Below are 72089 nucleotides of genomic sequence, written 5' to 3'. Positions count from 1 at the left end.
AACCTAAAAATAGAACACTTAAAAAATGCTATATTTTATTTCTTGAAGTTGAACTTGTAACCAGATTCTGTAAATCCCAATATTCTGCAATCCACTCTGGCCAAATGTGTGTTTAACTTATCATCCGTCAGGTAGATATCTTCTACATAGGACAATGTGTTGTGGTCAATATCTTGTAGAATTAACATTATGCGGGCAGCAGACAGTCCAGGAATGTTCTTATACCCCATAGACAGTCAACAAAAGTGACGGTGAGAGCCTAGCGCCTGGAAGGCAGTTCAATCTATGCTTTTAGATGCTATATTTTGGCAGAAAAGAAACATTGGGAAATGTCCAAGGTCATTTTGTATTTTTTACAGACGTTCTTATTTATTTGCGCTGTACTGTGTGCATTTGAATTGAAAATGTGTGTGTATTACTGTTAAAATATCTGTAGTCTGAGATTATGAGATATGAATGATCTGGTTGCAAAATAGGAAAAAGTGGATTATTCATTTGAGAGACACAGGGTTTAATTACTCCCATGTACTCCAACTGGGAGAGTATTTCTATAACAGGTGCTTTAGCATCCCGTTTAATGGAAAATTGTGGCGACACTTGTGGACTGGACCACATGGGTATTATATGATAAGGGGAGTCCTTATCCCAGCTGACATGATTGCGATATAAAGCTGGGCCAGTGCAAGAGCCCATTCTGCTGTATGGACTTGTTTGACGTTGTCAGGGAGAAGTGCAGAAAAAGATGGGAGTATTACATCCTCACCCTGTGGGGATGTTTTGACTAACTGTGGGGGCCAATTGACTGCGCTTACTGAATGTAATATGATAAAGTTAAATTTCCCCAGAATATTACTTTAATGATGGGCTGTACGTCACCCTCAATTTGTATATCCACATTTTATGATCTGTTTGGAGGGGCTTCACACCTATGTGTGGTTTCAACTGTAACAAAGTTATCAGTTGCTGTCACTGCCAGAAACTCCTGGAGAAACTGACCTCTAGAGTGCTGTTGAGGAGAGTCACCGCCCACCTACTTATTTAGTAAGAATTATAGGAAGCTCACATTCCTGGTTGACTGGTGCAAACTGCGTGAGCTGCTGGCGTATATTCAGAGAAGCTACTTTGCCTTTAATGTTAGACAGAATCATCGAGGAGAGTACAGTAAACTTTCCCATGCGTTTCATCTCCAAATCCAAGGCAACAGCGGCCCGTGTTCATTCTCTATCTGTTTTAACACTCCAGGCAAAACTGACATTAACTGATTACCATGTGTGAAGCGATAGACTGAAGCAAAAGACTGCGCCCTCAGTGGTGCAGTGAAGTATGATGGAAGCCATCCCATGAGGTAAGCACAAAATTCTGGGCTTGACTTGTGTCCCTTAAGGGGAAACAGAGCTTCAAGTTGATCAATGTTTTTGGCAATCCAAAAAGGTATTTTCTCACAATTTGTGGGAATTCTGCCCATAATTGAATGGACAACCTATGGGTGGCACTGCAGACAACTGATCCTGCCCTGCCAGGGCAGCCCTTGCTGGGAAAGCCAGCAAGGTGAGCAAAACATACTGAGTTAAGCATATATAGAGTCTAACTAGACCATTGTACAATTTTTGTAGCTCATTAACATTGAGATTTTGTAAATTAGGGTATGGCGTATAACCAGCTAATGCTGGCCAACGTTCCCCCTCATCGCCAAAGGGGAACCATGCGTACAGGAGCAAGTACGTGTATAAGGGCGACTCAGAACCAATTTGGATGTTTCCAATGTGAAAGTGGAATTTCTAAGAACAAATATGCTCTGTATTGTTGCAGTGGGTTAATCTTAGTGTATTCATGGAATTTTTGTGTATTAGCATACACAGCTGGAAAATTGACCCAAGAATAAATGACTTCTAAGCAGGAGCAATCGTGGGCTTCAACCATGAAAATAAAGTCACCACCTGCAACACCAAGGCCATGCAAAGTTACATTGCAAAGACTGCAGGTCTGCAATTGTCAGCAATTAGTATAGGCTGGGGCTCTGCCATTATAAATACAGTAATGGAACCAAAGTGCAAACACAAATATGGGTAATACTTTTAAAGATTCAAGCTTAAACAGCCAACAGAAAACATTAGGTGCTTCCTCAAATACTGAGGAGGATATATCCCCAACACCATGGACGTCTTTGGTGGTAGGTGTAAGGGTACTATGGGCACACACAAGCACTACTGAGGAGACCCGCTGAAAATGTACCACACCATCATTGGTGGTGCCATGTTCCAGTGATTCTGCTTGGAAGCAGAACTGTGCCTTTACAAGAACAGGACGTCAGAATGTAGGGACTGTGTCTCTCTACCACATCAGTACCTGTAGGCCCAAATCCGGCTAGCTCACAGTGCCTCACCTGAACTCCTAACCTTTCCAGAGTAGCAAGTCATTTCAGAAAACCTAGATAATTAACCTCTAGTCCCCAAGGGAACTGTGGAAACAGATCATCACCTTTTGTTTCTCACTCATGCATGTCCATAGTAAACAAAAGAAAGACACAAAGGAAGTTTACATTATATTAATTGAAATTATTGTAGTCTATTTTGAAACAAATCTGCTGCAATAAGTAAACAAATGCAACTAAGAAATGTAATCAACATTACTAGCAGACTTTAGCAAATAAACAACCCAACCATGACACCTAATGTATCTATCTGTTTTTTTTAGTGAATTTGCAAGGTTTTTTAAATGCTAATCTCTAACTATAACGTGTGTGAAACCTGCGTTTTATTTAGTGAATTTGTAAGGTTTTTTATATGCTAATTTATGTATGTATTATTATATTTTTTATATATTCATTTTACAATAAACTACCTATGTATATAGTTATAGATTGACTGTATCCTGTAATATGGAATGGCTCAGCTCTTTTTTTTTTAATTTGGATAAAGTTGAACAGCATAGTTAATATCTTCTATAAACTTATAAACAGTTTAAAATGTTTTTTTAAGGGTTTTTCACGGTGCGCGATTTTTTGAAAAAAATGTTTTTTTCACCCTTCAGGGACCCCCTGACAAAGGCTAGGGGGTCAGGAACTCTCTACCCTGCCCCCTTTTCACGTTTTCCACCTTTTTTTTTCACTGTCACACACAAAATGGCATCCAACACTTCCTGATTTCGACCGATTGGAATGTTGACTGACATCTAACCACCAATCAGAATTACGCTCACGGACATTTGGTGCGCGCACGGTGCGCGCACGGTGCGCGCATATAGATATTTATGTACTTTTAACTGCAATTTTCTCGGGAACTACTGAACAGATTGACACCATATATGCAAAAGGCACATGCCTGACCTGAGGACTACCTCTTTGCCAAATTTCAAGTAATTCTGTTCAGCCGTTCGAGCTGTACCTTCGACTAAAGGTCCTATGGGAAAATACATGGGGAAAACGTGTTTTGGGACCCCCCTTTTTTCTCAGCCCCCGCTTGACGAATCACGCCGAGACTTTCAGGGTAGGAGCTGAGTGGAGCGCCCCATTAGTTTTGAAAATTTCGCGAGGATTCGTCAACCGGCGCCATAGTTATAGTAAGGACCGAGATCCCATAGGAAATCTGAAAATTCTATTTTGAATAACTTTGGCACCGGTTGACGAATCCTCGCGAAATTTTCAAAACTAATGGGGCGCTCCGCTCCGCTCCTACGCTGAAAGTTTTGCGGTGATCCGTGAAGCGGGGGCCGAGAAAAAAGCGGGGTCCCAAAACGCATTTTCCCCATGCAATTTCCCATAGGATCTGTTGTCGCAGCTACAGCCCGAACCGCTGAACGGACACCAAATTTGGCAAAGAGGTAGTCCTCAGTTCTGACTCGTGCCTTTTGCATATTTGGTGTGAATCTGTTCCGCAGTTCCTGAGAAAATTAGGGTAAAAAAGTTAGTGATATCTATGGCCGCGGAGGATCCGTACCCGCACCGTAAGCGCACTCTCCCCGAACAGAGCACGCACCCTCCCGATTATGCGCTGAATGCTAATTGGCTGTCGAGCGTCTCTCTACATTCGAAACCAGGAACTGTTGGCGGCCATTTTCTGCCTCGGTAGAAGCGAGGCTGAAGATGGAAGGGGAATAAGTGTGTAAAGGATATAAAGGGGGCAGAGTGGAAATACTCTGACCCTCTAGATCTGCTTAGGGGGTCCCAGAAGGACCCCCTGTGGCCCCCCTTTTAAAAAAAAAAAAAGCGTCGAAATGCGCGCACGGTGCACGCATTCTATCACGTTGGATGCACGGATTCTCCCGCGGTGGGTTCGCGGATCCAAGGAAATAAAAAATGAAATTGTTGGGAGATAAAGATTAATCTTAAGTGTTTTGTTCTTGAGTGGCGCTAAAAAGAGCCGTTGTGTTAATTGAGAGTTTTTGGTACTTATAAGTAAGTACCTATACAGAGTCTAAAGTTGTTGAGGAAGACTCTGTTTCCTTCATCAGTAAAGTGTACTCCATCTCTCCTATACATCCCTTGCATATGAAAGCGCAGATTGTTATTGTAAATGGACCCAATTCTGTAGTCTCGGAGAAAAGCAGAAACAGATTTATTCACATGTTTCCTAGCTTTCTCAATCTGTGGACAAAAATGATCGGACCAGTTCCATTTCTGCCTTTGGCATATGTTAGAATTTACAAAGGCAGTTTTAGGGAAAAGTGAAATCAGTTGTGCAAAGGTGTCATTCATAAGCATTTCCAGACCTACCCCAGTCAAAGTGCCTAGGTCATTGCCACCACAGTGCACTATTATGAGGTCAGGGTGTTGGATTTGCATAAAGGATTTCACCAATGGCATCAATTGGTGCCACTTTAACCCTCTCTGCCCAATCCATTTAATGTCTACATTTGGCAAACCTAGGTCTTTGTGAATGCCTTTGTTTTTTGCATACCTTTGGCTCCAGAAAATGTAGCTGTGTCCCACAATACACACTGTAAGCATCTTGTAAGGAGGTCTGGATGCACTCAGATGGTCTCTGTAAATGAAATGGCAGTTTGGAAAGTAAGATGTTTCTAAAATGGTGGCTAAGATGCAATTTTGAAAAAAGACAAGAAATCATTGGTTGTTTAACAACCTTCTACTCTGAAAGGTAGGGTGCATGTTTCTGTTTTTTAAACGCATGATACTTATTGGTTAACAAAAAGTGCGTGAAAGGAACATTATATATGATAAGCTGATATGTTGAGAAGTCAAGCACACTTGCTGTTTTGATTAGCAACATTGTGTGTGCTGAACTTGTGACCTGTGTGCTCAGTACAGTGTTCCATGACCTGTTTCAATGGTAACGGGCAGAAGGCAGATTGGGGGAAGGGTTGAAGTTTATGTCATTTGGAAAGGGTTGAAATGTTTAACCAATAGAAGTGTGTGTTTGCTTTTGAATGTATGTGGGAAGGAATGTGATTTGATGTTTACATGTATATGTGTGGAAAATGAGAGGGAAACTTTGCCATTCTTTGGTTCTGCTGACAGGTGCACAGTGCAGAGATTCTGTATAAGAAAATCTGGTGTGTGACTGATATCTGGTGTGTGACCGATATACTTCTTGATCTACAAAACATCTTGAAAGGTGAGTTATTTACTTGTGAGGGGATGTATGTAGACTATTTTTATTTTAATCAGACTAATGTATTTTTTCTGCTAAAGTGTAGGGAGTATTTTTTTTCTCTACAATCTTATTGACAGTGTGTGTGCATGTGGAAACCATTTTGTGATAAGGATTTGTGTTTTTTCATGTGTTTGTAGAAAGATAACTATGCAGTAAAATGTAGTACTCCTTGTAGATGAAGAAATGTGTTTTGGTATAGTGCAAGGGATAGTGTTGTTTGTCTAGAATCACACAGAGAGCCTGCGTGCATTTGAGAACCACTGTGGAGAAGCGTTTGGTAACATCGTGCATTTGCTGACTGATAACTGTTTTGAAACCTGTCATGTTGTCATGTTCTAGTAGCATTAGAAGACCGTTATGGCTTATGCTTTCATTAAATGAGTTAGGTATTGACAGTAAAGTGTAGTGGTGAAATATGTAGATTGTGTGCAGTTCCCTTACCACTTCCAGTGTAGTGAATGAGTTTTGGTAAACTCCTAGGGATAGTGGTGCTTGTCTAGAATCACACTGTGAGTCTGTGTGCATTTGGGAACCACTGTCAGAGAAGCGTTTGGTAACATTGTGCATTTGCTGACAGAAAACTGTTTTGAAACCTGTCATGTTGTCAAGTTTCAGTAGCATTAGAAGCCAGTCTTTGCTTATGTGTTGATTAAATGAGTCAGGCATTGACACTAAAGAGCAGTCGTGAAATATGTAAGTCAAGTCAAGTCAAAACACTTTATTCGATTATTTAAAAATCATAAAAGTATACTATACAAATACATAATGTTAAAAAATTCCAGAACATATCATACAAATAATTTTTTTTTTTAAGTATATAAAAAGTCAGTGGCATATACATATGGATCAATACAAATATACACAAAAAATTTGAATCAAACCACCCGTGTGGTTTTTGCTCCTTATGTGTTGTCTTACATGTTAGGTCCATGGCCACTTGCTGGCAAATTAAATCAAATGAGGAGATAATATCCCCACCCAGCCCTAGCGGATCTAAACAGATATTAATTTCCTTGCCCACCTTCTCACTTAGGGCCATATGTAGGTAGGGTCACATTTACCGACTCATAAATACCGAATTTTACCGATTCGGTATTTATGAATCGGTAAATGTGATGTAGGTAATCAATCGGTAATATTTACCGATTCGGAAAGGGTCGGTAATTTAGAATCGGTATTTACCGATTCGGTAATGATGCATACCTTCCCATTGATTCCTATGGGCCAGGAGGCCCATAGGAATCAATGGGAAGCCAGTTACCATTACCGAATCGGTAAATACCGATTCAGTAATGGGGGGAACACATTCAAGGGTGGCAGGGTGTCACATTGACACCCTGTTGCACCCCTGATTCCTGCAGGTGTGCACATGTGGCGGACATACATGCCCTAAGGGCATGTATGTCTGCCACATGGCACTTTTATTCCAGCAAAATATTGCTTTTTGCAATGTATTCGGTATTTAGCACCAACCTATATTTGGTGCTAAATACCGAATTCTTTTTCCTAGAGATCACTCATTTGAGTGTTACCTACATATCATTTCAGGATTCGGTATTTACCGAATCGGTAAAATTACAGATTCGGTAATTTTACCGATTCGGTAAATTACCGAATCCTGAAATATGCCCCCTACATAGCAAAAGCCTAAATACCGGTCGGTAATGGGATATTTACCGAAAATCGGCCGTTACCGACCGGTATTTGGCTTCCTACATATGGCCCAAAGTGTGGTGTGAAAAACCTCTGGGAAAATTTTACTCCATTTTAGCCGTCTCCCCTGATCCTGAACGATTAACTCCAAGGGAGGTACTGTATTTATATTTTCAGTAATTAAATATGGGTTGTTATTGCGCAATTCCAATACCAGTGGATTATGATCACTAAATGTAGCTTGTATTGCGTTATAAAAAATGACATTTTGCAGCATGCCTGGTGAAACAAATATAAAATCTATAATAGTATTACTGTCCCTAGCACTATATGTTGCTACCCGGTCATTGGTGTCAGAAAACTCTGGCTCGGCTAAATCAACATCAGACAAAAGTTCTTCAAGAGCAGCCCCCTTTGTTGAATGTTCAAAATGTGAATAGGGCAAGTAATCTATATCTATTTTTCGCCTATACTGGCAATTTAGCTGACACAAATGTATGTTAAAATCCCCAAGGAGGATTAAATAAACAAAAGTAGTTTGATCCTTCTTATAATTCATTAAAATCTTTGCTAATGCATTAATGTTGTCATTACAATGCGTACCATATGGGGCATTATAGAAATTAACATACAAGATTTTATGCTTATTTGGCAAAGTAAATTCCAAGACTAGAAAGTTAGGGGATGTGGAGCTTAGAATTTTTGCAGTTCCCGTATGTTTCACAGAAATTAGGAACATAAGGCCCCCTCTGTCTCTCCCTGAGCTTGATGCTTGGGCAGCTTCGAAATACGATAAGTACCCATCTAAGCAGAAATTACATTCCCTATCCCAGGTTTCCTGGAGTGCCACTACATCGTAATCCTTTAATTGTTTCAGCCATATACTGTCAACCCTCTTTGAGCGAAGCCCTGCAATATTCCAGCTTATGAATTTGACTGGTTTCCCAGCTCCCCTATCTACAGTGGGGGTACCATATATCTGTTTATTATGGGTAGCGTAGCAGGTCAGTCAATCATTTTCATCCAGGTGTGATAAGGCTGTATATCTATTTGTTAGATTCAAAGTGGCCTTATTAGTTGGTCTGTTGGTATCAGTCTGTCTTGGGATGAAACCTGGTGTCTGCAGGGCCCAGGGCGACAAACCAGTTGGGCGTCTCGGGGTACCTTGTTGACCACCATTACCCAAAGATGGTTTGGGAAAGTTTGGCCAGGGATAAAAATAACCTAAAGGTACCACACAAACCCCTCCTGCCTTAATATCAGTGGCGTCCCAGAACAAACGTGCAACCTCATGGGGTCTATTAAAATTTACTATGATGCAGTCTCCAGGTAACTTTTTTACCGTGTGGCCCAACCAGTTAACTCGTCTCACCATCGTGATGTGAGTAGATATATTCTTAGGGCCTGTGCAGTTTTCATCACACCATGACTTAACATTCTCTAATAGAGTACCCTGGGGCTCTTCCTCCTCTGGGCTTAAAGGTGGGATATTTACTAGGATGGCGACAAACGGGGTTGCCTCAGGTGGTAGGTTTACACGAGGCTTCAAACGCTGCCTCCTTTCCCCCTGTAGTGCTCCACCTTTATTTGCAACAGTTTTTACAGGAGAGGCATTGGAGCTGACCCCTTCATGGCCCAGTTCCGTTAGATCATTATTCTTAGCTATTAAAGTAACTGCTTTTGGTGGTTTTGAACATGTTTGGTTGAGTGGGACTGAAGGCCGATTTAAGACTAATGACGTGTGGTTCCCTGTCACTTCCATGGGTGAGTCATGGTGAGCGATAGTCCTAAGTGTTTTAGATTGCGGGCAATCAAGTGTTTTTAATGATACCAACTTATTTAACTGATCACATTTCCCTAGTATTTCTGACACACATTCTTACAAAGTCTCAATAATATCGTTTGCAATGTGGGCAAGGGTAGTTTCTATCTTATCCGTGAGTACTTTTTCCACCATGTCCCTCATGCGTGTTTCAAAGGAACTTATAGCTGGGCGCGATTTTGTGAAATAATGCTTGGCCTTCTTTATCGGTCTCCTTCTCAGCCTTTTAACATGCTTAGTAGCTGTGCCAGCAGCCTCTCGTGTGGGACTTGGAGCAATATCTGTACATAATGGATTAAGCTCCCCGGGGCCTGTTGTGGTGCACTGGGCTTGGGATAACATATCCTTAGCTGTGAAGATTTGGATCTCAGGCTCCAGAGGTATGACTTGTCTGCTGGTCAATGGGTACACAGGGGTGTCCGACCATGTGTTTTCCAACCCTAGTTCCCGTTCTTTCTCCGCAATCTCATGATTGAGTTTCCCCACGGCAGAGGTAAGGTAAGACATGATGTTATTTGATGTTGAAGATTTACGGGGAACTTTACCTTTCCCCGCCCCCCCGAGGGTTGGTGTTTGCAATTTGCGCTTACCCATGGTAGTATGGAGCGCTCAGGGGGTGAGCCCGACCCGTCCCTCGTCATCCACTGACGGCCACAGACGGCCCACCCTCTGCCCGGGCTCAGCCCGGTGCCGCCCGCGTGCATCCGCGACGGGGAGGAAGCTGCCTGTTTTTAATCGCCACCAGGAAGTGGGCGGTGTCCCGAGGCAGGCTGGGAGCTGTAGTCCGCCCCACTCCGCGGCCGAGCGATGTCAACTGCTCGGCGGTGAGGGCGACCACAGCGTCAGGGCCCCAGCAGTTCTGGGAGGTCAGAGATGGCAGCGCGATCCCCTCCTTGTACGTCTCCGATTTGAAATGATCCCCGCTCCTCTGTGGGAGCTGCCTGTTTTTAATCGCCTCCAGGCGAGGCAACCAGGAAGTGGGCGGTGTCCCGAGGCAGGCTGGGAGCTGTAGGCCGCCCCACTCCGCGGCCGAGCGATGTCAACTGCTCGGCGGCAGGGGCCACCACAGCATCAGGGCCCCAGCAGTTCTGGGAGGTCAGAGATGGCAGCGCGACCCCCTTCTTGTACGTCTCCGATTTGAAATGATCCCCGCTCCTCTGTGGGAGCTGCCTGTTTTTAATCGCCTCCAGGCGCGGCAACCAGGAAGTGGGCGGTGTCCCGAGGCAGGCTGGGAGCTGTAGTCCGCCCCACTCCGCGGCCGAGCGATGTCAACTGCTCGGCGGCGGGGGCGACCACAGCGTCAGGGCCCCAGCAGTTCTGGGAGGTCAGAGATGGCAGCGCGACCCCCTCCTTGTACGTCTCCGATTTGAAATGAAATATGTAGATTGTGTGCAGTTCCCTTATCACTTCCAGTGTAGTGAATGAGTTTTGGTAAACTCCTAGGGATAGTGTTGCTTGTCTAGAATCACACTGTGAGTCTGTGTGCATTTGGGAACCACTGTGAGAGAAGCGTTTGGTAACATCTTGTATTTGCTGACAGATAAATGTTTTATAACCTGTCATGTTGTCAAGTTTTAGTAGCATTAGAAGCCAGTCTTTGCTTATGTGTTGATTAAATGAGTCAGGCATTGACATTAAAGTGTAGTCGTGAAATATGTAGATTGTGTGCAGTTCCTTTACCAGTTCCAGTGTAGTGAATGAGTTTTGGTAAACTCCTAGGGATAGTGGTGCTTGTCTAGAATCACAGTGTGAGTCTGTGTGCATTTGGGAACCACTGTCAGAGAAGCGTTTGGTAACATCGTGCATTTGCTGACAGAAAACTGTTTTGAAACCTGTCATGTTGTCAAGTTTTAGTAGCATTAGAAGCCAATCTTTGCTTATGTGTTGATTAAATGAGTCAGGCATTGACACTAAAGAGCAGTCATGAAATATGTAGATTGTGTGCAGTTCCCTTATCACTTCCAGTGTAGTGAATGAGTTTTGTTAAACTCCTAGGGATAGTGTTGCTTGTCTAGAATCACACTGTGAGTCTGTGTGCATTTGGGAACCACTGTGAGAGAAGCGTTTGGTAACATCTTGTATTTGCTGACAGATAAATGTTTTATAACCTGTCATGTTGTCAAGTTTTAGTAGCATTAGAAGGCAGTCTTTGCTTATGTGTTGATTAAATGAGTCAGACATTGACACTAAAGTACAGTACCATGTAGTATTGTCTTTACTGCCCCAGAACTGAAAATTTAAAATTTTTACCCAGGTACTGTCCTAGAAGTAGTCTGATGATTTAGTCAGTTTCTAAGTACTTATGTTGTGAACCATTCATTACCAAATAGACTGCTTGAAATGTCTATGCAGTATGCATGTAGTTCTCTAACCACCTACACAGTTGTTTTTCACACCTTCAATTCTCTAGACAGTATCCATACACTTCCAGGAAACACCCTGTCACTCTCTTTCTAGTTTTCTAGTGACTTATTCAGCACCATGTAGTAATTCATTCACTGTGCCAAAACCCAAACATTTATGAATTCACCAAGACACTCTCTTTCTAGTACTCTAATGATTCAGTTACTGTCTAAGTATTCATGCACTGAGCCAGGACTTAGCACATGGACTGCTTCAAACCCCTATGCACTATGCATGCAGTCATTTAACCACCTAGAGATTTGTCTTTTATACTTTCAATTCCCTAGTCAATATCCATATAGTCCAGCAAACATCTTGTCACTCCCTTTGCAGTCTTTTAGTGACCTTTTTAGTACCAAGTACTAATTCATTCCCTGTGTGAAAAGTCTACCAGTTATAAACTCATCCAGGCAGTCTCCTTGCTGTAGTCTAATCATTCAGCCAGTACCCAAGTACTCATGCAGTGAGCCGGGCCTTAGCACATGGACTGCTTTAAATGCCTATCCACTATGCATTCAGTTCTCTAATCAGCTACACAGTTGTCTTTCGCAGCTTCAATTTCCCAGTTAGTATTCATACACTTCTAGTAAACACCATGTTACTCACCCTGTGTGTCTCTTTTTAGTACTGTAATCATTCAGTTAGTTAGCATGTAGTCTTTTAGTGAGGTAGGCTTTAGGGCATGAACTGCTTCAAAGTAGTATGCATTATGTATGTAGTGTTTTAATCATCGTCACATTTGTGGTTCAGGGCTATAGTTTTTTAGTCTGTTTTTATATAAAATGTTTTTGAACAGTAATGGAATATTGTAAATTTGAAAGTTATTAATATACATTTATTTGTGACTCTTTTTTGCAGATACTGTTTTTCAACGTTAAAATCGAGAAAGTATGCCAGAAAAAAAAAGAAAAAGAAAAGAACAGAGACAGGAGGATTATTTGAAGAAACATGAACCACAAGTATTGAATGAAAAAAATAATGTGGCTAAAAGGAAAAAATCTTCTGGTAAGATTACGAAGCAATTTATTAAAAATGTTTGTAGGAGCAAACAGAATGTAGAGAATGCTGCCACTTCAAATAATTTTTTAAGGAAGGAAGAAAATCAAAATAAGAGGAAAAGTAAAAAAGCAAATGTTCAGTCAAAGGAGATAAAGTATGGTAAAAGAAGACAAAATCAGTATAAGGAATTACGCAAAAAAATATTTTACAAGAGAGTAGTGCATACTTTGCTGAAAGATGTGAAGAAATATAAAAAGAGAGCTTTATTTTATAAAAAGAAGAAGCATATTGAAAGCATTGTGGAAAAGGCTTTTGAAGTAAAAAGGAAACTGTTTATTTTATTGTTAAACCGAATTCGATCACTAGATAAACCAATTCATGTAATGAAAGCCAAAAGTAGGAGGAAAAGAGTTATTAATAAAAAAAAAATTGTGATTTTTTTGGGGAGAATGGAAACACAGTTCTAGTTCAGAGCCTTTTTTTAATGAAGAGAGTTATTCACTAAGTGAAAAATTATTGTATGCAGTTGACACCAGTGGTAGAGGTTATGAGGTTAGTGATGGTTGTCCAATGGAGAAAGAGAAAATGGTTGAAAGAAATGCAGAAGAAGTGATAGCTGATGAAGTTTTAGGGAGACGTGCTAAAAACCCTGTGTACACTTGGGATTGCAGTAGTGTTTGTAGTGTACGACAGGAATCTATTGAAAAATTATGTAGTTTTTTACGAGTCTATACTAAAAAAAGTGTAAAACAAAAGATTAAGCTGTTGCAAGGACTAGACACTTGCAGAGTGAGAAAACATACTGGTTTGCAAGGTCATTCTCTGGCTTGTCTTTCTAGGAAAGTTTGTGAAAGTGTTTTTCACCATTTCAGAATGCTGGCAGTACATCATACTCAAATGCGGAAGTTAGTGAGAAGGTTGTACTATGCAAAAAGTCCAGCACTAAAGTTAAGTGAGTTGAACAGTGCTCTTTTGCGTGGGTCAGTTTCAGATGTGAAGCAGGTCTGTGAGGATATTGAGTCTTGTTACTTTGGGCCTCAGCAAGAGAGTGAAGAAACTGACACATTAGTAGAACAAAATGTTGAAGACAATGTAGAACCTGTAATTACAGAAAAATTTGAGGATGAAATCACAAAGTTTAAGGTAATTTCAGGTGAAAGACCAAATGTTTCTTGTATTTGTTGTCGGCGAAGTCACTATAAAAATCAGACTAGGGGTGTCAATCTGTATTTAAAAAGTGAAATAGAAGATAATGATAAGTGGATGGAATTTGCAACTTATTTGTTGGTAGAGGATTGTTTTGATTTGGGATGTGAGCAGCGTATTTGCAAATATTGTTATAATAAATTAGATGAGAATAAAATGCCTGCTAGAGCTGTTCATAATAATCAGGAGTTGGTTGCTATTCCTCCAGAGCTGATTGATTTAAATACGTATAGTCTGTTCTGATACAATGTGTTCACCCATTTCAGGCTATTGTTCGTATGGAGCCCAAAACAAGTAAATTACCTCCATCAGAGTTGCAAAGAGGACTGAAAGGAAGAGTTGTGTATTTACCATTAGATTTAAGGAAAAATGTTTAAACTATTGTTGTTGATCATGCAGAAAATGAGCCACTAGTCATTCTAGTTAATGGTGTTCCTACTAAGAATAAGAAAATCTGGCAAGAGTTAGTGGATGTTAGAAAAGTGCAAAAGGCATCATTGTATCTGATAAAAAATAATGAGTACTATAGAAATGTGTTTGTTGGAGAAGAAGAAATAGATTTAGCAGAAGATAGTGAAACATTAAGGTGCCGATTACGATCCGGTAAAAAAATTCCCCGTGCGACTCGTATCCGGTCTTTTTACCGTACGAATCGTACAAGTGCCTTACGAACTGGCAATCACGATTCGCATGGTAAAAAGTCCATACGAACCGCATTGGGAATATTTCCCCACACGTCCTCGGGTCGGAAAATGTGTCCGACACGTCCTCGTACGGTTTACCGTACAAATGTGAAAGGTGAAGTCCGACCGAGGAATCACGATCCATCCCGTGCGTCCGAGGCTACAACCGTAGGGAAAAAACACCGTCCGCACCGAACTCCCATAGCAACCATGGAGACATGTGCCCGCATATGCGCACAACACTCCCCCCAGCCCCCGTACGTCTGACACGTACCCCCGTGTATGTACACCCCCACCCGTGTATGTACACCCCTGTACGTTCGAGTCGTACCCCCACCGCTGTATGTGTCGTACCACCGTGTACCCACACCCCAGTACGTTCGAGTCGTACCCCCACCCCTGTATGTGTCGTACCACCGTGTACCCACACCCCAGTACGTTCGAGTCGTACCCCCACCCCTGTACGTGTCGTACCACCGTGTACCCACACCCCAGTACGTTCGAGTCCTACACACACCCCTGTACGTGTCGAACCCCCACACCTGTATGTACACCCCAGTACGTTCGAGTCGTACCCACACCCCTGTACGTGTCGTACCACCGTGTACCCACACCCCAGTACGTTCGAGTCCTACCCCCACCCCTGTACGTGTCGTACCACCGTGTACGTACACCCCTGTACGTTCGAGTCGTACCCCCACCCCTGTACGTGTCGTACCACCGTGTACCCACACCCCAATACGTTCGAGTCGTACCCCCACCCCTGTACGTGTCGTACCACCGTGTACCCACACCCCAGTACGTTCGAGTCCTACCCCCACCCCTGTACGTGTCGTACCACCGTGTACGTACACCCCTGTACGTTCGAGTCGTACCCCCACCCCTGTACGTGTCGTACCACCGTGTACCCACACCCCAGTACGTTCGAGTCATACCCCCACCCCTGTACGTGTCGTACCACCGTGTACCCACACCCCAGTACGTTCGAGTCGTACCCCCACCCCTGTACGTGTCGTACCACCGTGTACCCACACCCCAGTACGTTCGAGTCCTACCCCCACCCCTGTACGTGTCATACCACCGTGTACGTACACCCCTGTACGTTCGAGTCCTACCCCCACCCCTGTACGTGTCATACCACCGTGTACGTACACCCCAGTACGTTCGAGTCGTACCCCCACCCCTGTACGTGTCGTACCACCGTGTACCCACACCCCAGTACGTTCGAGTCCTACCCCCACCCCTGTACGTGTCATACTACCATGTACGTACACCCCTGTACGTTCGAGTCGTACCCCCACCCCTGTACGTGTCGTACCACCGTGTACCCACACCCCAGTACGTTTGAGTCATACCCCCACCCCTGTACGTGTCGTACCACCGTGTACCCACACCCCAGTACGTTCGAGTCCTACCCCCACCCCTGTACGTGTCATACCACCGTGTACGTACACCCCAGTACGTTCGAGTCGTACCCCCACCCCTGTACGTGTCGTACCACCGTGTACCCACACCCCAGTACGTTCGAGTCGTACCCCCACCCCTGTATGTGTCGTTCCACCGTCAATGTACACCCCAGTACGTTCCGGTCCTACCCCCAACACAACCTCCTAAGTACAGAGCGCACCCCAGGCCCCAACATCACAACCGCATGTACGAGTCGTACCAACCCACACACAAGGACAGCACCGTACAACCAAATGGCCCATGTACACACCGTACACACGCTCAAAACGCACGTACACAACCAGGACAAAACAAAACAACACAATAATACACTATACGAATGGCACAAAGCCACTAAACATGGCCAACAAACACTACAAAAACCCCTTCACTGACCTGCAACTGCCAAAGACAAACAGAGGCCCAAAACACCACCACTACTTATAACACACCCACCCAAACTTCAAACACAGCCACACCCACCCATGGACCAATAAAAAGGGCTCACACACACAAACCATGAGCCTTTGCAACAGACTCACTGCTGCCAGACACCACAGCACCATACTACAAGCTTCATCACACCTTACACTTGCACACCTTCACAAACACACCCTCATCACATTCACACACACACACCCACAACCATCCACACCCCCCCAACATCCACACACCCCCCCCACCATCCACACCCACACCCCTCACCATGCCCACCACCAAGAATCCAAAGTTCAGTAACCGAGAGTTGGAGGTCCTTGTTGATGAAATCCTCAGAGTCGAGCCACAGATCTTTGGAACATTGGTCAGAAACACCAGCATGGCAGCAAAAACAGCCGTGTGGCAGACCATCGTCGATGCTGTGAATACTGTTGCGGACACCAGAAGGACCAGGCAGGAATGCCAGAACAGGTGGTACGATCTGCGGAGGAGGGTCCGAGCCAAGAGGCAGGAGGAACACGACCAGGCCAACGCCACAGGAGGAGGGCCCTCCCGCAGACCCGTACACTACCAGCCCTGGGAGGAGAGGGTGATGGCCATACTGCCGGTGGAGGCAGTCGAAGGATTAGAGGGACTCCGAGACCCGGGTGAGTACACAAACAACGCACCTCACATGGGGGGAACGGCATCCACAACCAAAATCACTAACAGGCACGCAACCACCACAAGCCATCGCATGACTCAACCACACTCCATGAGCACGCACATGCCACTGCTGCCACCATGCCCCATGCACCCAGCTGGACAATGTCAAGTCACAGGCCACAGAAGACACCAACACATGACACGGTAACCCGGAGGGCGGGAGGCTGGGCCACAAAAATCACCAAGTGCAACTCAGAAGCAGACAACAATGCCCTCTGCCCATATGGCCTAGGTCACAGCCAGACAAACAGTGTGTCCCAACACAGGAATGACTTACCAGCAAATGGCGGACGCCTTGCATCAACACATGGGGGTGAAGGCACTGTTTTGCACATGACAGCAGCTAATGAACAGCCAACATTGTGAAAGAGTGGCAGCACACCCCACCACAGCAGCAGCGCACAGACACACATCACACCCAATGGGTGCCTGGAGATCAGAAACAAACTCACATCAACAAGCGAAGGGCCACTCAAAGATCTGCTAACAGTGTGTGCCCAGGAAGCTGGGCTGAGGTGACAGAGGGTGACACACAGAGGGAGGGAGAGGGGGACACAGAGGGAGGGAGAGGGGGACAGAGAGGGAGGGAGACGGACAGAGGGAGGAGGCTGACACACAGAGGGAGGGAGAGGGGGACACAGAGGGAGGGAGAGGGGGACAGAGAGGGAGGGAGACGGACAGAGGGAGGAGGCTGACACACGGAGGGAGGGAGAGGGGGACAGGGAGGGAGCGAGACACAGGGAGAGCAAATCAGCCGTGTGGCGTGTGCGAATGTCTGCTCGTCAGCAGGTAGACTGCGTGCATGTAGACAAGGGTGGCCAGTCCCAGAACCCCCCCTCTTCACCATGGCAAAACACAGGGCCATGTCACGAGCACAACGACAGCTACCTGGATCATATAAGTGTGTGGATCCACTCCATGTGCACATGTACAGTGCTACACGGAAGGCGCCAATGCATGGCTCGCCACACCTGCCCACTCCACTGCTGACTGCAGTCACACTTGACGCAGCAAGTAAGACCGTGCCACACATAGTGAAAAGGGCAAAAGTGGTGCACAAGGGACACACCCATGCACAAGTGCACTGTGAGTGGAATGCAAGACAGATCCCAATTCCAAGAGGAAAAGTGCCAACTTTGACACTGATGAAACATGGATGTTCCATGGACCAAAATTAACATTGTCTCTCTCACACACAGGTCAACGTCGTGGTTCACCCCCCAACACTGGGGGGAAGCCTCACAGGACCCGGATCTGCAGGAGCCCGATCCCACCGGCAGCGACCACTCTCACCACTCTGTGGACGACCCCGACCGACCTGGCCCCTCTGGTGTCCAACCACCTGCAGCACCTGCGTCAGGTACAACTGTGCCAACCACCACCCCCACTCCTGCCACATCCCAGGAGACACCCAGGATCCCTGCCCCAACACCACAATGCAGCCAGGCTCGCCAGGAGGGACACGGTGTCCCGGGCACCCAGGAGGAGGCAGGCGACAACGCCAATGCCACCCCTCAGGGGTCCCGGAGACCCGATGTGCCCACAAGGGCAGGCCAGGTGCAAGTGGGCAGGGGTGGTGGGAGTGGAGGACGGCGGAGGCGCGAGCCTGACCAGTTGGCTGGGGATCCGGTATTTTCCCATGTCCGTAACATCCTGGACTCATACCGGCAGGACACCATGGGCATGTCCCAGGTTGTGTCCGTACTCGAGGGGATCAAGGCCCAGCAGGCCCAGCAACATGCGGAGCTACATGCCTGTCTACTGCAACACCAACGGAGGATGGAGGACAGACAGGCTGAGCAAGTGACGGCATTCCAGGGGATTCGCGCTACACTCCGTCGGATGGCCGACAACATGACCGACCCTCCCTGTGCCAGAAGGCGGAGAACATCACCACCCACAGGGAGGGATCAGGAGGAGGAGGAGGAAACATCCGACGGAGCATCCCAGACGTCGTCACGGCCTGCTTCTGAGGGTCCCCGCAGGAGGCCGGGTCGTCCACGGAAAGGACCGTGAGGGTCGGCGCAACATCACCATCTCCCAGGACACCTGGCCTGGCACCTGGCCCACTGGAGCAACAGCATCACAGCATCAAGAGACATTCTCTGCCACATGGCCCTGCTGGTCACTGGCTGACCAATGTTGACAAAGACTGTGGCATGGACTCTGAGGATTTCCAATGGCAAGGACACCAACTCCTCTACTGAACTTTGGATTCCAAAATCCCGGAAAGCCCCTCACTTTGTCCCCCCCCCCAATAATAAATCACACTATGAAGAGTAGATGCCTGCTGGTAGCATTATTACCTAACATGTGTCTTGTAAAGTCTAAACATGCCTGAGTCATCTTTTGTCTTCAACCATCCACACCCTGGGGCCTGAGTCTGCCACAGGACACATGGGTCACAGTGTATTAGGCAAGACAGACATGGAGCACCATACACACCCGTGATGGGCCCAACCAGCTGAGGGGGTTGCAGAACAACCGTGCTGACAGACACATTGAGTACAGCAACAGTCATGCGCAGAGGTCAGGGATCCAGTCCAGTGTCCTGGGGGGCACCCAGGTATGTGTAGACAGGTGGCAGAACCATGTCCTGCAAGCTTGAGTCCGGTGGATGCAGAGAATGGTGGCCTGGCCAAAGTTGGATGCATGGGGATGGCACATGTCACAATACCCACACAGTCATGGACATCATGCCCAATACACAGTCTCAGCCCACACACAGCTTGCATCTTGCTACTCGACACATTGACACATAGCCACAATCAGGGAATACCATGCCAGACATGCTGGATGCACCGTGGCAACACACCAGCATTGACTGAGAAGAGGCACCTTGGAGGCATAGGGACACCTTTATTAGTCATGTATTCGGGATTGCAGAGGCAACTCGAAGTACACATGGAGACGTCATGTGGAGTAACATGTGGGTCCAACACTGGCACCCCCCTTCTGCAGCACAAATGCGTGTTCGCCATGGAACTGGCACACAAGCGTCGGCTAACAGCTAAATACCCACAGCTGCACACGGAGAGCCTGCCATACACCATAGATCCGCTGATGTCGAAGTCGCACACCATGTCAAGCCAATGCTAACCGTATGTGGCCGAGGGCAGTGTCACACACATTGATGCCATCATCACAATCCCCTATCCCATCACTGATGACTGTCAACCAGGCAGACCATCTATTCAGGTGTACACAGCTGCATGTCGTGTCCCATGGGGATGCGACATGGCTGCAGAGGAAACAAAGATCGACAGGGGCAGTGTGCATACATCGTGAACAACTGCCACACCCAATACACCCCAGATGCATCCCTTACCCCATGGAGACTTCCAAACGTGTCCGTGCCTGTAACGCTGAGTCAGCCCACGATGTCATGTCCATGAGGAATAGCAGTGCCACAACAATGCAAGCAGCAGACGGCATGCGCAAGTACCTGGGGAAGAGAGACACACAAGAAGTCAGCCACAAAAAGCACAGCCACTTGCATGTGCATTTACTCGACACATGTATGGATGACAACATGCTAGGTCACAATTATGACTGGGGAAGTACAACCATCACTGCCACCATCACTCCAGTGACACACCCACACACACCTCTGACTCACGTGCCATACATGCAGGTGGACACACACATCACAACACATGCCACACGGGGACCAATGCGTGCACACTCAGACACTGGTACTCACCACTAAGCAAAGAAGTCGCGTATGAGCCGAGTCCGGATGTCCTCTTGCGGCTCCACATCCTCCACATCACTAGCCCCATTGCCAAGCCCTTCGTCCTCCACGGGTGGATGGTCCTCGTCATGTTGATTCAGGATGAGTGGCACAGCTCTTTCAACTGCCATGTTGTGCAGCATGCAGCAGACCATGAAGATCTTGCAGACCTTCGCCGGGGCATATGGGAGTGCGCCGCCGGTCTTGTGTAGGCACCTGAATCGGCTCTTCAGCAGGCCAAACGTCCTCTCGATCACTCGCCTTGTCCGGCCATGGGCGGTGTTGTAGCGGAGCTGGGCCAGCGTGATGGGGTTGCGGAGAGGTGTGAGCAGCCAAGGCATGGTGGGATAGCCAGCGTCCCCTACATGGGAAGCACATGGACATCGTTAGAAGTGGTGAAGCGGTCGTGCTGGTAGGTTATGCAAAATACAGGACAGACAGACTGTACCCACCAACAACACATGCCCGTTCGTTGCGCAGCTGCATCATCATTTCAGGCATCCTGCTACGCCTCATGATGTAGGCATCGTGTGCTGATCCTGGAAAACGAGCACAGACATGTGAAATCACCATGTTGGCCTGACACACCACAAGGGCATTAATGGAGTGGTAGTGCTTTCGATTGCGGTACGCCACCTCCCGTGCGTGTGGTGGTACCAAAGCTACATGTGTCCCATCTATGGACCCAATGACATGGGGCATCCCTCCCAGGGCATAGAATCCACGCTTGACCTCAGTCATCTGTTCAGGGGTTGGGAACTTGATGAAGTCATCCAGGTGAATCAACATGGCCTCTAAGAAATCATGCAGCACACGGCAGAACATGCTCTGGGACATGCCACCAACATGAGCTATGGTATTTTGAAAGGTACCCGTGGCAAGAAAATGTAGGGCAGCCATTACCTTCAGCTGGGGTGTCAGTGCCGTAGGATACCTGTGCTGCGGTTGCAGGTGTGGTGCCAGTCTCGCCGTCAACTCCAGAATCAACGTTTGGGTGAAGCGGTAGAGCCGGATGCTGTCATTCTCCTGCATGGCAGCCAAGTCCGGAATTGGTCGGGCAAGAGGCGGCGCTCTGCAGTAATTTGGAAGTGACAAGGAAGAGTGAGTGCAGTACGACAACAAATCATGTGTACTGAGCACAAGTTAATCTGTCAATACACACATGCTACATAGGGAGTCAGGTATGTGCTACATGGCCAGGACACGTATGGATGCAAGGTGACACTCCTACCAAGACCCAGATACACACGGAGATTGAGAACCTCCCCATACCACGCCATGGGAATAGCTGTGTCCCAGTGCAAGTGAACAGCCAGACGCAAGACAGGAGTGACATACGCCCACACATCAGCAGCAGTAGGATGCCAATTGCAGAGACTGGTAGCGGAACACTGGAGCCACAGGTCACATGACATTACACTAGGACAGCCCACACACCTTGCCATGAAGGTGCACATGTCATGACTCACCACACATTCCTTGTGAGGATGCTGACATGTCCTTGTCACGCTACTCCGTGTCACATGCATACATGTGCACCTCACATCCGATACCACATGTGGCATGGTGTGCGGAACAGTGTGCACTGACAATCTACACACAGACACATGTTGGTTGCTGCAACGGCTGCAGCTTTTGAGGGTGCTCCAACATCAACCTGATGGGAAGCCCCCACACATACATGACATAGTCACATTGTGCACCGTGGGTAGTGACAAGTCAGGTATCATGACCCCTGTACCGGGCATCAGGGGACACTTCCGTGTGTTGGTGTCCGTGCCATGCCAGTGCCGCTCACCCCAAGTGTGCAGTACGACATGCACACATGTCAAAGGAGTCAAGGGCATGCCTGGCACACATAGCACCATCACACAGTACATCTGTACACATCTCATCATACATCTGGTGCCTTCTCGACTCTGGAGTAATGTTCCACATCACAGGCCGTCACACCTGTGCCCCACACATGTAGTGATGCACAGACGATGCCTTGATGTCAATTAATGGACAAGTATGTCCATTCATGGACAAGTATGTCCATCCATGGACAAGTATGTCCGCCCTATCCCTACCTGTGTGCCGCCTGTCACCACTGTGATGTGTGAAAACCGCTGTACTGCTGCGAAGAGGGCCTGTGTACGTTCCCATATCACTATGGGAGTGCTGCCGTATGTGTACCCATCGTGATGGCGAGCGTACAGGCATCTGTACGGCCCATACCACTATGGGTGTCCTCGCGTATGCGTACTCGTATTGGTACGGGCCGTACACACGCCTGTACGCTCCCAATCACTATGGGTGTCCTCACATATGCGTACTCGTAGTGATAGGGAGCGTACAGGCGTGTGTACGGCCCGTACCACTACGAGTACGCATACGCGAGGACACCCATAGTGGTACTGGCCGTACACACGCCTGTACGCTCCCTATCACTATGGGTGTCCTCACGTATGCATACTCGTAGTGATAGGGAGCGTACAGGCGTGTGTACGGCCCGTACCACTACGAGTACGCATACGCGAGGACACCCATAGTGGTACCGGCTGTACACACACCTGTACGCTCCCTATCACTATGGGTGTCCTCACGTATGCGTACTCGTAGTGATAGGGAGCGTACAGGCGTGTGTGCGGCCCGTACCACTATGGGTGTCCTCGCGTATGCGTACTCGTAGTGGTACGGGCCGTACACACGCCTGTACGCTCCCTATCACTACGAGTACGCATACGTGAGGACACCCATAGTGATAGTGAACGTAGGCACGCGTGTACGGGCCATTGCAATGCATTTGGGGTGCCCTAGGGCCCCGGAACGCACCGTACCTGTGTGTGAAGCTCCAAATTACATAGGGGACACATGAGGGACAAGTATTAAGGCCTACATGCATGCTGGTTGTCATGGAGACCAAGTTCAAAATTCGATTTTCTTCTGGAAGGTGCACAGCAGAAGTCAGTTGGAATTAATCTACTTTGTTGCAATGTGTTTGTGGAGCTGACATCATGCAGGAGAATGAAACCGATAGAGTACACACAGACTGCTAGGTTTGAAGGGATTGGTGGAAACATAGGATGCAAATGTGAGTGACCAATCACTCTGTACTCCTGTGCATGAGACAGGGCAGAAAGGCACATATAAGGCAGCCAGGTCCCATGAGGGAGTACTTGCTGGCACATCTTTGAATTCGTCGACCCAGCTGCTGCTACTGATTCCCTGGAACCATGTCAAGGGCTGTGGAGAGGTCACAGCCATTCACCCTGGAGGAGAACATGGCATTGCTGGATGTGATCCTCCCACAGTACCCCATGCTGTATGGGCGACCAGGGTATCAGGTGAGTGCATAGGCCACTGGCACAGACTGTCCCTATGTTGTGACTGTGACTTCTGGCATTGTGTCCTGGTGTGACACACATGCCATGTACCGTAGGGGGGGTCCCAGGGGGGGGGATGCCTGATGTCTCCCAGCCAGAGCATGCTGTGGTGCATGTCTGCTCTCCTCACTTGCATTGTGTTTACTGTGACATTCACTGCATGTGGCATTACACATTGTGCCTGTCTAATCCTCCGGGGAATGGGGCTACTACAGTCCTCCTGTGATTCTGTGGTTACCCCAGTGTGACAGTTGACTGTGCCTACAGATGTGTGTTTGTCCACTGTACCTATGCTGAGAGTGTCCACATGATGTGTTTGTCCCCTGGACATCTGTGTGTGTAAGTCCAATGTCATTTGTGTGGGTGCATATGTGTAGTGGACCACCCCAGATGCATGAGGCCTGGATATGCCCTGCACATCTCATGTGAGCAGGGAGCAGTGCTGTGTGTCTGACGTGCAGAGCCAGCCCCACACCTGTGAGCCCCCCCGATCTAGTGGCACATGTGCAGTGAGGTTTGTATCTGCATTTGGCAATGGCAGGTGAATGTCCTGTGCCTGTGTGTGTCTGTGTACTCTGCTGAGGTGGCGTCAGTGGCCTGTGGCATGTGACTGCTTTGAGGTGCTGGCCAGACACAGGAGGTGTGTGTGCAGAGTCCTCCCAGCAGTGCCATGAGACAGGAGGGGTGTGTGCCTATCACTACCAGCAGTGCCCTGAGACAGGAGGGGTGGGTGCCTATCACTACCAGCAGTGCCCTGAGACAGGAGGGGTGTGTGCCTATCACTACCAGCAGTGCCCTGAGGCAGGATGGGTGTGTGCAGAGTCCTCCCAGCAGTGCCCTGAGACAGGAGGGGTGGGTGCCTATCACTACCAGCAGTGCCCTGAGACAGGAGGGGTGGGTGCCTACCACTACCAGCAGTGCCCTGAGACAGGAGGGGTGTGTGCCTATCACTACCAGCAGTGCCCTGAGACAGGAGGGGTGGGTGCCTATCACTACCAGCAGTGCCCTGAGACAGGAGGGGTGGGTGTGATGCACAGTGTGAGCCTTGATCATTGATTGTGACATTGCCATCATTCCACCTGTGTACCCACAATGGCACGTACTGCTTTTTCCCTCACCAGAGGATCATGTCCCTATGACAAAGGTGCAATGCGTTGGCTGCATGACATGCCTTGTTGTAACCAGCTAATTTGTTCTCATATGTCTCTCTGTGACATGTGGCTGGTGTATTGATGTGGTGTCACTTGTTCTTCCTCACAGGTAGGCGCCACTGCCAAGGAGCAGATCTGGCTGACCGCCGTCAGTGCCGTGAGGGGTGTGGATGGTCGGAGGCGGAGCCTGTCCCAGGTGAGGAAACGCTGGCAGGATATCCGGTGCTGGACGCGGAGGATTGCACGGGTCCTGCTGGGGGACTCACCTGAGAGCCGCAAGAACCGCGGGCGCCGCCGTCTGAGCCACCTCCACAGGCGTGTGCTGCCGGTGGTCTTTCCAGACTTGGAGAGGCGCTTACAGGAGATGCAGCAGCCGGAAGGGGGTAGGTACATGTGTGTTTGTTGTGTGTCACCGGCATTTGTAAGGGCACAGTAGCATGAATTCACTGCCAGGGTTTAAAGGTGCTGTGCAGATCCAGTTTGCCCCAGTATAGCGCTACGCTCCTGCCACCCTTCCCCTCCTTGCAATCTGTTCCCTGGTCTGTGTGTAGTCACTCCTTCACAAGGTAATGTAGGCTGGCGCTTTATCCACGAGAACTATGCCTGTGGCATCATGTGTGGGGGTGGTGTGTAACAGGTTTTGGGACCTTGGCTGTGCCCTGTCCAGTTCACTGCATGTGGGTTCCATGTCAGTTGGCACTGATGCTGAGTCCAGACATGGGAGTTAGTCTCTCAAGTGTCATGCCTGACAGCGCGCATGTCCTATGTAGTGGCCTGTGACATGATGTGCTTGAGTGTGCGATACGCATAGTGCAGGGATGGTGGCGTGTGTTGCAGTCATTACCATTCAGGAGCATGGAGTGGCCACTACTGTCCCCTGGGGCACCTTTTCCTCAGTGTTGTATGTGTCATCACAAAACGTGGACACTCTCAGTGTCTACAGCGTAGGTTGTGCTCTGTGCCATTGTCCCCTGGCACCATGTATATAGACGTGCAATTTTGTACAGGTGTCCACTGTGCAGCCTGACCTGAATGTCCTTCTTCATACTCACAGTTGTCAGTGCCTGTGTGTCTTGTTATACTCATCTGAGGATGGGCACTGGTACCTCATTATTTGTACAGGCGCACCTTGGGTGTTTGGAGTCCAATCTTGCATTTTGCCTGCCCCTGTGTTTATCACCCAGACTATGAGATGTTGGTGCCACCTGTGTCTCAACAATTTGCCTCATGTAGGGGGTGGTTGGGGCGGGCAAAGCCTATATGTCAAATCCTGATTTCTACTTGCTGGGGCTGGGCAGTGTGTGATGTTTGTCTGGACACACACGCAAGGTGCAGTGACCCAGTCATGTTGGGCATGTTTTCAGCATTACCTGTGCAGCATGTGTCTCAAGTTCATGGATATGGTCCCTGGTCATCCCTATTTTCGCCAACGCTGTGTGGTGCAGATGCAGTGCTGGATTGTCCCCAGGGCCTGGGTGCTATGTCAGACTCCGTTTCCTGTCTTTTGCTATTGTCTCATGCTCTCCATGGTATTTCAGTGGCATGGTGGCTCGACCAACTGTGTGTTTCATGCCCCACATCGGTACCTTGTTTAGTAGATGTTAGGGATCTTCCTTTTCAGGCTATGCAATGTAACCTATGTAGATTGGACTCATGTGACAGATGTGTACAGGTGTCTGATTAATTTCTGTCTCTCCACCCTGCCCACAGCATCGTCGGGGGACACAGAGGGAGACATGGACACAGACCAGGCGGAGGGACCGAGCACCAGTGCCAGCCGTGACATCGGGGCTGGCACATCGAGTGGGACAGAGGCGGAGGAGAGTGCGGCCGAGGACCTGTCGACTGGCACGTCAGAATACGAAGCTGACAGGTCCGAGGAGGATGTCTCCGAGTGGGCGGAGGCTGCACCAGCAGCTGACAGCGGAACAACACCTCGCACCGCCCCCTCAGTTCCCATCAGCCGCCTCCCACTTGCTCGTGTCCCTTCCCAGCGTGCCCGGTCACCGCATGTCTCCTTCATGCCAGGCACCGCACCCCCTGCCCCTGTCTCCACTGCTGCCGCCAATGCAGAGTCTGTGGACATCCAGCGGCAGCTGCAGGTTGGTCAGGCTGCGATCCTTAATGTCCTCCCTGCCCACGGCCAAACCCTCACCAACATCGAGGCATACTTGGAGGGCATTCATTCATCGCAGGCTGACCAATGCAACTTGCTGAGGTCCATAGACTCCACACTGACTGCAGCAGTGGGTCTCCTGCAGCGCGACCTCCCCCCACCTACCCCTGCCCATCCACACTTCCCACTCCCATGCCTGTCCCACGTACACCCAGACGTCGGCATGCACCCACATCAACAGACACAAGCACCACACCAGCAGGGAAGGTCCACCGCACTCCTCCTGACACGCACACACAGGGTGAGGTAGGCACACCCACTGAGTCGGGGGGCAAACGTGTGACACGCAGCCATAGTGGGAGTCCGCATTCCACCCAGTCCACTCCCTCCAAATCCCCTCCCCTCAGCTCTCCTGGCCACATCTCCCCCAAGGACTCCTTCATGGCCGCTCTGTCCCTGAGCCCCACAGTGACACCACCACGCAAGCGGTCAAGGAAGTCCTCGGTCAGGGTGGTTGATTCTCCCCCCCTGTCTACACCCTCCCCCGGTGGTGCTGCGACCCATCCCTCTGACCCCCCCCCCTCCTTGGGGCCTGTGGATCCTTTGGGTGCAGGGGAATCCCTGGAGGACCTTGCAAAGGTGTGTAGTGCCATCCTGGCCTCCGCCTTTGGCCCTGCCCCACCCCCTGTGGTGGAGTCCTTCATCCCTGCACCCACAACGCCTCCCCTTTGCCCTGATGTCCCTGCGGTGCCTGGTGCTTCCCCCCCCCATGATGCCCTCACCCCTGTGGAAGACGAAGGCATGTAACTGTGCAGGCAAGGTAGGGGACACGCATCCCACTGTGTCCCCCATCCAGCTGAGACTCATTGACTGCCCTATGGGCTTTGTGAATATTGAACTGCCTGCGATCCACGGACATTGTGCTCATGCTGAATAAAGCTTCATTTTTTTTTCATTATAACACTACTGCTATGCTGGTATTGGTGTTGGTGGGGCTGCTACATGGTTTTGGGTGGTGTTTATGTGTTGGGTGTGTGGGATATGTAGTAGTGTGCTGCTCATTGGGGGGACCCTGGGATCTGTGTGCCATCACAAGGTGTTAGCTAACTTTCTTTGTTCATGTAAGCAGTTCCTGCATGGTGCAATTGTCCCAGGATGTATTCCTTCCTCTGTGTACCCTGATATCTTCCCTGCAGGGTGTTCCCAATATTTAGCGCAGAGCTGTGTCTACATGAGCTGTGTGTGTGACGGAGCCCTTCTACTTTGGCCATGCATGCAGGGCCATGTCTCCACCTGCAACATTCGTGGCATCCTTGGTGATCACTGTACTTGTGTATGGAGTCTGTTGACATGAGTTCATGGGGACATGTTCCCTTGTAGGCAGTATGCATGTGTGTACTTCCAGCCTCACACACATGTGTTACACCCCTCCTGTCTCAGGGCACTGCTGGGAGGACTCCACACCCACCCCTCCTGTCTCAGGGCACTGTTGGGAGTGATAGGCACACACCCCTCCTGTCTCAGGGCACTGCTGGGAGGACTCCACACCCACCCCTTCTGTCTCAGGGCACTGCTGGGAGGACTCCACACCCACCCCTTCTGTCTCAGGGCACTGCTGGGAGGACTCCACACCCACCCCTCCTGTCTCAGGGCACTGCTGGGAGGACTCCACACCCACCCCTTCCGTCTCAGGGCACTGCTGGGAGGACTCCACACCCACCCCTCCTGTCTCAGGGCACTGCTGGGAGGACTCTGCACACACACCTCCTATTTCTGGATATGTACGCTTGGAACATACACGGTGGGGGTACGCTCCATGCATTCGAGGTGAGGGTACGAGTCGTACTTACACTGGTGGGGTGGGGGTACGCTCCATGCATACGCGGGTGGGGGTACGAGTCGTACTTACACTGGTGGGGTGGGGGTAGGCTCCATGCATACGCGGGTGAGGGTACGAGTCGTACTTACACTGGTGGGGTGGGGGTACGGTCCGTACGTCCGCGGGTGAGGGTACGAGTCGTACTTACACTGTTGGGGTGGGGGTACGCTCCATGCATACGGGGTGAGGGTACGAGTCGTACTTACACTGTTGGGGTGGGGGTTGGCTCCATGCATACGGGGGTGGGGGTACGTGTCGTACTTACACTGGTGGGGGTGGGGGTACGGTCCATACGTACGCGGGTAGCGGTACGAGTCGTACTTACACTGGTGGGGTGGGGGTAGGCTCCATGCATACGCGGGTGAGGGTATGAGTCGTACTTACACTGGTGGGGTGGGGGTACGGTCCGTACGTCCGTGGGTGAGGGTACGAGTCGTACTTACACTGTTGGGGTGGGGGTAGGCTCCATGCATACGCGGGTGAGGGTACGTGTCGTACTTACACTGGTGGGGGTGGGGGTACGGTCCATACGTACGCGGGTGGGGGTAGGGTCCATACACATCCGTCCCCACGCTATGTGATGCTTGTGCGGGCCGTACCCAGGCCTTTGCCACGTGGGTACAATCCGTCCCGCCATTGTTGGGGTGACGTGGGTGTGGGCGTGGTACGTCTCGTACCCACGCTCTTCAGGCGTGGGTACGGGACGTACCGGTCTGGTTGTGTTGCCGGTTCGCGTGGTGACGGACTTCCGTTGTGGCGGTCGCTGGCTTAGCTGGACACGCCCCCACCCCCTCGTAGTGACCAGGGCATGGGTGTCAGGTATGTCCTGGGCATGTGTGGTGTGTGACTTTGGTGGGGGTTTTGTGGCCTGCCCTGGTCCTGCCACCCCCACCCCACCCCACTTTCCCCCCTCCCTTAGTTATTCTGACCTTCTGCGGCATCTGCGTCGGAACCTGTAGAGGAGGTGGACTGCTATGAGGGCCGGGATGACACGTAGGTTCGGGTCCATGTCTGTCCGTCGCGCACGGGTCCTCCTTGTTTGCGTCGTCCTGTGAGTCCGGCCCGTACTGGTCCTCCTTGATCGCGTCGTCCTGTCTGTCCGTCGCGTACTGGTCCTCCTTGTTCGCGTCGTCCTGTCGCGTACCGGTCCTCCTTGTTCGCGTCGTCCTGTCTGTCCGTCGCGTACTGGTGGTCCTTGTTCGCGTCGTCCTGATTTCCTGGCAGTTTTTGGCAGCCGGAAAATATTCACCGTGCGGGATGACGTCGGTGCAAATCGTAATTCCTGGGTCGTGAATGGCTGGCTGCGAGCGTCCTGACGTCAGGTCGGCGCTTTCCCGGATCGCATTTATAGGTTAATTTTGTTCGGTCGGGCTTTTTTACGAATCGTACGGAAATGGTGTTCCCGTGCGAATCGTAATTCCTTCTTTGTAAATTTTGACGACCGGGTACGCGTCGGACGGAGAATATGCTCCGACCGACGGTTCGTACCCGGTTTTTACCGGATCGTAATCGGCACCTAAGTGGACAAATTGAAAAAGTGGACATGTCCAGATGTGAAGAGATCTATGAACATTACAGTGTACATCCACTTCATTCCAAAGAGGTGATGGGGAATACAATTGAGTTGTTTCAAATGAAAAAAGCAACAGGAAGTCCCATGAGTGTATGGGAAGAGAGCTTGGAAGCTCGTTGTTTCCCGCAGTTGTTTCCAACAGGAAAAGGTGGACGATATGATGAACGTCCTGTGCAGATTCCTGCATCTAAATATCGGACAACAAGATTATATGCAGAAGATCCAAGATTTCGACAATGTATCCCTTATATGTTTCATCTTCTGTTTGAAAGTGACTTGTCTGGACTTTCATATGCAGTAAATCACATTTTAAAAACTGGAATGCATCTGCAAAATGTAACTGCAAAGGATTTTATGGATAAAGTGCATCAGAGAGATGATCTTTTAGAATCTCAGTTGATTAATCTGATGGCATGTCAGCGTGGGACTAATGAATATTGGTACCGTCGACAAACAGAACTGAAATGTATGCTACGGAACTTGGGAACTCCTACGTGGTTTCTTACCCTAAGCTGTGCTGAGTACGCTTGGGATGATTTACTTGAATTTCTTCGAGAAGCAAATTCCAATATAAATAATATTGAATACAAGACACCTGGAGAATTGTGCTCTTTGGATCCTGTCAATGTATGCAGATATTTCAATCATAGATTTGAAGCTATGATGTCTTTCATCTGCAATAAAAAGAATCCTCCTCTTAGAGAAGTTGTGGATTTCTTTTGGAGAAAGGAGTATCAAGCAAGAGGTGCTCCTCACATACATATGTTGTTATGGGTCAAGGATGCCCCCAAATTTGGAACAGATTCAGATGAAAGTGTTTTGTCTTTCATTGAAGATTATGCTACATGTGCTGTACCAAATAGCAGAGAAGACAAAAACTTAAAAGAACAAGTCTTACGATTTCAAAGCCATAGGTGTGGAAAATACTGTCAATGAAAGTACAAGTCAAAGGATAAGTTCTATTCCAAATGTCGTTTTGGATTTCCACGTCCTGTATTAGCGAAAGGAAGAGTGAACAGTTTCATGTCAGCTGTACGACATACCTTCACAAGAAAGTCTCCGAAAAACACGTACAACTTAAGAAGAAGCGAAGAATCAAAATACATAAATGACTACAACCCAGTTATTTTATCCATGTGGAATGCTAACATGGATATTCAGTATGTTGCAGACAATTCTATTGCTGTTGCTCGATATGTAACGTCTTACATTACTAAATCAGAAAAGACTGAATTGAAAGAAATGTGGGAAGAGACTTCTCCTGAGAAGACTCTAAGTAAGAAGTTATACAGTTTCTGTTTGAAAATGTTATTGCATCGTGAAATTGGAGCATATGAATGTTCAGATCGGTTATCATCTGCAAGTCTATATTCCAAAAGTAGAAGAATCATTTGGGTGAGTCTAGGTCTTGCAGGAATGCGAAATCGGGTACTGAAATCTGTTCAAGAAATTGAATATTTAGCAGAAAATGACCCTGAAAGTACAGATATTTTGAAAACCAATATGTTGGACACATACTATCCAAAGAGAAGTCATCATCTTGAGAACATGTGTCTCTATGAAGTGTTGCAAAACTACACTTTTAAACGGAATATTACAGAGAACATCAACGATGGAAAATATGGAGTGATTGGTTCTGAAGGATGTCTGGTGAAACAAAGGAAAGGAAATTTAATTAATCACAGAAAACTGAGTTGCGACATTGCTGACAAAAGGGAATTTTACTATTTAGCCCTTTTGCAAATGTTCAAACCATGGCGTTCTGAACTGGAATTACTTGGAGATTTTCCCAGCTATGAAGATTCATTTAATGCTTGTAAAGATAGCATACAATGCAGTGCGTTCGCAAATTATGTGAAAATGTTGAATGACGAAATTGATCAAGAAGCTACAATTGCAGCTGATATTGCTAGAGACAGTTCTCAAGACAGTCAAAGTTCTGCTGCAAAGAGTCAAGATCCACTAGGACAACCAATTGTTGAAAATGAAGCAGCGATTGCCATGAATGAGGTGGAAACAGCAATGTATCAAGCACAAGAAGATGCAATACAGTTAGGAAACTTGGAAGAGCAACTAAATGTTGAACAGAAACAAATATATCAGCAAGTGAAAGAGCAGATTGACCATGGATTACTTCATGAAAAGAGAGTGTGCTCATGTACATCATTTCAACCTATCCGAATGTATGTGAGTGGCCAAGCTGGAACAGGAAAGAGTTTCTTGATTAAAGTAATTACAAGTTATCTTCAAAAAACAACTGAGTCGCATTTGTCTTGTGTTGTCACTGCTCCAACTGGGTTGGCAGCACATAACATTAAAGGAATTACTTTACATCGTTTACTAATGCTGCTAGTAGAGCATGAGAACAAATTACAGCTGTCAGATTACATCTGACAGCTCCTTTCACTAGTCGACTTTCCCGAGGACCGCAGAGACGTCTTTTCTACTCTCACAGGAAGACTGTGTTGATTAATATTCACCGCCTTGAAAAAGCCCACGGCCAATGGGCCACTAGGGCGAAACACGTGTCGGCTTTTGTTTTTCTCTTCACAATTTGAAATTTTTGCGCTCCTTTGATAAAAAGATAAATAAAAACAACACAAATGATCTTCATTCGAGCAATGTCTCTGATATTGATTATCCACTGACGTGGACCAATTAAGAAGGCACTACCCTCCATCGTTTTCTTAACCTAAACTTTTCAATGGCTCTTGGGTGTAGCCATTTACAAGGACTGTGCCACATATAAAATTGGGCCCTAACAACTGCAGCGTCGCAAGTCCAGAACTTTCCACCCATACAGCAACCTATAGTTGCTGCAGAAGTGTTCGTGGAAATTGCTAAAAATAAGTCAGTGATTTGCTTAATGCTGACACTGCGTGAGTGTTAAATATTCAACGAAGAATTATTAAAATTGGAAAATGAAGAAATTGTCAAAATGGAAGCCATCGATAAAATACTACATGAAGGAATCACTATTATTTTAACGGGTAAGTTGAGATCAAAACTAGATTGTTTAGAAAAAAAAATATCTAAAACTGCTGGTTTGGAAAATACACTGTGGTGCCGATTCCGATCCGGTAAAACCCGGGTACAAATGGTCGTACGGAGCGTCTTTTCCGTCCGACTCGTACCCGGGAAAAACACACACAAACTCGCAAGTACGATTCGCACAGAAATACCATTTCCGTACGAGTCGTAAAAAACTCCGACCGGCAAAAAAATACATACAAATCTGATTCTGGACGGCGCATTCGCGACGTGCGGACGGAGTCAGGTAGCGTTTTACGGACCAGCAAGTACAATTCATACCCACAGCACTTCACACGGAAATATTTTTACGAGATCCCAAAAGTGCCGGAAAGGCTAAGTACGCCAAGAAGCACGGCAAAAAGGTGGCCCGGTACGCACCGTACCCCCATCCCTACAAGTGCGCACCATACCCCAGCACCCCCCCATGTCCGTGCCGTACCCCAGCACCCCTCCATGTCTGCGCCGTACCCCCACCCCCGTATGTATGGTGCGTACCCCCACCCCCCGTATGTATGGTGCGTACCCCCACCCCCTGTATGTACGGTGCGTACCCCCAGCGCGTAGCGCTGGGGATACGCACCGTACATACGGGGTGGTGGGGGTACGCACCGTACATACAGGGGGTATGCACCGTACATACGGGGGGCGAGGGTATGCACCATACATACGGGGGGTACGCACCATACATACGGGGGGTACGCACCATACATACGGGGGTGGGGGTACGCACCGTGCATACCGGGGGTACGCACCGTACATACGGGGGGTGGGTGTACGCACCGTACATACGAGGTGGTGGGGGTACGAACCGTACATACGGGGTGTGGGGGTATGCACCGTACATACAGGGGGTGGGGGTACACACCGTACATACGAGGGGTACGCACCTTACATATGGGGGTGGGGGTACGCACCGTACATACGGGGGGTGGGGGTATGCACCGTACATACGGGGGTGGGGGTACGCACCGTACATATGGGGGGTATGCACCGTACATACGGGGGTGGGGGTATGCACCGTACATATGGGGGGTACGCACCGTGTATACAGGGGGTGGGGGTACGCACCGTACATATGGGGGGTGGGGGTACGCTCCTTACATACGGGGGTTGGGGGTACGGCACGGACATGGGGGGTGCTGGGGTACGGCACGGACATGGGGGGTTGCTGGGGTACGGCGCGGACATGGGGGGGTGCTAGGGTACGGTGCGGATGTACGCGGGAGGGGTGGGAGGCTGTTGGGGGGCCGTACGACTCGTACCCCTCACCCAGGTGTGCCCGGGGTAGAGGTGGTACACAGTTTGCTCTGTACGGGACGTTTTACATGCGGTTGTATATTCGGACGGAGCGTATTACCTGCATTTGTATATTTGGACGGACGATACGGATCGTACTTGTGCGCTCGGACTTCAGTTTTACGAATCGTACGTAAAACTGTCCGGGGACGTGTCGTTGACTTTTCCCGATGTCATTCGTATGTATTTTCCACGTACGAATCGTACTTGCCCGTTTGTACGGGACTTGTACGATTCGTACGTAAAAAAATACAGATACGATTCGTATGGGAAATTTTTTTACCGGATCGGAATCGGCACCTGTATGTGTGTGTAAACTGTCGGGTAATTTTAAGGCGTAACTTGGATGTAGAGAAAGGTTTAGTTAATGGTGCAATGGGCAAAGTGGTGGATTTTGTGAATGATCAGAAAAAAGAAGGAATTCAATTTTTTAAAATTTAATTTGATCAGATTGAAGAAGTTAAAGAAATTGGTCGTTTTTCAGTTAGTTTTTTGCTTGTTAAAGATGTATATGTCTGGAGGAAACAATTTCCATTTTCTTTGGCATATGCAGTGACTATTCATAAATCTCAAGGATTAAGTGTAGACAGTGCATTGGTGAACATTGGATCTACTGTATTTAAAGAGGGTATGGCATATGTTGCTTTGTCGCGAGTTAGAACATTATCTGGTTTGTTTTTGATTGATTTTGATGAGACAAAGGTTACTGCAGATGCAAACTGTGTAAAAGAGTATAATAGGTTAAGAAGGGTGTATGCTCCAAATTTAGGTCAATATCCTGTATTTGAAAATCGTGTGGTTGGTCGAAAAAGGTTAGAGAATATCTGTTCTGAAGGTTTCAAGAAAAGAAAAGAACAAGATAATGTTGTGATTGCAGGTAAAAAGAAATTGGACACTGTTGAAGAGATTGTTGGTTATCATTTTGAAAATAGTTCTGGTGTCAACTGCTATGCTAATGTAGTGGTCAATGTTGTTTTTTATCTGGAAGGTTTGCAAGCACAAATTATGCAGAATCGGCAAAAAAGATTTTGTTCTCTGTTGCATTCTGTTTATGAAAAATTGACAACAGATAGAAGTATAATACAATCTGTTTCAGATGTTCGTAATCTTTTGGATGTGTGTTCTGGTTCTACACAATTTACACAAAATATCCAACAAGATGCTCAGGAATTTTTTATGTATATGCTTACAATTTTTGAAAATGAAGGTGTAGAAATAGAAATGTTTTTTGGCCTTTCTTACAAATGGGAACATTATTGTGAAAATTGCATGTATACATGTAGCACCAATGTAGACACTGAGAGATTTCTGTATTTAACATTACCAGACTGTAAATCAGTGGCTTTCAAAAAATTAGTGAAAGGTGCAATTCAAAACATGGAGTGTAGCCAATGTAAATCAGAAATGTTATCCACATTATTGTTAACAAAATATGGAAAATACATAATTTTAATGATGCAACGTTGTACAGCTGATGGAAGAAAATTGGATACTTTAATAAAACAATTTGTAGCAGCACAAATATCAATATCAGGAAGGACTTTTGTAGCAATTGCAATAATTTTCCATGATGGTCCTTCCACCACATCTGGACATTACACTGCCTATCTAAAATGTGACAAAGGCTGGACACTTTGTAATGATGCCCAGTTGGTTTTCAAACAACGTTTGCCTAGGGAATTACAAAATTCCTACCTAATATTTTTGAAGCCAAAGTTTTAGGAAGCTAATTCACTCTCTGAGGAATTTATTATTATTATTTAATAGAACTACGATTGGACAGTTTACATAAAGAAGAAGTGCAAAAATACCATTTGGCCTCAAGGAAAGGTATATTTTTGAATTATGGACTTTTTGGTGGTCATTTATTCGGTGATTATTTTAATGTGGCAACATTTACAGTTTTTATAAGTTAAAGTTATAAAATGTTGTAATCTGTAAGCATTTCATATATGTATGATTTGTATTTTCTGGTATTTTACTGAGAATAGTATGTTGGGTGTTTTTTAACAATCTTTCTGATTGTTTTCTTTTTTTGCCCGCTGTTAAGTGATGAGTACCATTGAAATCACTATTTAGAGGGAAATTCAATATATTCTGAGAACAGCAAAAAAGGCAAACAAATTACTTTGTGGAAATTGTGTTGTGTTGTAAAAAAATGTATTATTATATGTTAGAATTTTTATTTTATTTTCTTTCACAGATCCAAATTTTAAAATGAGCAATTTTTAAGAATTTAGATTGGAATGAAAAATAGGCAAAAATGGTTAACATTTTGTATTCCTATTACTGTGAAGATAAGTTTAACTAAGTCTCAATATGCAGAATGAAGAGGCCTGCAAGAATCTACAAAGTTGAAACATGTTTCTAAAAACACTTTGTTTATGTAGTTTTGAAATCTGACCATAATCAGATATCAAGTGATCTGCAAAAAAAGAGATTTGAGGGGTTCATAATATTTCATCTTTTTACCTTTTGAAGGACCGCAATCATTTCAATCATTCTTCTTTGAACATCTTTGCAGTCAAAATTCTGTGCTTACCTTCTATCATTCGCAAAGAAATTTAAAAACGGAAATATGTCACATTTTGTAACATAGTTATTGTGTAAGATACTCTTTCATATTTCAAAGAGAGGAAAAGGCACTTTGTGCACTTTTTATACTCCATGAAAATATAACCTCATCATGCAGACCACTTTCGGTTGAAAGGGTGGTCTATAAGTGTTGTTGTGCATGATTGCACTTAATACTCATAGAACAAGACATATGTCTAGATTTATTAGAAATCGTAAATTTTGACATGTGTGTGAATGGTGCACCATTCTACAATTGGTGTAGGAAAGCACAACAAAGAGAATTGTTTTAATTTCTCCACATTTTTATATCTTCAATGCATGCTGAAATGTTCAGCATACATTGAAGGAGAAAAATGCATTTTCTCATTGTTTTTGTACAGGAAGGTGTGTCTTCCTGTAGAAAAACAAACAGCACATGACACAGATATCCTTGCACTACTGTGTCACCACATGGCTGCAGTTTAAGCAGCCGTGCAGAGAGAAGCACATATTTATGTACATATGTTGCATCCCTCTGCTTCGGAAGTACTACAGCATACTACAATTAAAGAGGTTACTGTGTGATGCTGCAGCACTTCCTTATAGTTCTGCACTTATACATTCACTATACGGTACTAATGCATTCATTCAGTCAATTACGTACTACACATACATTCATCTATACTTTCACACACTAACAAAGAAATTTAGCTCTTTTTTTAAACCAGGAAAGTTAGTTCTTACAAGAACTTTTTTTTTTCTTCTTTCTTCTTTTATAATTTTTTGGGGGTTTTCTGAACAATTTTGTGATTTTTTTTGTTTTTCTGAAAAAAAAAAAAAACCAGGAGAAACCAAACAATGAACTTCAGGGAACAGTAAAAAAAAATAATAATAAACTAGCAAATATGACTTTCCTGCCGGCGGCAGATCAGATCGATCGACTGCTCACCATAGCATAGAGATGTATCAGTGATGTCATCAGTGATGTCACTGACCATGTCATGAGTGATGTAATATGTGACGTCATCAGCAGTGCATTGCGGGGGCGCGAGTTATAGTTAGCTGAACTAACTATAACAGGGGAATTTCTAGGGTTTTGTACGAGGGAAATGTCCAGCTAACTATACCGCCCCTGAAACCTATGTTTTTTTCAGTGAATTTTATATATATATATATGCCTGCTCCAATGCACCTTTTTGAAATGGATCACTCGCTGGCGGGTGCTGCTCGCACGGTGGTGCCCCGTGTATAATATCTCGCTCCAAGGTTTTCCTCTTTCCCGTCCGGGAAGAAGATAGCTGCACTCGCGGGTTAGGTTGGTAACCAGTTTTTATTTAGCGCTTCACAAACGCGTTTCGGGTCTTCCCTTCGTCAGTGTGTTATATGACAGATACAGCGCGGCGCCATTTTATATACAAAAAATACATCACATTGACCATTACGGGCACTGGAAAGCAAGGAAGGACTGCTGCCACATAGTTTGTATGGGCGCCATCTTTCAGTATACATATATCGTATTCACACTTGTTTGTTAATAAAGTTATATACAATATTTACAACAATATTATTGACATAATTCATTCTTTGTCAAGTGTAATTCATCATTAGTTAAATCCTAATGAAATTAATATCTCGCCGTGGATCGGCATTAGTGGTTCCATTGAACCACCCTATTCCTCCTCGCTTTCTTTCATCTCGCCGTGTATCGGCTAAAACCCCCAGAGTGTGTGTACTTTATATTAAGAGGTATATACAGTTTTGTCTATCTTTTTCGTTTATCACCTAGACACCCAGGTGCACCGTTAACTCTTCATTACTATTCAGACCTTTCGGGCTGACTACAGAAGATAATGAATTTACAACAACACAAAGAGCCAGGAACTTAGGGATTGATCAGGAGGCACCACGTAGCAATTTTAAACCGATCTCACAATTTTTACCTCAAATGCCTCAAGATGCAATTGATGTTTTCTCTGAATCGGTGATAAAGGATCTCGTCCAATTACGAGAGAAAGAAAACCATAGAACTACAAAACGCAATCTGACCAAAGCCCAAGAAGAAGCCTTAAGAGAACTACAAAAGGATCCGGCGGTAGTATACAAACCCTCCGACAAAGGGGGTAACATTGTCCTGATACCGAGGGAACAATATGTGAGGGAAGCCCTACGTCAATTGACTGACCAACATAATTACGAATTGACAACCAAGAAGAGATATGAGGAGAGCATTAATGAGTACCATCAAATGATTTAAAAATGGCAGGACAAACTGATGCTAACTATGGAGGAGTTTCTCTTTCTGAGAGCGATCAATCCTATAATTCCAACATACTACTATCTGCCCAAGGTTCACAAGGACAAAGTAAATCCACCTGGCAGACCCATAGTTTCATCATTGGGCAGTCTAACAGAAAAATTGTCTGTCTTTGTGGACCATTTTTTATTTCAATTTGTTCTACAGTTGTCCTCTTACATAAGAGATACTAAAGATTTCATGTCATGCATTGAAAATGTAAGATGGGAGTCATCGTTTGTTCTTATAACATTGGATATCACAGGACTATACACATGCATAGACCACAAACAGGGACTGGAGGCGGTGGAATATTTCCTGAATAAAAGGGCGATCAAATTACTAGAACACAGTGAGATGCTAATTGAGCTTATACGGTTCTGCCTATATAACAACATATTTCTTTTTCAAGGTGACCTCTATAGGCAGGTATCGGGGACCGCGATGGGTACCTGCTTCGCCCCCAGCTACGCGAACTTGTTCGTGGGCTGGTGGGAGGAGCAGGTAGTCCGGTCCCCCACTAATGCCGTATGGACAGCCAATATAGTGACCTGGCACAGGTACATTGACGACCTTTTCATAGTCTGGAGAGGGTCTGCCAATAGTGCCAAAGACTATATAGCCCACCTCAACAACAACAATCTCAATCTACACTTCACAGGCGAGATTAGTTCGGTGGCAGTGAACTATCTCGACCTGGAAGTGAGGATCCAAGAGAACAGGATCACTACGGCTCTCTATCGAAAGCCGACTGCAGGCAATAGTACACTACACGCAACTAGTGGCCATCCAGAAAAATTAAAGAGAAGCATCCCATATGGGGAACTCTTGCGTTTGAAACGCAACTGCTCAAGGGGATGCGATTTCTTAAATGCAGCCAAAGAGAGCATTGATAGATTCGCTGCCAGAGGCTATGACTTAAAGTTACTAGACAACACCCTAGAAAAGGTCAATAAGATACCGAGAGAAAAACTGCTGGAGGTTAACATAAAGGAAGGAAAGAAAGAAGAGGGCAAATTCCGTATAATTACGACCTTTTCTGAGGATGCAGATTCTCTAAGACGCATTTTCAGAAAAAATTGGCACATTTTGAAAACTGATCAGATTATTGGGAAAGATATTCCACCTGTCCCATTAATGACTTTTAGAAAGGCGAGATCACTAAAAGACAAATTGGTTCATAGCCATCTAGAAAATCCCATAGCTAAACAAGGGGCATTTGGTGAATTAAGGGGATTTTTCCCGTGTGGGAAATGCAAAGCCTGTGCATTCAGTAAAAGAACCCTTAACTATGAAATTAAAGGTATGAAAGAAAGACAAACCATCAAAAAATTCATCACATGTCAAACTACACATGTAGTTTATTGTCTGATGTGTCCCTGTAAGCTAAGATACATTGGGAGCACTATACACAGTGTTAAAATCAGGATTCTAGAGCACATGCGTGCTATAACAAACAGGGACATGAGTTACCCAGTGGCGAGACACTTTGCCATCAAACACCAAAGCAACAGGAACCTACTTAAATTTTTGGGCTGGATCATGTGCCTCTCCATACCAGAGGAGGGGACAGGGTACTCAAATTGAGGAGATTGGAGTCGAGATTTATCATTGACCTACAAACAAAAAGCCCGAAAGGTCTGAATAGTAATGAAGAGTTAACGGTGCACCTGGGGGTCTAGGTGATAAACGAAAAAGATAGACAAAACTGTATATACCTCTTAATATAAAGTACACACACTCTGGGGGTTTTAGCCGATACACGGCGAGATGAAAGAAAGCGAGGAGGAATAGGGTGGTTCAATGGAACCACTAATGCCGATCCACGGCGAGATATTAATTTCATTAGAATTTAACTAATGATGAATTACACTTGACAAAGAATGAATTATGTCAATAATATTGTTGTAAATATTGTATATAACTTTATTAACAAACAAGTGTGAATGCGATATATGTATACTGAAAGATGGCGCCCATACAAACTATGTGGCAGCAGTCCTTCCTTGCTTTCCAGTGCCCGTAATGGTCAATGTGATGTATTTTTTGTATATAAAATGGCGCCGCGCTGTATCTGTCATATAACACACTGACGAAGGGAAGACCCGAAACGCGTTTGTGAAGCGCTAAATAAAAACTGGTTACCAACCTAACCCGCGAGTGCAGCTATCTTCTTCCCGGACGGGAGAGAGGAAAACCTTGGAGCGAGATATATATATATATATATATATATATATATATATATATATATATATAAACCAAAATAATTATTTAAAATAATTATCGTAGACTTGACACCGTTGGTGTGTTATTCCCCAGACTTTTTGATGAACCCATCTTTGTTGGCATTAAGACCCTGCATCCTTTACTCTTGCCAACCAGTGGTAAAGTGCTTGTGCCAAACATTTGTAATGCAACTTAACATCCTCTTTGGTAAAGTCGAATTTTAAGTTATTATTCTGAAAATGCTGCTTTTATAAAATTAAAATGTTACTGACTAAACTAAATGTGATTTTCTGCTAGTGTCTAGAGTCACTGAACTGTAATGGCTCACTTGTAGTGTGATGTGTATTTCCTCCAGGGAAGGGACAAAATGCAGCTGACACCTGGGCCTGCCTGTTCTTTGTTACCCTAGACTGTTTGGAGCCAAACCCAGGGGAAAGGGGAGAACTGACCAAAACCAGTTTAGAGGTGGACAAAGAAAGGGGGCCAACAGGTTGGCACTTGCTATAAAAGTGGCACCCTCAGAACCTCCCATCAGAACAATCCTGGACCCGTGGAAGATTCAGAAGAAGGACTGAATGGCTGTCTAAAGAAGAAAGACTAGACCTGCTTGTGATGAACCCAGGAACCTAGAAGTGACTCCAGTGGCTGTTTGGCTGACCTCCTCTTTGAGCTATAGGGGCACAAGCTGTTAGGGCCCTCTCTTGCTTCCCAGTTGACCAGACCCAACTAGACCTGAACTAGTTCCCTCTGCTGGCCTCTGTGGAAGGGAGGCCTGATCCTCCAAGTGCTGTTTTTCAAGTACTGGGCCCTTGGCTGGCGTCACAGTGCAGTCCTCTCTGCTCAACTGAAGGTTTTACCCGGTCCGATGCAGAGCAGAGCACACCTATACAGGACCACACATTGCAGCACTTTGGAGTTTTTGAGCAGCGGTTTCATGGATCTGATGCAGCTTGATGCAGGACATTACAAGGGCCTCGCATTACAGCACTTTGCAGCTCCTGATCGGTGGCTTAACTGACCCAAAGAAGCACAACGCAAAGCTTCACATAGCAGTACTGCACAGCTTTCACACAAAGGACAAAAGGTCCAACTCCCAGCGGGGTGCACTTGTTCTTGTATCCGGTCTGCCTGAGCGTATGACTTTGTCTAAGCCCGGCGCAATCTTTTGGGATGATTTGTGCCTTAAACTTTAAAAACACATAACTCTGGTTCTACTGGTCGGGTTTTTATCACTTTGGTGTCATTTTATTTATTCAAATATACTCTATTTTTCTACATTTTGGTAGGATTTTTCTTGTGTTGTATTTTCACTTTTATCAATGTTTTTATGCTGCATAAATACTTTACACATTGCCTCTAAGTTAAGCCTGACTGCTTTTGTGCAAAGCTACCTTAGGGATAAGCACAGGTTTATTTAGTGAAGTTTCCGGTTCACCCTGACATGGCTTGTGTTTATTACTTGAGTGGGGCTCGCACAGCTCTCAATTAATAATACAATTTCTAACAGTTATATCTGAATTTGAAGAATTAGAACATATGATTATTTATTCTGGTAGTGTATTTAAATAATACTGTTTACACCTAAAAAAGTAATAAAAGAGTCATATTTTTTGTGATGTGTATTATAACTGTTATTTTTTTTTTTAAATCCACATTTTGTATCACAAGCATTTGGAGCCAGATGTATCAAGAATGTATTTTACGACTCTGATATAGCGAATTTTACTGATTCGCTATTTTGGAATCACAAAATTCAATGTATGTAGGATTTGCTAAAAAAAATAGCGATTCCTACACATTCCCTAATAGCGAATCGCAAATTGCGATTCGCTATTATTGAATGCTTTCCCATTCATTCCTACGGGCCTAGAGGGCCATAGGAATGAATGGGAAAGCATTCGCAATTTGCGATTACCAAATAGGTAATTGCAAAATGCAAATGCAATTGCAAGGTTGCTAGGGGGCCTAAGGCACCCCTGATGCACCCCCAAAAAAGGTAAGTGTGCACATGTGGGGCATACACTTGCCCTAAGGGCAGGTGTTTGCGCCACATGGCACTAGGAAAAATGCATTTATCTAAGGATTTGCAAATTACCATCACCTTGAAGTTGACGGTAATTTGCAATTCCTTGATAAAAAGTTGCATTTTTAAAATGCTTCTTGCATTGCATTTAGGGAATCGCAAATTGAGATTCCCTAACTGCATTCGCAAAATAGGTAATCGCAAAAATTGTGATTACCTATTTTGGGAATGCATTTTGGGTTGATGCATCCCAAAAGGCTTTTTACCGGTAAAATGCTTGATACTTCTGGCCCTTGGTCGCCAAGTTTAAGAGATGACAAGTTTTCTTACTTTTCCTTTTTCGTGTGGCATATGTGTGGCATATGATTGCAATGAAAAATACAAAAATAATTATCCCATCACCCTGCAAATTGCTGAACAGTTGGTGACTTTACCAATGCTTGTTATGGAAAACAGCCATTACAGCGCGGCTGTTACCACTCATAGGGCCATATTATCAAGAACGGCGCAAACATTATCGCCACTTTAGCGGCAGGAAACTGCTGCTAAAGTGGAGATAAGGGTATTGATAATATGCCCTAGAGAATTCCAATAGAAGCCCATGTTCTGGTGTCAAGGACATCAAACCTGGGCTTCTATTGGAATTCTTAAGGGCATGTTATCAAGCCTGTTATCCCCGCTTTAGTGGCAGTTTCCTGCCGCTAAAGCGGCGATAATATTTGCGCCGTTCTTGATAATATGGCTCATAGCCTTTAACACGCGGTTGTCACAATGCGTGTACTGTTACCATGCATAGCCTTTACCACGCAATTTTTTACAATGCATATGCCAATCCTACACATGCTTTTACAATGCATTTCGTTGTAAAGGTATGAACGGTAAGGGCATATGTGTGGTACTGGTCATAAGTGCATATGTGTGGTAATGATGGTGAAGGCATATGTGTGGCAATCAGTATCAATAGAGGAGACAAAGAGACCCTTCCGCTTCCTCTTTACGACCTGCACCACGCCTCAGCCTTGAAGAGCTGCCTCGTCATCATCGTCGTTGTGAGGTAAGGGGAATTGGGTATGGGGTGGGGATTTGAGGGTTTGGTATGGCTTTAGGGCTTTGGGTTGTGGGGGGAGTTTAAGGACTGGAGGCCGGGAGGAGTTGCGCCAGTGGCTTGTTTAGGGCTTTGGGTTGGGGCCAGCTTTTCATATAAGGACTGGGGGCCGGTGGGTGGTGGGGGTTGCACTAAGGGTCACATTTTAGGGCTCAGGGCAGGGGCCAGGTATATTTTTAAAGGACACAAACTACTACAGACGAGTGGAGATTGCGCCGAGGTCCCGTTTTAGGGCTCAGGGCAGGAGCCGGGTATTTTGTTAAAGGGCTGGGGGCCAGCAGAGGTCACGCTGGGGTCTGGTTTTAGGGCTCTGGGCTGGGGTCAGGGAAAACCTTTACCACGCATATGGCTTTAGCATTCATGCTTTTACATCATAACTCGTAAAAGCATGCGTGGTAAAGGCATTCTCGTAAAAAAATGTGTGGTAAAGTTATGTGTGGTAATGGAATTTGCATTGTAATGGCATGCTTTACAACAGAATGCGTTGTTCCGTCATACATCAGCTTGTTATGATCGCAAAATCATCACAAAAATGAAATGCTGTACAGATAATATTGTGTGTGGGGTCCATTTGAGGTTGAATTGCAAAAACCTGGATTTGTTTGAGAGGGTTGTACATATTAGGGATGTCACTAGGCAGAACGTCTTACACATTGAGCTTTTGTTTGCATTACAAGTGTGTACACATTTGTTTGTATATGACGCAATTACAGACATTCAGATATCTATTTTCCATATAATCTGCTCTCAGGGAGATGAGAGGATATACCAGGAATGCCACCATTTTTATTGCTGATTGCTAATGCTGTGATTTAAATATCAGGTCTTCCGGCTCTGCGGTCTTAATCTTAGCCCTTAGACATTCACAAAACAAATTGTTCTGACGAGAGCCATGAAAAGTCATAGTCAAAACATTTGTAATGGGTGGCTAGGATGTGCTCCAAAAAGGAGTCCTCAGTGTTCAAGTCTGGTGATTCAGCAGACCAAAGCTGAACCTTTGGTAGTTCAACTATGCCAAATGTAAACTCACTATTAAGTTCATCACTATTAGCAATGACATGCTTGCGAAAAGGGCTGTACTTATTTGCATGAAGTTCAAAAGAACGAAATACAAAAACATTCCTGGAGGGTGGTGCTTTGTAAAATAGTCATGCACCGAGAATGCTGCCGAGAGAGTGAGGAATGTTGAGCTATGTCGAAGGGGACACAAAAGCACATATTTTTTTTATCCTGCAGTTCGTCAAATTGTATGAAGTGCATCTAAAATAAATAGTCTGTCCCACTGTGTACGAAGTCCTCACATGTTGCCAACTGTAGTAGACCACACGGAGGTCACTGAAATGTTATTGTCTCCATTAAAGACATGTTCTGACATCTCAGACATAGCACAAAGATGAATCATTAATAGATCTAATGATTCCAGTCTTCTCTTACAGTAAAACACAGTGAGCCTTCCAGTCTAATTATTAGATGCTAAAAAGAAAAATACCAGACACAAAAGATGAGAATTAATCTATTGCAACAGTACATTGGGAAACTACTAGAACACTAAGAATTGTAGATAGGGGAAGAGAAAGTAAAGTTATGGAGCCATGCATGCAATAACCATGCTATATGAAAGAACTAATTCACAACCTATTTCTAGACTCAGCTCACACCTGAGTGTTATGAGTCGGGCCCTAGGACCCCATACACACAACGTAATGGCACACAACACAATAGTATGGTATCTAGAACTGGCCCGGGGCACGTGCGCCCGGCCCCTTTATTGACAGAGTCAAATGGCCTGTGATACCTGTGACAAATGGGTGTGGAATGATTGTGTAAGCCAGCCCTTGGGGAGTGCCTGGTACAAGCATACAATTAGAGAGACCAGACAGTGGCCAGTCGGTCACTACAGCCCTCCCAAACTTTATTGAAAATGGAGCAACAAGTCCAACATTTGGGAGAGAACAAAACAACAAAAAAACTCCACAGAGACTAATAGGCTGCTTTCCGGACAGGATGAGTGGACAGGTGCAGCTGGGAGCACCAGGCATAATGACACACCTCTGCTGTTTGAACTGGACTGCTCTGAACACGAAAGGCAGTGTAGATGAACTCTGGATTTCTCGCTCACCAGTCCGAATGGTCACAGTTCACCTGGGCACTGTGGATCCTGTCCCACCTAGACTCAATGCGTAGGAGTCTACATACAATGTCTATATACACTGTTTGCTGTGAGAGTACATGAGAAGCAATAGTAAAGTCTATGGATGATACATTTTCAAAAGACGCCCTAGCTCCATGACTAGCAAGCATCCTAAGACAGAAGACATCCTGGCTACTGTTGACCAGTCTTCCTCAGATGCCACAGCGCTTTCAGCTGCCTGACGGTGAAGCAATTTCCAACATCCTTCTCTCCAGGATTCCCGTCTCACACCAGGATTCCACTTTCATGGTAGACCCCTGAGGTCCTCTTCACCCGGCTTCCACGGGACTGTTGGACTACGCCATGTTGCTCCAACACCGTACTATAGGGCCATAGAGGAATCACTACGAGTCCCACCTTCAAGTCACTCGCTCTGCCTCGAGGGTAGTTGTTTCCACATCGGGTTACTCCTGCCATCCAGACTCTGGTGCACCAGCATTGACAGGACATTCTTTGGGGTAACCAGATTTCAACAAGTGATCTTTGTGCTTCCTGGTATCTGCATGGGATCTGCTGCAGCCGCATCTCTCGTGTTGGGATTCATCTCTCACTAGTAGTCCCTGAGGCCCTTGCCCCTATATTGCCAAGGGGCCAGTGTGGATTGCTCAGGTCCTCTTTAGGTCCTATGACAGAGTTCACTTAGGACATCTGAACAGGACTACAACCCAGTCTCACGTGCAACCCCAAAGGTGGATGTTACAAATTGTCCCGCTGGCTGTCTTCCGTAGGCTTCCGGTTCGCTTGGTCTCACCAAGGATTTCAGGGCACCCAGCCTCTCATAGTGCCAAAAATGTCTCACTGGTCTCTGGGTGTTTCATGGGTACAGTGCTTCACTCTTGATGTCCACAGCTCCTGAGATGTTCTTGGAGATGCACTTGATTGCAATGACACTCACAGTCATATTCTGTACTTTGCAGTGTGCCAGATGTCTATTACACAGCCTTCTCTTCTTGTTTCTTCATTTTGCTCATGCTCTACGGCTTTGGCCTCGTACCACACGTTTCTTCTCCTCTTCCATCTTCCTTTCTTCTCCTCTTCCTCTGATTTAGACGTGTAGCCTCAGGCCACTTCTACACTTCATCTGCTTCCTCTTCACGATGCGGTCTGGTCCCATCTTGCCTTACTCTCTTTCTTTTGAACAGGCCTCTCCATGTGATGTGCACTTCACACGGGCCTCCCTGGCCTCACCCTAACCCTAAGACTATGCCTTCTCCTCGTCCAGTGACCAGACCTCCCACAGGTCTTCTTCTTTGGCCTCTCACAGGCCTTATCTTCATGGACCTCTCAAAAGCCTTCATGGCGGCCTCTCACAGGTCTCTTCTCTAACCTCTCACAGGTCTCTTCTCCGACCTCTCACAGGTCTCTTCTTTGACCTCTTGCAGGTCTCCTCTTCAACTTCTCACAGGTCTCCTCTTCAACCTCTAACAAGTCTCCTCTTCACTTGAAGACACACTCCTTGTGCCTCAAGGCTACGCCAACCTGGCAATCTTCTGCGTCCACTCAGGCAGGCTTCGCATGATCTGTCACAGCCTGTGACAACATGGGCCCTCTTACTCGCAGGGCTCTAACTCTGGGGCTCATGCCCATACCATCAGTTCCTCTGACACGCTCTTCGGCGCACTTCTGACTTGTGCGCTCTCTGTCCTTCAGATCTGGCAGTCAGTGTCTTCCAGTGACCTCTCTTCGCACAGGGTCTCTTTCAACTACACAAGGCATCACTACTTTGGCCTTAGTTTGCTGTGTTGCCTTGGTTCTACTCAAATTGCCTTTACTGTCCTCTTGCCACCTTTCCTGTCAGAAGCCACTTGACATGGGGACATATAGACTCTTTTCTTGGTAAGGCCATCTACGACCAGCTTGGGGCTTACTTTATTAAACGGTGAACACAGTCTCTCCCCATTCCAACACTTGGCAGCCCTCAAGGGTCACATTGCATCCCCTGACCAGTCTCTTTCCCAGTTCATGCCAACTGCTGCTCAAGGCAACAGCCTCCTTGTACTGGGGACTTTCCATTGCAATAGGCACACATTGAATAGGTGCAGTACCCACCCATGGCCAGTAGGTGGCCCTTCAGCCTCATTCATAGGCCCAGGAGTTTGTCACCTCACGCTCACTCAGCAGCCCCCTGCTGAATGGGAAGGCCGCCCTCTAGAACAACAGAGCGAGATGAGGGAGTGGCCCTCAGGGGTTATCACTCGCTCTGGGCAGCTTTGCCAATTGAAAACATGTCCCTTCCCTTTTCAGTCCAAAACTGCCGGTTGCGGCAGCACCGCCACCTCATGACAGTGAGGAGGCGCAGCGGGTCCTTATGTTCTGCCGGCAAGGTACAGCTCTCAATCAGCCAGGCAGATGCAGTTAAATGCTTCACTTTCCCTCGTCGGCCGTCACTACCCCTGGGCCTGCTAGGGGCTGCAGTCCCAGATGGCGCACACAATGCAGTTGCTGGGGCTCCACACCGTGGTGCGACGGATGCACTCTTCCTACCAGGATAGCCCCGGTCCACTGTCTATAAGTCGTGCAGGTTAGCCTCACCGCTACTTCAAAGGCGGGGGGTTGCGCAGCGATTTATTTGAAGCGGGGTTAGACATTTCTGCACATGCATCACTGTCACCAGCCGTTCCCTGGTGCCACTACTGTTCCTTCCCTTCTGTGGCAGTTTCTGTCACCCTCCATGCTGCGCGGGGTCTGGAACTGCATGTGGGGGATCGTCCCAGGCCAGGCCTCAGTACATCACAGGCACGGGATACCAGGCGGGGCTGCTGACGGGCATTCAAGCAGGCATGGGGCACCTCAGGGATAGGGTGTGGCAGCTTGGACGGCTCTTACTGTCTGGATGCACCACTCTTCTCACTTGCAGGCCCTTCCCTTTGGGGCACTCTGTGGAATTCGGAGGCCTCCCGCCTCTTGCAGGAGGGTCGGAAGCACGGTACTAGCTGCAAAACACCCCCACATTATCCATTTTTTGTTAACTTCAAACTGGAGGGCTGGCTAACATCACGGCTGTCGGAGCATCAGCATTTAATCGGTTACAAGAGTCTTACTTGGTGATTCTGGTGGCTTCTCTGTGTAGCCTTCTTCTCACCTTGCGCTGCCATCACTGAGACTCAGCTCACATCCGATGACTAAGCGGTCACTCCACACCTTATTCCTCTGGGCGTCCACCCTCCGTCTGTCGCAGCGCGATGCACATCACTATTTTCCGCCGTTTTCATGCACCTCCTGCTGGCTTCCTCACCATAGTGGGCCCCATTAATCTCTTCCTCTAGTGCAGCGCACACGCACGAGTGCCTTATACTCAGGTCACCCACACACGGACCGACCCATTCGTCGCCAGTGTAATGGGTTGGGGCCCTAGGCCCCCATACACTTAAAGTAATGACACCCGACACACTAGTGTGGTATCCAGAACTGGTCAAGGGCATAAGCGCCTGGCCCCTTTTATTGACAGGGCCACATGTTCTGTGACACCTGTGGTGGATGGGTGTGGGGTGATGGTGTAAGCCAGCCCTTGGGGAGTGGCTGGTACAAGCATACCATTAGAAATACTAGAACTATGACTAGCCGGTCACTACACTAAGAACCTAAGAAGTTTCATAGTTCCTAGCTTTAAGTCCATTATGGAATGAGATGTACTCATCAATATATAAAATCAAACAGCTGCGCATAGTCGAAATACTCCTGTTTGATTGGTTCCTAGGTGGCACTTATCTATTTCAGCAAATCACAGCCAGATTCGCACAGCCTATTCCAGACAAAACCAATAAATATATTGCAATGGCTTGTTTACACAGTACATGTTGCTGACCATAAGACATTGTATTATCTACTATCTGTAGCTCTGGACAATATATTTATATCTCAGCACTGTTGATAAGGTGAATGAAACCATTTACAAAGTCACAACAATTCCCAAAGCGAGCGCTCTGATATCACATCTTTTTTTAGATTCAGGCAAACGTTTCAAACAACTGAATTCATCTAAATTTAAAACAGAAAGCTTTTTAGGAGTAATTAAAAAACATGCTAGCGTAATAGCAGCCTCTAAAAAAACGTGCTAAGAGGTTAATTGCAGTATGACGCATTGAAACAGGAGCGATAAATGCTCAGCCCACCTATGAGTGTTTAATTTAAGTGCAGAAAGGTTATGCGACCCTCCAGCTCCTCCTACCTTTATTGATAATAGTTTCCTTAATTTGTGGGGAGACAAAGAACTCGCATTAGCTTCACCATTCTCTACATGCTATGGAGGGAGAGAGGTTTTCAGCAGTACCTGAACGTGGTAACCCGCCCAGCGCATAGATTTGTCCTAACCAGATTAAGGCTAGGAATGGTGCATGTCTTGGTGGCCTTCCCCCAACAAAAAAGATACCCTGTTGGCCCTTGCCCGTGCGACGGACACTCCAAACAAAGCAGTATGCACTTTATGCTTATATGCACTCTGTTCTTGAATGTAAGGATTACATTTTTAAAACCCATGTTTTTAAAATATGGTATTTTTAATACGGAAGATGCAATGAGGTTGCTTTTTAATATGAATTCCCCTGATATATGTTTTTATACTGCAAGTTTTATTTGTAAAGCTATTTATTATAGGAAAAGTATGATTTTTTAAATGTGTTTCTTTTTAGTCTGTATCTTTGTATCTCTGTGTTTTGCTGTGTGCTTTTATGGTCATCATATGTTATGAACCGAATAAAGCTTCATGAATTGAATTGAGTTTTTAATTTAAGTGCAGAAAGGTTATGCGACCCTCCAGCTCCTCCTACCTTTATTGATAATAGTTTCCTAAATTTGTGGGGGGACAAAGAACTCGCATTAGCTTCACCATTCTCTACATGCTATGGAGGGAGAACTCTTGTTGAAGGCATCCCATGTAAATTGTTAAAGTTGGTTTCTCAATGACTTTCCGTTATCATAACGTGGTAAGGAGGTGGGATTGATTGTTTTCTCTTTTTTAACCCAACAAAACCCCGAACTCTGTCTGACCTCGGTTGTCGGGGAGGAGACCAATTCTTATGGAACTGTTTTCTCCATCAAATGCCTCATTTGTAAAACAATATGAATAATGAGGGTGCCGAATTGTAAGGATGTATAGGCTCGATTCCACTCGATGCCTCTTTCATTCACCACAGGCACATCATGCGTTTTGTCTCACTCTTGCAGGTTCTTTTTTCATTGCTGTTTCTTCCCTTGTCACTGTTTTTTCCGTATTTCTCTACCCCCCTTCTCTTGCTCTTGGTGAAAGACTGGTAAGTAACTATTAGCGGCAAAAAATATTAATGATGGGCCCCGCCTGCAACTACTGGCTCAAATTAAATGCTGCTCCATTCCCAGAGATTGTATTCCAGTGCTTGAAATTAAATTTGAGCATTTGCTTATGATCGACTTCAAGCTAATACAACCACAGTGATCATATCACAGTGACCACACACATATTAAAGTATATAATTCTAGTTACGTCTAAAGGATATGTATTCTATACATCCCAATAGAATAGACTCAAATACTTACAATTCAATTCCATAACCTGTAATGTGCAGCTTTTAAAGTAAGGACTCCTATGAAGAGCTTAACATACAGGGGCATATGTTCAAGGAAGTGGCGAAGTGAAGCGTTAGCCGTCATGGCTTAACGCCTTACACTGCCACTTCAGAAACGCAAGGCTGCACCATATTTACAACGATATGGTGAAGCTTTGCGTTTCCCCTTGCGCTGGCGCTACACTTAGCAGTGTAGTGCCAACGCAGGTACCCGTGCATGGGTGTCTGTGTGCAGGGGAAAGATTGCTTATGTACAGGAAGGTCTGCCTGCCTGTACATATACAATCTTAAAATGACATTTTGTCACTTTTATGTGTGCTGCTTAATGCAGCACACATGGTAGTCACAAAATGGATTTTTTTTTAAAGATTGTTTATGCACAGGAAGGGAGACCTTCCGGCACATAAACAATCCAAGGCATTTAGCTTTTTCCATGTGTGCTGCACAAGGCAGCAGGCATGGAAAAAGGAAAAACGAGGAGAAATAATGCATTTCTCCTTGTTCACCAACTTAAGATCAGATTCTTCCTGGTCTTTACGCTGCCCTTGTAAATAAGGGGCAGCGTCAAAATCAATGGGTGTTGCGGTTGAAGGCCCACCGTAGCACCCACTGCTCACCTCTTTCACGCTAAGCACAGCGTGAAAGGGGGCCTTATTTACAAGGCAGCGTTAAGCCACGTTAAGTAGCTTAACGCTGCCTTGTAAATAAGGCAATGCCCCTATCAAAATCACAGCGTTGTAAAAAGCGACGTTGTGGTGGCTACAGGGGCTTGTACATATGCCCCCACAAAGTCTTACATGGGTGATCAGATGTTTGGGAGCCTGCACGTTTAGATAAAGTACCAAGGGGCTTATTTACAAGCCCCTTGCACCGCCTGTGCATCACGTTGCATGACGCACCGGCGGCGCAACCTGCTGCATGATATTTACAAGTATATGTAAAGCCACCCTGCTAGTCTTTACGTGTGCTTGAAAATATTGCCACTTTTCACGCAACACTTTGCGTGTTAGGGGCGTGACATGGGTGTTACTGTGGGTGTTCCCACGAAACACCCATGTCCACTGAGGCAATTCCAGATTTACGATCAATCTTAAACCTGGAAATGCGTCAGAGTGATATGCCCTCCCCCCCCGGGAGCTGTAACAAGGCACAACATTTATCCTTGTTTTTTTACTCTTTCAAAGCATGCTGCATTCTACAGCACGCATTGGAAGAGGAAATCACCTCAATTGATTGTCTTTGTGCATGAAGGTGCCCCTTCCTGCACAAAAACAGTCTCTCCACGACGCATGCATCCTTGCACCATGGTGCAAGGGTGCCTGTGCCGGTGCATGGTAGCAGTTTGTGCACCAGCGCAGGGAAAAGCACACAGATGTGACATATGGTTGTTTATATGTCTCATTCCTGTGCTTTGAAACTAACGCAGCACAGCAAAATGACTTGCGGTAATGCACAGCGTTAGCCTTTTGTAAATAGGGCCCCAAATGCTTTGTCTGTCAAGCCAGTAAAGTTCCAGTACCAATAGGGTTCCAAAATATTTACAAGCCCCTTGTGCCGCTGGTGCGTCACTGTTTGTGATGCACCGGCGGAGCAACCTGTTGCCCCATATTTACAAGGACACGTACACCCACCCTATGTGGCTTTTAGTGTCCTTGTAAATATGGCCCGTTTACATGCAACACTTATAGGGGTGTACCATGGGTGTTGCTGTGGGTGTTCCCACGCATTTACGAGGAATTGTAAACCTGGAAATGCATCAGAATGCTACGCCTTCCCAGGGGAGGCATGGGGAGGCGCAACGAGGAGAAATGTTTTCATTTCTCCTTGCTCATTTCCTCTTTCTATGCAGGCTACATTCTGCAGCACACATAGAACGAGGAAATCACCTCTTGTGATTGTTTATGTGCAGGAAGGTGTCGCTTCCTGTACATAAAGAAGCATTAAAAACAAATACGTTTTTCAACTTCTTTGTGTGCTGCATTAAGCAGCACACGTGGAAGTTGAAAAATGCCATTGCAGATTGTTTATGTGCAGTAAGGAACATCTTCCTGCACATAAACAATCATTCCCCTCAGCACTCAGCACATGGCAGCAAATTGTGCACCAGCGCAGGGGAGAGGAAAGGGATCCATCATATCATTGTAGATATGACGCATCCGTGTGCTTCAGAATTAATGCAGTGCGGCACAGCCAAATGGCTTGCAGCTCCGCCCTGCGTTAATTCTTTGTAAATGAGGCCCTAAACCCAGAGAAATGCCAGTAAGAAATAAGAAGATAGACAAGTTAGAAATTCCCTTCCCCCAATAGTGGGTGTTGTACCTTCCTTAACTCCAGGCTGCTGCAAGTATCTCTCTACAATGCCTATAGGCTGCACTTAAATGGACTCCCTCCAAACACCTTGTCCCACACTCAGTGATCCCACATGACTCTTCAGGAGGTGGATGAGCATAGTGGCAGATGGAGGAGCTGCCTGACATAGGCCCAACAGTGAACGCTAAGGAGCATTCATGCCTGTGCTGTGAATGGGTTATAGGGAATATGCAATATACAGAAAATCCACATATGCAGAAGGTCAGTAGAAAAGAGAACCACTGAAGTGATTCTACAAGGACTAGGAATGCTAAGTGAGAACAAGAAATGCTTGTGAGAACACTAAACCTCCGTTCTCTTTCACTCACTGTAGATTGTGTGCGCGTCAGACATCAGTGGGTGAGCATGAGCATGGCTGAAATTGGCGGGAAAGGAATGTTTCATCCAAACTTCGCAGCAAAACCAATCTAAGAGCTGTGCCATCAAAACATAAATTGTGCCTTACGGTTAGCATTTCTTTCTCATGAATACATTCTCTGATACAATTCAAAACAAGTCATTCACTTTAAATTGTCAGACAGGACCTCAAGCATTGCTTTGCATGCAGGAAGGCAGCCAGGTTTGTATACCTGATGTCACTCGCCTCTTCAAACATAATGGCACAGAACAAGGTCCTGAAACTTGAGTGGAGTTTAGCCCACCCCTTGATGGAATGCACTGAACACTTTGCCACTGCTGCGTACGCAGGAAGACAATCAGCTATGAATACTGGCTCATGCTGGTGGTTAGAGTCCCCAGTTCCCTTAAATGGCTCATTATCCCAGTTCCCACTCAGTAAGCCACTATCTCCATGTGAAGTGCACTGTCCACTTTCTCAGAGCTTTGCATGACTTTTGTGTATTACAGACCAGCTCTCTCTTCTAAAGAAGATCAAACTGTTTCTTTCAGAATGTGACTTCAGAACTGTTGTTCAAGCCCTCGAATTCTCACATCTGGATGGTGGCAATACCATAATCCATGGTCTCTCAGACTCTACATCGGTACCCCTGTGGGGCATCCACCATGCTGCAGTATGCCTCATTCAGGGTCTGAAGTAATATGGTCATGTCACCCCCTTCCTGATGGAAATATATTGGCTCCGTTTGACAGCCTGCGCTATATTTAAAACCAGCTGAATCATTTGCATAACCATCACAACCAGCACCCCCATTTATCTTGTAGATGAGCTCACCATCTATGCTGGATCTTGGCACAACTACATTCAATACACTATCAGAATGCAGCCTAAAAAGTGTAAAAAAGAAAAGAAAGAGTGTAAAAGTGGAACACCGTTCCCCAATAATCATGACACCCCAAAATTTCAGAAAAACACAATTTCCCTCAGGAGGTTCCACTCCCAATTGATCTTGCATGACAACGCACCTGCCCAACATCAATTTATCGGTCTAACAAAATAAGGTATACAGACTACTCAATAACTGAGTTCTAGATCATGGGAAATATTAAAGGGTTTTATTGCAGAAATCTCAACATCAGGCAATACAGAACAAAGTGTTGTGAAGGCTTCAATGCAAAGTTAATATGAAGTAGTAAAAAATCAGTAATTATTTGAAGTCTCAAATGACCAACAAAACCAAGAAAATAATTGTACCGAGGCTATAGTGTAATGAGAACATCTTCTCAAAAATCTGGCTCACTCCCAAAGCCAAGGGGTTCTTATACACAATTCTTGCATACAAAATTAGCTAAAAGCACAGATTCAGTATGGCAAATCGGAGTAATTTAGGTCAGACTAGTTATATGTTAGCACAATCCCCTTCTAAGAAAGCAGCCTGCTTTTCCATGTAACTGTCATCCGATGACCTTTCGAACAAAATATGTGACATTTAACTAAGGCAATTCATGAATGTGTGTGACCAGGCTAACCTACTGAAACCCAGCGGAAATGTCCTTGAATGTTGTGATCTATCTAGTACACAAAAAGTTTCATTAATACGCCTTTGGATTTATAACTGAAAAACATTATATCTGTTGTCTTTGCTTTCGTGGAGCCTGTGGGGAGGGAAGATGCACAGGGGACCTAATGGGAGAGGGTGAATGCAGGAGTAAGAAACAGACAGCATCAGCATCCACTTCCATTTTATCCAGCATGGAGTTTTGAACAAAATGTGGTATAACTAAATCATGTTAATAAACACACTTCCAAACCTTATATTATACTTGTTTTAACTTCATACATAATATTTCATTATTTGGATCCATTATGAAAAAATGTAATACTCAACATTATTTTTTACCCCAAAGTATGAACTTCAAAAATCTCTACCAACAGCAGGCCTTTTCCTTCTAGGCACCCACGGTCTGGAACAACACCTTCATATCTATCAGGGTCACCCCAATTCTGGTCCAACTAAAGAGTTGAATACTCACTTCTTTAAAAAAAATACTACATCACAATGCCTTAGCCTTTCTTTCCTCTTACCTGTGGACTATATGCTTGCCTTTGAGCTCTGTTGCCTTTTGGCTAGGCTCATGCTATAAAATTACCATACACATACATACACATATACATATCTACATACATACAGATGCTGCATTAATGACAGACGACTTGTCGTGAATTAGGGAAAGGTCACCATGCAGATCAGAAACATGGGGCTGCAAGGGGATGTGACAGTCCTCCCAGCACCGGATAAACATTGTATAACATACATATTTAAGCTGTGCAAAAACCAGTAGGTCTGGATATTTTCTAAGTGCAAGTACTTCTTTCATTGGTAAATTTGTGTGTATGGTTGTGCAGATGCATGGTTCAATTTGAGGATGGGCAAATGCTTGGATGCATAAGTAAGTACATGGGTAGATGAAAGACTGCATGCATAGATAATTAATGGCTGTCAGATGTATGGATGGATTGGATTCAATGGGTAAATATATATATGAATAGCTGAAAAAATGAGTACATGGATGGATGTCGAAAAGATGCAAAAATATTTTTGTCAGATGATTCAACAGGCTAGATAATGCTTTTGAAATGCCAAGAGTCATAAACCATTATGCCAATGCAAGCACTACACCATGATTAGTCTTTATCATGCACACAATATACACAAAACTCTCACCATTAGGATAATGCAAGCATTCCACAGAGATTAGCACCATCATGTCATGGGCATCTATAGGATGTCTAGAAATGCATATATTATGCTGTAATTACATTGAGCTCTTGAAAGAGCAATCATGTGATGTATACCCACATTTTGTCAAGAATTGCCACCATCATGCTGGTAATTGCAGCCATAATGCCAGGCCCAGCATTATGCCAAAAGTGGGTACCATCATATCCAGGTTGTCTGCTGTTTGCAAAGACCTATCACCATTATGCCAGGGTTTGCATTTTTCTATGCAAGGCCACTATCTTGCCATTGGTGTTACTATTACACCAATAATAGTTGCTCACAGCTCTCTCACCTTTCACATGTTTCTACATCTAAATTCGAAGAATGGTTTGCAGTCCATAAAAAATAGTGCAGACCATTGTAGCATCTTTACAAACTCAAGCATACATATTGTCAATGCTCCTGCTTCCTAAACACCTAAGAAGGGTTACAGACGAATGACACATCCCTTTAAGCATTAAGACTCTGGTTTAGTATGTCTTTATAAAATGCGCATGAAATTCTAGCTGAAGCCCCACCACAACACAATAATACATAGATGTATACCAGTAACATAATAGAATAATACAGGAATATAACAGCACATTATAATAATATCACACTTCTAAAAGACAACCAAAACATTATATCAAAGCAAAAAACATCACACCAAACAAAACGCAAGGCACCCAAAGATAATATAAACACTAAGCACAATTGCACTGCCATGTTTTATGTTAGTGTTGATTTGTGGTGTTGTATTCATCCCATGTTTTAAAAAGTTTCTGTTAGTGTTGAATTTGGTGTATTTTAATGTGTCACTTTGTCTCGTTGGTATGTTGCTGTGATTTTGCTGTTCTGTTTTTATTTGTGATGCTACTGTCTTGTGTTTTTTGTTGTTGAATTATTTTGTTATATTTTGTGTTATGTTTTTGTTTTGTTGCCATTGCTGTGTTGTTTGTTCAAATGTGTTGTGTGTATTTGTGTTAAGTGATTATTATTTTATTGTTACTGCAAAGAATCCAGTTCCAATTAGTATTGCTTGTCATTCTTGTAAAGTCTTTAATATGCCAGCTTTCCTGACCCCAAATGGAACATTCAAAGTGAGAGAATCAATGGTTCATACTCCTTCCCTTGGCAGACATTAACCTTTAAACTGCAGTTGTCTTCGTGTCCTCTCATATACAAGAAACAATCTTAGTTGTAAGTGATGTGTTGTCTGTAGTGTGTTATAGTCATTATTGTGATATCCATTGTATTGTTGTCGTGTTGTTGTGTTGTGCTGTTGTGTGTTGTATTTTTTCTTGTAATGTTGTTATTATGTACAACACCTATTCATAAGCTGTCTTCCATTTCAAACTTCTTTTTATCTACCATGTGTTAATTTGGATTAGCAGTTATACTTCTAAGGGAGATTTTGATAAGTTGTTGGAAAGGAAAACTATTACTGTTGAACTTTACTTGGAAGATTTTTACAAGCTGTAATGTATGTTCAATTGTAATTGGTATAATATCCATATTTTATAACTGTATAATGTAATGTTTGTGTTTGTTTTAAGGGCAGATTTCCTGAATGAACATGATTATTATTAGTTTAAAGACATTCTTATTTAAATTAGCAGTGCATAAACATGGGCTCAGTTGCTACTTGGGTGACACTCTGGGAGGCTTTTAAGGCCTACCTCCATGGCGTTTGCATTTCTAAACATGCAGGAGTGTTAAAAGATCTCAGAGCTATGATTATGAGCATTGAGCAAAAATTAGAAGACTTAGGGGCACATGCATCAACAATGCCATTTGCGATTCCTTATTAGCGAAAAATAAGGAATCGCTAATAAGGAATAGCAAAAGGCTATGCATGTAGGAATCGCTATTCAAATAGCGATTCCTTAACTTTCCTTAATTGCGACTAGCAAATTGCGAGTAGCAATTAAGGAATGCCGTCCCAATCATTCCTATGGGCCTCCAGGCCCATAGGAATGAATTGGAGATTGCATGAGCAAATTGCGAGTACCAGTAGGTTCTCGCAAATTGCTCATGCAATTTCAAGGGTGCAAGGGTGTCAAAATGACACCCTATTGCACCCCTGAAATTGATATGTGCACATATGTTGCACACACAGATGCTCTAAGGGCATGTGTGTGCGCAACATGAAACTTTGAAAAATGCACAAAAGTGCATTTTTCAAACTTTTAGCAAATTACCATGCAGTTCATCTTCATGGTAATTTGCTCCCCCTATTAGCGAATTCGCTAATTTTTTAACTTTCATGCATTGCATTTAAGGAATCTCAATTTGGGATTCCTTAAATGCAATCACAATTTAAGGAATCGCTATTTAAGGATTCCTTAAATAGCGATTTTTGTATTTGGGTTGATGCATTGGGATTAGGTTTTATTTACTCGCTAACGGGTGTTATTAGCGATTCGGTATTTTACCGACTGGATTTTGGCTTGATGCATGATGCTGATAGATAGGGAGCAGGCTGCCTGACCCGACACCACACGATATGGCACTAGATTGACCCTACTGATTGAATTTAGGGAGGCCGCAGAAAGGGAAACTCTATTTTTAACCAAAAACAGTAACGTCCGGCGATATGGAGAGGGGGATAGGCCAGGGCGGACGATGCCAGGCTGTTGAAATCCCACACCGGACGCGCCTATGTCACTGAGATTCACATCCCTGAAGGATAGATTATCACAAGCACAAAGGAAATACGAGATGAATTTTTATTATACTACATAAACCTGTACACTTCCCAGAGAGACGATGATGGCTCTGCACAAGCAACCTACCAGGCAGAGTTTGCGGTGGTCTGGCTAGAAATATTTATGCAGGAGTTCCTTGCGGATCCCTTTTCTAAAGATGAAATCTCCAGCACTATAAACGCGATCAATGGATCCACAGCCCCCGAAGTAAATGGATTTTCTGGAGATTTTTATAAGGCTTATAAAGACCTATTGGTACCTTATTTGCTCGAAGTTTAAAACGAAGCCTTGGAACAAGGCGAACTGCCCCCCACACTATGGGAAGCAGTAATTATACTGCTTCCCAAGCTGGGTAAAGATTTGTCATCATGTGGAGCATATCGGCCTCTCTCACTCCTGAACTTAGATTATACAATCTTGGCCAAAATGATTGCATCGTGTCTAGCCCTGTTATTAGACCGGATCATTTGCCCAGCTCAATCTGGTTTCATTCCCTATAGATCGACTGCCCTGAATCTGAGGACGCTATTTTCTGTCCTGCATAGAATTTTACCGGAGGTGCCTGCTGCCGCGATATTACTTGACTCTGAAAAGGCCTTTGATTCTCTGGAATGGCCTTTTATTTCTGGCAGGGATGTGCAAAATGGGCATGCCAAAGGGTTTTGTAGCTCTCACTACGCTCCTATACTAGAACCCCACTGCTAGGCTCCGCTTGAATGCTACATTGTCGTGGTCTTTCCGCCTTTCTCGGGGCACCAGACAGGGGTGCCCGCTTTCCCCATTACTTTTTATTGTCGCAATGGACCCTCTGGTTAGGCACCTTCAAGAACGTCATCTTCATAGAGGACTACAGTTCAAGACCGGCCCTTTGCTTGTGTCTCTCTACGCGGATGATATTATACTTTATGTACGCACCCGGCAGGAGAACTTTGAACCACTCATCAGGGAGATAATTCATTTTGGGTTGCATTCTGGTTTGGGGATCAATTGGGAGAAATCTGTGCTTTTTCCGATCAGTCCTGTCACCAAGAGATGGGGCTGTGGGATCCCTCTTGACTGGTGCTCCGACTCGACGCGGTATCTAGGGATACATATCAATACAGATACAGATCAGATAATTAGACTGAGCTATGGTCCCGCGACTCATACTCTGGAAGAGCAAGTCGAAAGATGGCTTTGCCTCCCTCTCTCACTGGCAGGGCGAGTCACCTTGATCAAAATGATCGTCCTCCCTCGGTTTTTATACTTGTTCAATAATCTGATTCCGCTTCCCAACAGCTTAAACTCCGGTCCCATTTGATTCGCTTAACTTGGGGTGGCAGGAATCCCAGGTTCAGCTGGGATGCTATGACATTGCCTTATGCCAGGGGAGGTTTTGGGGTTCTGAACTTTCACATATATTACCTGGTATCGCAGTGCAGCTTTGTGCACTCCTGGTACCATCTGGATGCTAGATTGCCCTACTCAAGACCTGAGGCTGATCTGGTGTTGCCTGCGAAACTTCACACAGTATTACCTCAGGGCATTCCAAGAGACCCTAGAGACATTCAAACCATTTCCACGACTAGCTGGGCCTGGCGGAAATTGGTTAGAATCACAACCGCGAATACACTATATTCCGCTGAAATTCCGGTTTTGAATAATGCATGGATCCCCGTCATGACTGAAAAAATAGTGCAGCGCACTCTAAACAAATTTGCAATCAGCATGATCGGCAACCTATTTCCAGACGGCCATGTCTTTGACGGAGACGAGGAGGATAGATTTAGTGAAGCTACGTTTATGGACATATTCATCCTTCGACGCGTGCGATGCATGCTTAGGGCTATATTTACAGAATTGCCCATGGCACCAGTCGACTTTGGCTCATTAACCACTGTAATGTCTTCCCCGGTAGTGCACGACTAGTTTCGAAAATGTATAGTCCATGCAAGACACTAGTTCCTGGAAAGGAAACCAAGATCAGGGAGGCTTGGGAAAGGGATTTGATGCATCTTATTCCAGACACACACTGGAACTTTAGCTGTGCACAAATTAAAGAAGTTTCCTTAAACAGCAGACACCGGTTATTACACTTTAAATTCTTTTGGTGGGTGTACATGTACCAAGAAAAAATACACACCATCGACGCTAGCAGGCCACACGCATGTTTAAAGTGTGGCGCACCACACGAAGACTTTGCACACTTAGTTTGGAACTGCACAAAGATTGGGGCATATTGGCATTCGATTTGCACTGAAATAGCTAAGATGATTGATGGGGATGTGGCTCTCTCACTGGAGTCTGCATTATTGGGCTGTGTACAAAGCTTCCCTAAACCCGTTTGTAAATTTACTGCAATGGCCTTCCTGCTTGCCAAGTGGGAGATTGCCCTTAAATGGGGCTGCACGGCCCCTTCCATGACCAAGGCCTGGCTCCAGAGTTTAGCCTACTGTAACACGAATAGTGATCTGTGTGTGGACACCCTACCTGCAGTGTCACGTCCAAAGGATATCTGGGGCACCTTCAAAGCCTATTTAGTGGACATTAACACCACCCCCACTTCACAGCCCCGGACGGGCTCGTCCCCACAGGAGTGGGGTGACAAACTACAGAGTGGGCATACGCCTCTCAGATGCATCCATTGTTATGTATATTTCATCTTAGGGGGGGAAATACTCGACCTTCTCAGATTACAGATGATTATTGTGGGGTTAGAAAGCATTGTCTGGGTGTTCTGGTTACATAGATAGGCAGTTATCGATGCAAAGCCGGTTGGAGGGTGGGGGAGACAATCTTTGCAAATGTATTCAATGTTCATTGTATGATTCAACGTGGAGTTACCTACTGCGGTGCAGCAGTGTACTACATATGTGAATGCTGTGACCGTTTGTATGATGGAAATGGAAAATAAAGTTTTAAAAACAATTAGCAGTGCATGGCAAGGGTGCAAGTTATAGTTTCTTAACATAACCCTATCTCTGCTGAATTTCTATGGTTTTGTGCGTGTAAAATCTGAATCTAACTATAACGTCCCTGTAACCTTTCATTTTTTAGTGAATTTTTAAGGTTTTTTCAGTTCTTTTTCCTAACTATAACGTACCTGTAACCTTTGGTTTTTTCAATGAATGTGTAGGAATTTTTAAACACCCGCAGGCACCCAACCCCGCACTGCGCATCAAGGGTTCGGCCCAGGCACCCAACCCTGGAAGGTCATGCTTGGTTGGGGGTCACCGCAGGACCTGGCCTGTGGACAGACCCTGTGGTCAACCCCCCACAGGCAGCCAACCTGGGGGGACACACAGCCCCCCTCCATGGGGAGATTTTAGACATGAGGACTCCATCCCCCAGAGCCCAGCCATATTCTAAATGTGAGGAAGGCATGCAGCTCCCTTCCTCTGGTTGATTTCAGCCCCCGGGGCCCCAAATCCCAGCCATCAAAAATGAAAGGGAGTGGGACATGTGGTCCCCCTCCTTAGGCCAATTTGGCCATGGGAACCCCATCTCTGTATGTTTTTAAATTAGGAGGGGGCACCCTCACAAGGCTGATTTTGACCACGCATACCCCTTCCCCCAGGGCCAGGCCAGTCAATGGTGGGTGCCCTAGCACAACCCAGTACCTGGTTTTTGAGGGTCATGGACGGAGCCCCAATGCGCATGCAGCCCAAGCCGGCTCCCTGCCTCCAGCGGAAGCCAGCATTGCTCCTGCATGCAGGGAGCAGCAAAAATTCGGCTCCTTGCATGCATGAGCAATGTTTTCATCTGTTACCCTGCCCTCTTCAAAGTGGGCAGGGAATGAGATGAAAAGTCCTCTCCTAGCAGACAGAAGCATTTTTAATGCTCCAACCCACTGGGAGCAGACTTACTGTTTGTTCTTACTTGGCGGAAGCTTTAAAATTGCTCCTGCCATTGCTCTTGGGGTGGGTACAATGGGACATAGCAGGAGCCTGGACCTGGGGTCCCCATGACCACTAATGGTTCCAGGGAGGGGAGCCAAGTGGCCCCCATTCCTTTGTATTGTACAGCCAGGCCCTGGGGCACCCCACCCTACATTTTATTGTGGCCAGGCCTTCCCGTTTGGAAAATCAGCTGAGCGACAGGGAATGGGGTGCCCAGGGCCAAAATCAGCCTGGGTAGGGGTCCTTCGTGCACCCCTACCCCTTAATATAAGATATTTCCTCAAGTCCTGACCTACCCCGGGGGCAAAGAAAAGTAAGAGCGGGAGACTGCACTTGTTTTTTTTCTGCCATGATCCACTGTGATTTTGAGGAAAAATAGAACAAATAAGTGCTTTTGGTCAACAGCGGGGTCCTGGGAAGACCGCACCACCAAGCCTATGGGGAAAGGGTATTCCTACCCTGGCCCTTTATTTTTTTTCCTGCCTTTTTTTGGGAACTCGGACAAGTCCAAGTACCAAGATGGCTGCCAACGCTTCCTGGTTTAAGTGGAAAATTTGCATCCCTAAATATACAAATTTAATATTTCTTTAATAACTACTGGACGGATTTAAGCCAAAGTACAAAAAGGGCTTTATCTGGTCAAAGAGCTAGCTTTCTGCTAAATTTGGTATAGTTCCATTAAGTGGTTTGGGTTGTAGTCATATCTAAAATACCTATTGGTAATTGCATGGGGAAAATGTGTTTTGGGACCCCCCCTTTTTCTCGGCCACCCCCTAATCAATCACCCTGAAACTTTGCAAACAGCAGCTGTAGTGAGTGGCAAACCAGTTTCATGAACATTCATCAAACAGCGCCAAAGTTATTTGCAAAACAAAAAATGCTTTTCCCATGGAAACTAGGGGGGATATTTACAAACAACTGATGTAGGGCTGTGCCACAAGTCATTTTTCTGTGCAGCCCTATGCCACTTTGAAAGGGCAGGAATGCACCATATTTACAAGATACGGTGCATTCCTGTTATTTCAGTATGCACACAATTAGCAGCCGTGCTCATATATATATATATATATATATATATATATATATATATATATATATATATGAGCACGGCTGCTAATTGTGCGCATACTGAAATAGCAGGTACATGCAGGACACGCCGCATGCCTGCAACCTTGTCCGTCACGACTGCTGCACCGCGATACTACGTGGGAGATGTGCTGCTTACCTAGGCAGCGCATTTGGGCTACAGTTGGGAGTTTTTGCGGCGGAGTGAGGGACACGTCAAACTGCAATACCGCCGTCTCTCAAGAACTTGGTGAGCATTGTTGTGATAAGAGCAGACACCGCCCACTGGGGATTGCACTTGCCTGATGTTGTCTGCTCTGCGATAATCCATTCCGGGTTTTCGTTATCCCAATGCCAAGGTCACCTGGAGTGTCCTGTCCAATCACAGCAGGACATTTGACTTTAAAAGAGGGCGGGAAAACAATTTGAGTTAAACCTCGGCAGCATTGATGAAGTTCGCAATGAACGAAACGCGTCTGCATATTGCCGCAATAAAGGATTTGTTTGCAGTTTCCCCTGGAGTCTCGTTGGTGTTCCTCTCCTTGTAGATGTCAGGAAGACTGGTTCTTATATATATATATCCAGGCTCCATGAAACAAAGAAGTCCTGCACTCAAGGGGACAAATATTCCAAATTTGATTGGATCCGAAGCGCACACAGACGCGTTTCGGCTGTACGCCTTTGTTAATATTAGCAGTGGCTATTATTTTGCCGCTTTCTTTTAATGTTAATTTCGGTTGCATCACAGTCATTAACAAAAAACGGACATTCTTTTTTATATAGAGGGAGCTGATACACTGGAATTTTGAATAAAGCAATATTTCTTATCCTCGTCTGGAGTGCCCACTGTGTTCTTGTATGTATATAGAATGCCACTGAGAGACTATCTTTATTTGTCAACCTGCATCTCCACCCCATTGTACGGGAACTTCCATCATTTGTTAAAGATACCAATCCTTCAGATTATTGAAAAATTAAATCAAACCTACACATTTTATGATGATACTCTCTGGCTACATTTGATGTTACATCATTATACACCAATGTATCACAATGGCTGCGTTGCCCCCCTCCTCAGGCCACTTATGGCTCCGGGGACCCCATTCCCCGGGGCCGGCCTTTGTGTTTTATTATTTTAAAAATATATATATTTATAGAAACACCTAGGACATGCTGGACAAACCATATGTACCTATCACCATGACGATTTGCGTGATATTCATTAAAAGGTGACTATGCATAGAATGAATCCACATGGAATGTATTTACAACGCTAGTGAAGCTCTGACGTGTCTGATGCCCTACCGTGCCTAACCCCGGCGCCCCTGCTGGTGGGTACTCTCCAAGTAGACACCCTTGTCGTTTATTTATACAAACATGGGTAGCTATTGACGGGCACATTTAATATACACGCGCACCAAGCCATTCAAAGGGGATTCGACAAAAATTCGACCAAACTATGCAAGAAACCCCCCTCACGGTTAATAAAAACCACATCCACCGCCGGATGTGTAATACTTTTTATTTTACTCTCTGGAAAGGAGACGAACCTCACTTGAGAGTCACAGAGTGCTCCTGACTGAGCCTAATGCTGTGTTACACCCACCAGTGCCCGCCGATTGCCTCACACCTCTGTGTTGTATTCCACCAGCTAGTGCGTATGCTATGACACTGTCTAGCCCATGTGCACTGTAACACCACCCCGTGAATATGTCATGCCACACTTGCCTTCGCACGGGTTATACTGCCCCATCTAACGTGCCTTCCTCGATATGTATGTTATAACGCACAGCGCTATGCCATACATATTACAATCTGGGATCCATATCTTTGTCACAGTGCATGTGCAACGTTACACTCCCCAGCACATATTTTATATTACAACTTTAGAGACTAGTTATGCTACACAACACTGCCCTGTGCATATTACACACCAAGGCGCATATCGCATAGCACGCGCTAGTGCCTGTGCTATCTCGCGCTCTCAAATGAATCTGTCATTGCGCTCAATGTATTGCATATTATATTTCACGCCCGGTTCATCTTATATCACACTTTTTGGTGCATAGTTTATACCATATACTACATCTAGCTTTCATTTTCAATCGTGCTCTCAGGACTATGTTCTATATAACACTGTGTCCACCTACCCTTTTCACGGGCATTACATTTTGCGATGGGGGTGGAGGGTCAGGGGGTGTTTCTGCCAAGTGAGCCCGGAGTCACAGTCACAAACGTCCTCTTTTTCCTGAATAAAAGTGAGATTATGCTGCATACTTGTTCATATTTTAAGTAGTTCGCACAGACACACATTTTAAAAACAATAAAGTTCCTAATACCCACCTTCTCTGAACAGTTAGCTTGCTGCCCCATCCACCTCCTCCCTATCCTCTGTTGTCTGAATCCATGGACTAGCCTCCTCCCTCCTGCCATGCATGGTCTGATGTGCTGCCACAGCCCTCCATTTAGCATGATGTACCAGTCCACTCCTCCTGCCCTCCATTGCCCAATTCTATGGCCCATCATTGACCTCCTGCTTAGCCTCTGTGCTTAGCTTGCTGCCCCTATTCTCCTTCCCCCTGCCCTCCGATGTCTTTGTGCATGCCCCTGCTCCATCCTTTTTGCCCACTATGTTCCGTGGACCTGCCACTCCTATCTACTCTGAGTGTTCTGTTGAGCTGCCACTCCCCTCCCACCTGCCTAGCATTGTCAGATGACTGTACCTGTCCCTGCCACTTCCACCCTGTCTGTCCACGTTCTATGCCCCTATCCCCTTCCTCCTGTCCTCCATGATCCATTTTACTGCCACACCCTTCTACCCTCCCTGGTCTGTTGTGCTGCAACTGCTCCTTCTGCCTGCCCCGCATGGTCTGTTGTGAGGCCCCTTCCCTGAACTCTCTTGTCTGTGCCCAGCTCCTACCCCTCCCTTCTATCCTCCATGGTCTTTTGTGCATGCCCCTGCCCCCTTCTTCTTGCCCATCATGGCCATTGTGCTGCCACTAACCTTCCCGCTTGCCATGCGTGGTCTTCTGTGCTGCCACGGCCCCTCCCACCTTCCCTGTGTGGTCAGCTAGCTGCCCCTGATCCCCTCCCACCTTCCCTCCATGGTCTGTGTGTATGCCATCACAGTCTCACTGTTGCTCTCCATGGTGTGTCTTGCTTCTAGTGCCCATCTTGCCCGACCTCCATGGTCAGCTTGCTGCTCCTGCCCTGCCTCCTTGCCCCTTGCCCTCTGTTTTCCATGTGCAGACCCCTATTCCCTCCCTCTTGGGTTGTCTGTTCCAATGTAGTGCCCCTGATCCCTCCCTCACACCCTTTATGGTCCGTTATGCTGCAGATTTCTCTCCTATATATCCATTATGGTCAGGTAGCTGCCATTCCCTTTTTCCCCCTCTGTTCTCTGTTGTCCATGCGCATGGCCCTGTCCCCTCCCTATTGCTTTCTATGGATTATTGGGCGGCACTCCCGTCCGCATTCCCTGTGTGGTGTATTGTGCTGCTGGAAACCCTGATCCCTGCCCTGTAAGGTCAGTTTGGTGCACCTCTCCATGTCCCTCTTGTCCTCTGTCATCGGAGTCCATGTCCCTACCCCAATTCCTCTTGCCTTCCATGATCCAATGTTCCATACTTGCTAACATTTTGAACTTGGTAAGAGGGAGATTTTGAAAAAAAACTGGAGTATTGATTTTCCCCATGGACTTATATTGAAAAAGAGTAGATTGTAGACAGGAGACAGATCAAATAAATCCCATTTAAAAATATTGGGCATTTCCTGGCTGAATCGGGTCTGTTGGCATTTATGGTTGTACTACCACTGCCTCTTCCTTCTGCCCACAATGGTCTATTATATTGCCACAGCCTCTCTTGCCTGTCCTATATTGTTGGTTTGTTGTCCCTGCCCCCCTTTCCACTGCCATCCATAGTCTGTTGTGCTGCCACTGCCCTTCCTGCCTGCCCAGTGTGGTCAAATTGTTGCCTCTGCACCCTCCTACCTGCCTTGGCCTCTGCCTCTCAACAGTATCCTAATGAACAACTAGATTGCTAACATTCTATATTTATTACAAAAGTGTGGCACCCCTGATGTCATCTTGATGTAATCCAAACTGTAAAACCTAGAGCATTTCCTTTAAAAATTACTTAGATGAGAGGGTCTTATTTGCATCGAAATTATGGTTAGTGCTCTAAAAAACTAAAATGAGGACATATTTTCTGAGTTTTCAAATAGCGACAAAGCACTTTTAAATTATTGATATCTTTATGTTTTTTTATGCAGTTGACCACTTGATTAAATGTTGCACTTAGGGGAGAGGACGTGGTGATACTTTCAGAGCTTCTGACTTTGCAACTGAGGAACCAGGTTGGAGTTTCTGCTTCAGCTCGACAATCTGTGATTCTGGTCAAATCACTTGATCTCCCCATGTCTACAACCAAAATGAATTTCTCCTTGTGTGATGCAACCAATGCTCATGTAAAGCACTCCAATACCTGACCAGTCTGCAGTATATAAAACTGCAAAAATACAAAAAATAAAAAGTGTTTTGCACGCTTCTGTCACTGGGTTATACTTGGGCTACATCTGGGTGATATTTGTGCTACATTTGGGCTCTTTTGTCTCTGGTGGCCATCTTGGGAGATTTATTTATTATGAAGTTTCCTAATTTCCTAATTTACTGCAGTCTCCTCAGTAGGAAATGCTTTCAGTTTTTAACTTTGATTCCATCAAGAAGGCATTTAGATTGTCACACATTTGCCATAAATATTGAGTGTTAGCACTCTAGTTGCCGATTAGATCACTGTATTAAAGCTACTGCTCACCACAGAAGACTGCTGCTGGTATTGAAAGTGCATGTTTCAGTCTGCATGTCAGAATTGTTAATTGAATTAGAAGGAGATTTGATAAGTCAAAATGTGCCCTAATTTTTCTTTCTGCAGCACTAATCATAATTTCTATGGCAAAATGAACCCCCTCATTTTGTTCCTTTGTAAATTAAATGTTTTAAGTGTTACCACTTTATTCCAATCAAGATGGCTTCAGGTGTGCCATACTTTTGTCATAAGTAAGACTGTTAGCGCTCTAGTTGTTCGTTAGAACACTCTGGGACATTCTGTCATTGGGCTATATTTGGGCTACATCTGGGTGATATTTGTGCTACATTTGGGCTCTTTTGTCTCTTGTGGCCATTTTGGGAGACGTATTTGTTATGAAGTTTCCTAATTTCCTCATTTACTACAGTCTCCTCAGTAGGAAACACTTTCAGTGTTTTACTTTGATTCCATCAAGAAGGCATTCAGATGTGTCACACATTTGCCATAAATTCAGAATGTTAGCACTCTAGTTGCTCATTAGGTCACTGTAGTAAAGCTACTGCTCACCAGGGAACTCTGCTGCTGGTATTGAAAGTGCATGTTTCAGTCTGCATGTCAGAATTTTTTAATGAAATAGAAGAGGATTTGAGAAGTCACTCAAAATGTGCCCTAATTTTTCTTTCTGCAGCACTAATCATACTTTCTATGGCAAAATGAACCCCCTCATTTTGTTCCTTTTTAAATTAAATATTTTAAGAGTTACCACTTTATTCCAATCAAGATGGCTTCAGGTGTGCAATAAGTTTGTCATAAGTAGGACTGTTAGCGCTCTAGTTGTTCTTTAGAACACTCTGGGAAGGTGCAGTAGAACACAAAGGAATCAACTGACAGTCTCTGCCCTTATTGAATGTACATGTTTTACTGAGAATGTCAGACTTCATTCTCACATGACTGAGAAAGATAATGTGAATTTACAGAAAATATGCTCTCAGTTTAGCTTATAGATCACCTTCCAAACCTCTGTGGGAAAAGCATGAGAAAATAGTTTTCTCTCAAACATGATTCATGATATCACAGCAGAAGGCTTTTTCACATGGTAAAATCACCTTAGAACA

This window comes from Triturus cristatus, chromosome 8 (assembly GCF_964204655.1).
Source record: "Triturus cristatus chromosome 8, aTriCri1.1, whole genome shotgun sequence".
NCBI lineage: Eukaryota > Metazoa > Chordata > Amphibia > Caudata > Salamandridae > Triturus > Triturus cristatus.
This window is presented reverse-complemented; position numbering follows the sequence as displayed.